The sequence below is a fragment of the Bombus huntii genome, chromosome 4 (assembly GCF_024542735.1).
Source record: "Bombus huntii isolate Logan2020A chromosome 4, iyBomHunt1.1, whole genome shotgun sequence".
NCBI classification, from domain to species: domain Eukaryota; kingdom Metazoa; phylum Arthropoda; class Insecta; order Hymenoptera; family Apidae; genus Bombus; species Bombus huntii.
The window spans coordinates 17,117,873-17,189,961 of NC_066241.1; positions in this window are offsets into that span (position 1 = coordinate 17,117,873).

A 72,089-nucleotide genomic window follows, 5' to 3' on the forward strand; every position below is an offset into this window, starting at 1 on the left:
GTATTACGTTATATGGTATTACGTCATAACGTATTACGTTATATGGTATAACGTTATAACGTATTACGTTATATGGTATGTCGTTATAACGTATTACGTTATATGCTATAACGTCATATGGTATAACGTTATAACGTATTACGTTATATGGTATTACGTTATAACGTATTACGTTATATGGTATAACGTTATAACGTATTACGTTATATGGTATAACGTTATAACGTATTACGTTATATGGTATAACGTTATAACGTATTACGTTATATGGTATAACGTTATAACGTATTACGTTATATGGTATAACGTTCTAACGTATTACGTTATATGGTATAACGTTCTAACGTATTACGTTATATGGTATAACGTTATAACGAATTACGCTATATGGTATAACGTTATAACGTATTACGTTATATGGTATAATGTTATAACGTATTACGCTATATGGCATAACATTATAACGTATTATGTTATATGCTGTAACGTGAAATGGTATAACGTTATAACGTATTACGTTATATGGTATTACGTCACAACGTATTACGTTATACGGTATTACGTTATAACGTGTTACGTTATATGGTATAACGTTATAACGTATTACGTTATATGCTATAACGTCAAATGGTATAACGTTATAACGTATTACGTTACATGGTATAACGTTATAACGTATTACGTTATATGGTATTACGTTATAACGTGTAACGTTATATGGTATAACGTTATAACGTATTACGTTATATGGTATTATGTCATAACGTAGTACGTCGTATGGAATAACGTTATAACGTATTACGTTATATGGTATAACGTTATAACGTATTACGTTATATGGTATTACGTAATAACGTATTACGTTATATGGTATCACGTTATAACGTATTAGGTTATATGGTATCACGTTATAACGTATTACGTTATATGGTATTACGTCATAACGTATTACGTTATATGGTATTACGTTATAGCGTGTTACGTTATATGGTATTACGTTATAACGTATTACGTTATATGGTATCAGGTTATAACGTATTACGTTATATGGTATAACGTTATAACGTATTACGTTATATGGTATTATGTCATAACGTAGTACGTCGTATGGAATAACGTTATAACGTATTACGTTATATGGTATTACGTTATAACGTGTTACGTTATATGGTATAACGTTATAACGTATTACGTTATATGGTATTACGTTATAACGTATTACGTTATACGGTATAACGTTATAACGTATTACGTTATATGGTATCACGTTATAACGTATTACGTTATATGGTATAACGTTCTAACGTATTACGTTATATGGTATAACGTTCTAACGTATTACGTTATATGGTATAACGTTCTAACGTATTACGTTATATGGTATAACGTTCTAACGTATTACGTTATATGGTATAACGTTATAACGAATTACGCTATATGGTATAACGTTATAACGTATTACGTTATATGGTATAATGTTATAACGTATTACGCTATATGGCATAACATTATAACGTATTATGTTATATGCTGTAACGTGAAATTGTATAACGTTATAACGTATTACGTTATATGGTATTACGTCACAACGTATTACGTTATATGGTATTACGTTATAACGTGTTACGTTATATGGTATTACGTTATAACGTGTTACGTTATATGGTATTACATTACAACGTGTTACGTTATATGGTATAACGTTTTAACGTATTACGTTATATGCTATAACGTCATATGATATAACGTAATAACGTATTACGTTATATGGAATAACGTTATAACGTATTACGTTATACGGTATTACGTTATAACGTGTTACGTTATATGGTATAACGTTATAACGTATTATGTTATATGCTATAACGTCAAATGGTATAACGTGAGAACGTATTACTTACATGGTATAACGTTATAACGTATTACGTTATATGGTATTACGTTATAACGTGTAACGTTATATGGTATAACGTTATAACGTATTACGTTATATGGTATTATGTCATAACGTAGTACGTCGTAGGGAACAACGTTATAACGTATTACGTTATATGGTATAACGTTATAACGTATTACGTTATATGGTATTACGTAATAACGTATTACGTTATATGGTATCACGTTATAACGTATTACGTTATATGGTATAACGTTATAACGTATTACGTTATATGGTATAACGTTATAACGTATTACGTTATATGGTATAACGTTATTACGTATTACGTTACATGGTATAACGTTATAACGTATTACGTTATATGGTATAACGTTATTACGTATTACGTTACATGGTATAACTTTATAACGTATTAAGTTATATGGTATAACGTTATAACGTACTACGTTATATGCTGTAACGTGATATGGTATAACGTTATAACGTATTACGTTATATGGTATAACCTCATATGGTATAACGTTATAACGTATTACGTTATATGGTATTACGTCATAACGTATTACGTTATATGGTATGTCATTATAACGTATTACGTTATATGCTATAACGTCATATGGTATAACGTTATAACGTATTAAGTTATATGGTATTACGTTATAACGTATTACGTTATATGGTGAAACGTCATAACGTATTACGTTATATGGTATAACGTTATAACGTATTACGTTATATGGTATAACGTTATACCATATAACGTAATACGTTATATGCTATAACGTCATATGGTATAACGTTATAACGTATTACGTTATATGGTATAACGTCATATGGTATGACGTTATAACGTATTACGTTATATGGTATTACGTCATAACGTAGTACGTTATATGGAATAACGCTATAACGTATTACGTTATATGGTATTACGTTATAACGTATTACGTTATATGGTATAACGTTATAACGTATTACGTTATATGGTATAATGTTATAACGTATTACGCTATATGGTATAACGTTATAACGTATTACGTTATATGCTGTAACGTGATATGGTATAACGTTATAAGGTATTATGTTATATGGTATTACGTCATAACGTATTACGTTATATGGTATATCGATATAACGTATTACGTTATATGCTATAACGTCATATGGTATAACGTTATAACGTATTACGTTATATGGTATTACGTAATAACGTATTACGTTATGATGTATCACGTTATAACGTATTACGTTATATGGTATAAGGTCATAACGTATTACGTTATATGGTATAACGTTATAACGTATTACGTTATATGGTATAACGTTATAACGTATTACGTTATATGGTATAACGTTATTACGTATTACGTTACATGGTATAACGTTATAACGTATTACGTTATATGGTATAACGTTATTACGTATTACGTTACATGGTATAACTTTATAACGTATTAAGTTATATGGTATAACGTTATAACGTACTACGTTATATGCTGTAACGTGATATGGTATAACGTTATAACGTATTACGTTATATGGTATAACGTCATATGGTATAACGTTATAACGTATTACGTTATATGGTATTACGTCATAACGTATTACGTTATATGGTATGTCGTTATAACGTATTACGTTATATGCTATAACGTCATATGGTATAACGTTATAACGTATTAAGTTATATGGTATTACGTTATAACGTATTACGTTATATGGTGAAACGTCATAACGTATTACGTTATATGGTATAACGTTATAACGTATTACGTTATATGGTATAACGTTATACCATATAACGTAATACGTTATATGCTATAACGTCATATGGTATAACGTTATAACGTATTACGTTATATGGTATAACGTCATATGGTATGACGTTATAACGTATTACGTTATATGGTATTACGTCATAACGTAGTACGTTATATGGAATAACGCTATAACGTATTACGTTATATGGTATTACGTTATAACGTATTACGTTATATGGTATAACGTTATAACGTATTACGTTATATGGTATAATGTTATAACGTATTACGCTATATGGTATAACGTTATAACGTATTACGTTATATGCTGTAACGTGATATGGTATAACGTTATAACGCATTACCTTATATGGTATAACGTCATATGGTAAAACGTTATAACGTATTAGGTTATATGGTATCACGTTATAACGTATTACGTTATATTTTATTACGTCATAACTTATTACGTTATATGGTATTACGTTATAGCGTGTTACGTTATATGGTATTACGTTATAACGTATTACGTTATATGGTATAACGTTATAACGTATTACGTTATATGGTATAACGTCATATGGTATGACGTTATAACGTATTACGTTATATGGTATTACGTCATAACTTATTACGTTATATGGTATTACGTTATAGCGTGTTACGTTATATGGTATAATGTTATAACGTATTACGCTATATGGTATCACGTTATAACGTATTACGTTATATTTTATTACGTCATAACTTATTACGTTATATGGTATTACGTTATAGCGTGTTACGTTATATGGTATCACGTTATAACGTATTACGTTATATTTTATTACGTCATAACTTATTACGTTATATGGTAAAACGTTATAACGTATTAGGTTATATGGTATCACGTTATAACGTATTACGTTATATTTTATTACGTCATGACGTATTACGTTATATGGTATAACGTTATAACGTATTACGTTATATGGTATAATGTTATAACGTATTACGCTATATGGTATAACGTTATAACGTATTACGTTATATGCTGTAACGTGATATGGTATAACGTTATAACGCATTACCTTGTCGGAGATGAAAGAACACTGGAGCCTTTGGAATTTTGGATAACCCCGCAACATTGTAACCTAGAGTCTACTATAGCTGTAATTGAACAATTGTAGTTATTCAACCCGATTGTAATTATTCGAGAATTGTGATAATGAGCTTGGGCTCGAGGCGACAGTCAGTCGCCGAACGTAGCCGCGGTCACGGGATGAACGCTTTGCCTGACAGAGGTATGAAGTAATTCTATAGCTCTCCTTAAAAGAAATATTTGTGGCGACACGTGACAGTAGGCATTCCAACGGTTCCTGTCCCGTGGCTCGCCACGTGCAGACTCTATTCTTCGAGTAAGATGATTGCCAGATGTCGATGCGTCTCCGCAGCACATGTTCGGCTAGCCCGAGGGCCCGTCATAAATCTTAAGGTTTTGTTAACTAAAGTCCTTCGAACAGACAAACAGTCTTTGTCCCAACTACGGGAAGATAGGGGAGACATATTTTTTCAACGAGCGGCGTCTCCCACTAGCAGCTTTCCCTCGAGGGCGGCTGGCATCCTTTCCTGGCCACCGATATGGAGATTGACCAATTAGCAGCAACACTTTCTGAGCGGGGGCTTTTCTCGACGAATCCGATGATCTCGTGTCCTTGGACACACCCCGTTATGGTTTTCCTGTGTGGCATCATCGGGACGGAAAAGGCATTCTCGCTCGCGATCTCATCGATCGAAGAGTAACGCCTTCGCGATCAGTGATCATTCTCAGACTTAGACTTTGTGGCTACGTCCTGTTGTCATCCCGTTGACCGCGGATTCGTTATTGAGCCCGAGAGCATCGTCACTAGTGTCGCGAGTGCCGAACCGCCGTGATCAATTGTTAAGACTGTAATAATTCTATCACTGTAATAAACTACGCCTGTGCGTACCGTATCAATGGCTAATCCTCGAGAAGATTCATTTGACGCCCACAACCCCATTCCCAGTGTCAACCCGACATCAGAAGTGGGATCAGAACCGTTTAAAGTGCTACAAGAGCAAATGGTCCTTATGCGCGAGTTAATTCAGACGCTAGCGCACAAACCGGAGGTGCAAAGACCGAGTACGGAATCTAAGGATGTAACGTTACCTCGTTTTGACCCCGAAGGTGCGGGCGCCGATCCATCCGCGTGGTGCTCTCATGCTGATTTGATTTTGAAAGACCACCCGATGCAAGATAGTGCGTTACTTTCCGCTCTAAATCGCGCCCTAAGGGGTCCTGCTGCGCATTGGCCTTCACAAATGGTGCGCGGTGGAAAGCTTACCTGGCCAACGTTTAAGGAACAATTTCTTTCGCGTTTTGGTGGCAGAGAGACAGCCGCTTCGGCGTTAATAAGGATATCCAGAGAACGACCGTCGGGGACTGAATCCCCGGGAGCGCACGGTAGTCGCCTCCGCTCCATGCTGCAGATGAAGTTGCAAGATCTAACGATGCCCGAAGTGATCAATGCCTTCGCCCTTTATATGCTGAGTTCACAAGATCGACGCTTTCGGCGACTAACGCTCGCGAATAATATCAGGACGGAGGACCAATTTCATGATGAAATGAGGATTCTCCCTTACAACGATCAGCCGACATTTTCGCCAAGAAATTCACTAACGGAACCTGAAGCTAAACGAAGCAGGCTATCAGTTCCTCGGACTAAGTGCTACCGCTGTGGTGCTCTCGGACATAAGAGAACGGAGTGTCGCCTGCAAATACAAACGGGGAAGGAGCAGGATATACGAAACCCGAAGGAAAAACGACCAGCCGCATCGTCGAAGGTGACCTGCTTCAAATGCCACGAGGAGGGACATATCGCGCCTAAATGCCCATCATCGCGGAAAAGAAACTACGATTCCATTGACGAACGCCGGATCGACTCCTGTGTAGTGGAAGCTCCGGCTGGTAGATTAAGCCATCTGGGTGAGTCGTATCCATTTTACTTTGATTCTGGGGCCGAGTGTTCGTTAATCAAAGAGTCCCTAGCCTCGAAATTTTCGGGTAAGAGAATAACCGATGTGGTAGTGATGCGGGGGATCGGGAATACTTGTATTAAGAGTACACTTCAGATTTTGTCCACTGTTTGTATTAACGGTCTTACATTGGAGATAGTTTTTCATGTCCTTGCCGACGATTACCTAAAATACGACATCATGATTGGTCGCGAGATTTTGAGCCAGGGATTCGACGTAAATATCACGCAAAATAGCCTCGTTATTTGTAAAACAAAGGTCGTTAACGCTTGTGGTAAAGTCGCGGAAGATGCGGTCAACATTAACGAGGTTGACACTGATGTGATCGGTAACGACAAAGATCGATTAATCTCTGTTCTCGAAAAATTTAAAGAATCATTCATTACGGGTTTCCCGCGTACTCGCGTCAGTACGGGTCAGTTGGAAATACGGCTAATTGATCCCAACGTCACCGTGCAGAGAAGCCCTTACAGGCTTAGCGAGGAAGAGCGAAGAATAGTACGCGAGAGAATAGACGAATTAATGAAAGCGCAAATCGTAAAACCTAGTAATTCGCCGTTCGCGAGCCCTATGATACTCGTGAAGAAGAAGGACGGCTCAGACAGATTGTGTGTAGACTTTCGAGCGCTGAATAAAAATACGGTCGCGGATCGGTATCCCTTACCCCTTATTGCTGACCAAATCGCGAGATTGCAGAGTGCGAGATACTTCATTAGCCTGGACATGGCTAGCGGGTTTCATCAGATTCCCATTCATCCTAACTCGATGGAATATACTGCGTTCGTTACCCCCGACGGTCAATACGAATACGTGACGATGCCGTTTGGGTTGAAAAATGCACCAGCCGTTTTCCAGAGAGCCATTTTCAAGGCCTTAGGCGACCTCGCTTATTCGTATGTCGTTGTTTATTTGGACGACGTTCTAATAATCGCCGACTCAATAGATCAAGCTCTAGAAAGGTTGCACACTGTACTAAACACTCTCGTAAACGCCGGATTTTCTTTCAATTTCGCTAAATGTTCTTTTCTGAAAACGTCGGTACCTTATTTGGGATATGTAATTCGTAACGGAGAAGTTCGTCCAAACCCGGGAAAAATACAAGCTTTGAATTCTTTACCTGCACCGTCGACCGTCACACAGCTTAGGCAGTTTATAGGTTTGGCCTCTTACTTCCGAAAATTTATCCCTAAATTTTCACAAGTGATGAAACCCTTGTACGCACTCACTTCTAGTAATAAGCACGTAACTTGGACGGACAGGCACGAAAAAATAAGACAACAGATAATTTCCGTTCTGACCGACGCACCGGTGTTAATGATATTTGATCCCAATCGTCCCATAGAGCTACATACCGACGCTAGTTCGGAGGGGTATGGAGCTATTTTAATGCACAAAGTCGAAAAGGAAAACAGAGTCATCGAATATTATAGTAAAAGGACCAGTCCCGCAGAATCTAGGTATCATTCGTACGAACTGGAGACACTAGCAGTAGTAAGCGCCGTCAAGCATTTCCGACACTACCTACATGGACGGAAATTCTTAGTAGTTACCGACTGTAATTCTTTGAAAGCCTCCAGCAACAAAGTAAACTTAAACGACCGGGTTTATAGGTGGTGGGCTTATTTGCAAACATTCGATTTTGACATCATGTATCGAGAGGGTAAACGAATGGCCCACGTAGATTTCTTTTCGCGAAACCCCGTAGACTTGAATCGCCGTATGATAAACAAGGTCGCAGAGAAAGAGATTAATCTGGCCGAGATCTCCGAGGATTGGCTATTAGCGGAACAACGTCGCGATCCGCAAATCTCCGAAATCGTTAATAAGTTGCAGAACGAAGAGCTCGCGGAAGACGTCGCGAATACGTATGAGTTACGGTCCGGCACCCTTCATCGTAAAATACAGAGAAAAGGTAGAACTCTCTGCCTGCCCATCGTTCCGAGAGGATTTAGGTGGTCTGTTATTAACCATGTGCACCAGTCCATTATGCACTTAGGTTGGGATAAAACGCTTGAGAAACTGTACGAGTATTACTGGTTCGAAGGAATGGCGAAGTATGTTCGCAAATTCGTAGAGAACTGTCATGCTTGTCGAGTTTCAAAGGCAAGTTCGGGTAGAGTACAAGCCGAACTACACCCCATACCTAAGACCAGTATACCTTGGCATACGGTGCATATGGACATAACGGGCAAACTAAGCGGTAAAAACGATTCGAAGGAATACGTCATTGTGTTGGTCGACGCCTTCACCAAGTTCGTATACTTGCACCATACCCGTAAGTTAGACTCCATTAACACCATTAAAGCGCTTAAGTCCGCTATATTTTTGTTCGGCAGTCCCTGCCGGATAATAGCGGATCAGGGAAGATGTTTTACGGGCAAAGAATTTCGAGACTTTTGTCAAGATAAACACATTAAACTCCATTTAATTGCGACCGGAGCTAGTAGGGCCAACGGGCAGGTAGAGCGTATTATGAGTACGCTAAAAAACATGTTCACAACAATAGAAACCACCGGGCGGTCCTGGCAGGACGCAATCGGGGAAATACAACTGGCCTTAAATTGTACCACCAACCGCGTGACTAAGTCAAGCCCGTTGGAACTACTAATCGGTAAAACAGCGAGACCCTACGGCTTATCCCTACCCGACAATATCGAAGAAAGAGAAGTAAATATCTCCCATATAAGACAGCAGGCGATAAAGAATATAGAAGCAAGCGCCAAATACGATAAGGATAGGTTCGACAAAAACAAAGCTAAAATAGTTAGGTTCAACCTTGGCGATTTCGTGTTACGTAAAAACGAGGAAAGAAACCAGACGAAGTTAGATCCGAAATTCAGGGGTCCATTCGTAGTAGCCGAGATTTTGGAAGGAGATAGATATACCCTAAAAACCTTAGACGGCAAACGATCATATAAGGACAGACACGACAGACTGAGAAAAATGCCAGAAGGTTGCGTCCCTGCTGAGTTAGACGTCTGCGGTGATGACAACGGCGGTGATAATAACGATGCAAGTACACTGACCTCAGAGGATCATTAACACTGCGTTGTGGTCATAGTAGGACACCGAGTGGTTTTATGTGCTTTTGTTGTAACCCGTTGAGAGGGTTGATGCGCTTTTGTTGTAACCCGTTGAGAGGGTTGATGCGCTTTTGTTGTAACCCGTTGAGAGGGTTGATGCGCTTTTGTTGTAACCCGTTGAGAGGGTTGATGTGTTTTTGTTGTAACCCGTTGAGAGGGTTGATGTGTTTTTGTTGTAACCCGTTGAGTGGGTTGATGTGTTTTTGTTGTAACCCGTTGAGTGGGGTTACGTGCTTTTGTTGTAACCCGTTGAGTGGGCTTACGTGCTTTCTGGGTGTAATGCACCCAACGTGGCAATATGATCCAACAAACTGAGGTTCACCGGTGTACGAAATCGAAAATGATCTGTTGTGTCATTACGGTCTGACTGGCGACTCACAGAACGCACCTAACACTTTGAATACAAATTATAACATTACAAATTCCTATTCTCCTTTATTTTTCCGTTGTCAAACCTCCGAACGAAACTTTGTTATTGCACTGGACCCTTGACTTACTTGGACATTTAGCTAAATCGCAAATAATGTCAGTTGTATCGAATCTAATGTAAGAAATACGATATTTTAGTTACACACGAGGACGTGTGATAGTCAGGATGGCCGTGTCGGAGATGAAAGAACACTGGAGCCTTTGGAATTTTGGATAACCCCGCAACATTGTAACCTAGAGTCTACTATAGCTGTAATTGAACAATTGTAGTTATTCAACCCGATTGTAATTATTCGAGAATTGTGATAATGAGCTTGGGCTCGAGGCGACAGTCAGTCGCCGAACGTAGCCGCGGTCACGGGATGAACGCTTTGCCTGACAGAGGTATGAAGTAATTCTATAGCTCTCCTTAAAAGAAATATTTGTGGCGACACGTGACAGTAGGCATTCCAACGGTTCCTGTCCCGTGGCTCGCCACGTGCAGACTCTATTCTTCGAGTAAGATGATTGCCAGATGTCGATGCGTCTCCGCAGCACATGTTCGGCTAGCCCGAGGGCCCGTCATAAATCTTAAGGTTTTGTTAACTAAAGTCCTTCGAACAGACAAACAGTCTTTGTCCCAACTACGGGAAGATAGGGGAGACATATTTTTTCAACGAGCGGCGTCTCCCACTAGCAGCTTTCCCTCGAGGGCGGCTGGCATCCTTTCCTGGCCACCGATATGGAGATTGACCAATTAGCAGCAACACTTTCTGAGCGGGGGCTTTTCTCGACGAATCCGATGATCTCGTGTCCTTGGACACACCCCGTTATGGTTTTCCTGTGTGGCATCATCGGGACGGAAAAGGCATTCTCGCTCGCGATCTCATCGATCGAAGAGTAACGCCTTCGCGATCAGTGATCATTCTCAGACTTAGACTTTGTGGCTACGTCCTGTTGTCATCCCGTTGACCGCGGATTCGTTATTGAGCCCGAGAGCATCGTCACTAGTGTCGCGAGTGCCGAACCGCCGTGATCAATTGTTAAGACTGTAATAATTCTATCACTGTAATAAACTACGCCTGTGCGTACCGTATCAATGGCTAATCCTCGAGAAGATTCATTTGACGCCCACAACCCCATTCCCAGTGTCAACCCGACAACCTTATATGGTATAACGTCATATGGTAAAACGTTATAACGTATTAGGTTATATGGTATCACGTTATAACGTATTACGTTATATTTTATTACGTCATAACGTATTAGGTTATATGGTATCACGTTATAACGTGTAACGTTATATGGTATAACGTTATAACGTATTACGTTATATGGTATTATATCATAACGTAGTACGTCGTATGGAATAACGTTATAACGTATTACGTTATATGGTATAACGTTATAACGTATTACGTTATATGGTATTACGTAATAACGTATTACGCTATATGGTATCACGTTATAACGTATTACGTTATATGGTATTACGTAATAACGTATTACGTTATATGGTATCACGTTATAACGTATTACGTTATATGGAATAACGTTATAAGGTATTACGTTATATGGTATTACGTCATAACGTATTACGTTATATGGTATATCGATATAACGTATTACGTTATATGCTATAACGTCATACGGTATAACGTTATAACGTATTACGTTATATGGTATTACGTAATAACGTATTACGTTATGATGTATCACGTTATAACGTATTACGTTATATGGTATTACGTCATAACGTATTACGTTATATGGTATAACGTTATAACGTATTACGTTATATGGTATAACGTTATAACGTATTACGTTATATGGTATAACGTTATTACGTATTACGTTACATGGTATAACGTTATAACGTATTACGTTATATGGTATAACGTTATAACGTATTACGTCATATGCGATAACGTCATATGGTATAACGTTATAACGTATTACGTTATATGGTATTACGTAATAACGTATTACGTTATATGGTATATCGTTATAACGAATTACGTTATATGCTATAACGTCATATGGTATAACGTTATAACGAATTACGTTATATGCTATAACGTCATATGGTATAACGTTATAACGTATTACGTTGTATGCTATAACGTCATATTGTTATAACGTTATAACGTATTACGTTATATGGTATTACGTAATAACGTATTACGTTATATGGTACCACGTTATAACGTATTACGTTATATGGTATTATGTCATAACGTAGTACGTCGTATGGAATAACGTTATAACGTATTACGTTATATGGTATAACGTTATAACGTATTACGTTATATGGTATTACGTAATAACGTATTACGTAATATGGTATAACGTTATAACGTATTACGTTATATGGTATTACGTAATAACGTATTACGTTATATGGTATATCGTTATAACGAATTACGTTATATGCTATAACGTCATATGGTATAACGTTATAACGAATTACGTTATATGCTATAACGTCATATGGTATAACGTTATAACGTATTACGTTGTATGCTATAACGTCATATTGTTATAACGTTATAACGTATTACGTTATATGGTATTACGTAATAACGTATTACGTTATATGGTACCACGTTATAACGTATTACGTTATATGGTATTACGTAATAACGTACTACGTTATGATGTATCACGTTATAACGTATTACGTTATATGGTATTACGTCATAACGTATTACGTTATATGGTATAACGCTATAACGTATTACGTTATATGGTATAACGTTATAACGTATTACCTTATATGGTATAACGTCATGTGGTATAACGTTATAACGTATTACGTTATATGGTATCACGATATGACGTATTACGATATATGGTATTACGTCATAACCTATTACGTTATATGGTATAACGTTATAACGTATTATGTTATATGCTGTAACGTGATATGGTATAACGTTATAACGTATTACGTTATATGGTATTACGTCATAACGTATTACGTTATATGGTATATCGTTATAACGTATTACGTTATATGGTATTACGTCATAACGTATTACGTTATATGGTATGACGTTATAACGTATTACGTTATATGCTATAACGTCATATGGTATAACGTCATAACGTATTACGTTATATGGTATAACGTTATAACGTATTACGTTATATGGTATAACGTCATAACGTATTACGTTATATGGTATAACGTTATAACGTATTACGTTATATGGTATAACGTTATAACGTATTACGTTATATGGTATTATGTCATAACGTAGTACGTCGTATGGAATAACGTTATAACGTATTACGTTATACGGTATTACGTTATAACGTGTTACGTTATATGGTATCAGGTTATAACGTATTACGTTATATGGTATAACGTTATAACGTATTACGTTATATGGTATTACGTTATAACGTGTTACGTTATATGGTATTACGTCATAACGTATTACGTTATATGGTATTACGTTATAGCGTGTTACGTGATATGGTATTACGTTATAACGTATTACGTTATATGGTATCTGGTTATAACGTATTACGTTATATGGTATTACGTCATAACGTATTACGTTATATGGTATTACGTTATAGCGTGTTACGTTATATGGTATTACGTTATAACGTATTACGTTATATGGTATCAGGTTATAACGTATTACGTTATATGGTATAACGTTATAACGTATTACGTTATATGGTATTACGTTATAACGTGTTACGTTATATGGTATAACGCTATAACGTATTACGTTATATGGTATTATGTCATAACGTAGTACGTGGTATGGAATAACGATATAACGTATTACGTTATATGGTATAACGTTATAACGTATTACGTTATATGGTATTACGTAATAACGTAATACGTTATATGGTATCACGTTATAACGTATTACGTTATATGGTATAACGTTATAACGTATTACGTTATATGGTATAACGTTATAACGTATTACGTTATATGGTATTACGTAATAACGTATTACGTTATATGGTACCACGTTATAACGTATTACGTTATATGGTATTATGTCATAACGTAGTACGTCGTATGGAATAACGTTATAACGTATTACGTTATATGGTATAACGTTATAACGTATTACGTTATATGGTATTACGTAATAACGTATTACGTAATATGGTATAACGTTATAACGTATTACGTTATATGGTATTACGTAATAACGTATTACGTTATATGGTATATCGTTATAACGAATTACGTTATATGCTATAACGTCATATGGTATAACGTTATAACGAATTACGTTATATGCTATAACGTCATATGGTATAACGTTATAACGTATTACGTTGTATGCTATAACGTCATATTGTTATAACGTTATAACGTATTACGTTATATGGTATTACGTAATAACGTATTACGTTATATGGTACCACGTTATAACGTATTACGTTATATGGTATTACGTAATAACGTACTACGTTATGATGTATCACGTTATAACGTATTACGTTATATGGTATTACGTCATAACGTATTACGTTATATGGTATAACGCTATAACGTATTACGTTATATGGTATAACGTTATAACGTATTACCTTATATGGTATAACGTCATGTGGTATAACGTTATAACGTATTACGTTATATGGTATCACGATATGACGTATTACGATATATGGTATTACGTCATAACCTATTACGTTATATGGTATAACGTTATAACGTATTATGTTATATGCTGTAACGTGATATGGTATAACGTTATAACGTATTACGTTATATGGTATTACGTCATAACGTATTACGTTATATGGTATATCGTTATAACGTATTACGTTATATGGTATTACGTCATAACGTATTACGTTATATGGTATGACGTTATAACGTATTACGTTATATGCTATAACGTCATATGGTATAACGTCATAACGTATTACGTTATATGGTATAACGTTATAACGTATTACGTTATATGGTATAACGTCATAACGTATTACGTTATATGGTATAACGTTATAACGTATTACGTTATATGGTATAACGTTATAACGTATTACGTTATATGGTATTATGTCATAACGTAGTACGTCGTATGGAATAACGTTATAACGTATTACGTTATACGGTATTACGTTATAACGTGTTACGTTATATGGTATCAGGTTATAACGTATTACGTTATATGGTATAACGTTATAACGTATTACGTTATATGGTATTACGTTATAACGTGTTACGTTATATGGTATTACGTCATAACGTATTACGTTATATGGTATTACGTTATAGCGTGTTACGTGATATGGTATTACGTTATAACGTATTACGTTATATGGTATCTGGTTATAACGTATTACGTTATATGGTATTACGTCATAACGTATTACGTTATATGGTATTACGTTATAGCGTGTTACGTTATATGGTATTACGTTATAACGTATTACGTTATATGGTATCAGGTTATAACGTATTACGTTATATGGTATAACGTTATAACGTATTACGTTATATGGTATTACGTTATAACGTGTTACGTTATATGGTATAACGCTATAACGTATTACGTTATATGGTATTATGTCATAACGTAGTACGTGGTATGGAATAACGATATAACGTATTACGTTATATGGTATAACGTTATAACGTATTACGTTATATGGTATTACGTAATAACGTAATACGTTATATGGTATCACGTTATAACGTATTACGTTATATGGTATAACGTTATAACGTATTACGTTATATGGTATAACGTTATAACGTATTACGTTATATGGTATAACGTTCTAACGTATTACGTTATATGGTATAACGTTCTAACGTATTACGTTATATGGTATAACGTTATAACGAATTACGCTATATGGTATAACGTTATAACGTATTACGTTATATGGTATAATGTTATAACGTATTACGCTATATGGCATAACATTATAACGTATTATGTTATATGCTGTAACGTGAAATGGTATAACGTTATAACGTATTACGTTATATGGTATTACGTCACAACGTATTACGTTATACGGTATTACGTTATAACGTGTTACGTTATATGGTATAACGTTATAACGTATTACGTTATATGCTATAACGTCAAATGGTATAACGTTATAACGTATTACGTTACATGGTATAACGTTATAACGTATTACGTTATATGGTATTACGTTATAACGTGTAACGTTATATGGTATAACGTTATAACGTATTACGTTATATGGTATTATGTCATAACGTAGTACGTCGTATGGAATAACGTTATAACGTATTACGTTATATGGTATAACGTTATAACGTATTACGTTATATGGTATTACGTAATAACGTATTACGTTATATGGTATCACGTTATAACGTATTAGGTTATATGGTATCACGTTATAACGTATTACGTTATATGGTATTACGTCATAACGTATTACGTTATATGGTATTACGTTATAGCGTGTTACGTTATATGGTATTACGTTATAACGTATTACGTTATATGGTATCAGGTTATAACGTATTACGTTATATGGTATAACGATATAACGTATTACGTTATATGGTATTATGTCATAACGTAGTACGTCGTATGGAATAACGTTATAACGTATTACGTTATATGGTATTACGTTATAACGTGTTACGTTATATGGTATAACGTTATAACGTATTACGTTATATGGTATTACGTTATAACGTGTTACGTTATATGGTATAACGTTATAACGTATTACGTTATATGGTATTATGTCATAACGTAGTACGTCGTATGGAATGATGTTATAACGTATTACGCTATATGGTATAACGCTATAACGTATTACGTTATATGCTGTAACGTGATATGGTATAACGTTATAACGTATTACGTTATATGGTATTACGTCAACACGTATTACGTTATATGGTATATCGATATAACGTATTACGTTATATGCTATAACGTCATATGGTATAACGTTATAACGTATTACGTTATATGGTATTACGTAATAACGTATTACGTTGTGATGTATCACGTTATAACGTATTACGTTATATGGTATTACGTCATAACGTATTACGTTATATGGTATAACGTTATAACGTATTACGTTATATGGTATGTCGTTATAACGTATTACGTTATATGCTATAACGTCATATGGTATAACGTTATAACGTATTACGTTATATGGTATTACGTTATAACGTATTACGTTATATGGTATAACGTTATAACGTATTACGTTATATGGTATAACGTTATAACGTATTACGTTATATGGTATAACGTTATAACGTATTACGTTATATGGTATAACGTTATAACGTATTACGTTATATGGTATAACGTTCTAACGTATTACGTTATATGGTATAACGTTCTAACGTATTACGTTATATGGTATAACGTTATAACGAATTACGCTATATGGTATAACGTTATAACGTATTACGTTATATGGTATAATGTTATAACGTATTACGCTATATGGCATAACATTATAACGTATTATGTTATATGCTGTAACGTGAAATGGTATAACGTTATAACGTATTACGTTATATGGTATTACGTCACAACGTATTACGTTATACGGTATTACGTTATAACGTGTTACGTTATATGGTATAACGTTATAACGTATTACGTTATATGCTATAACGTCAAATGGTATAACGTTATAACGTATTACGTTACATGGTATAACGTTATAACGTATTACGTTATATGGTATTACGTTATAACGTGTAACGTTATATGGTATAACGTTATAACGTATTACGTTATATGGTATTATGTCATAACGTAGTACGTCGTATGGAATAACGTTATAACGTATTACGTTATATGGTATAACGTTATAACGTATTACGTTATATGGTATTACGTAATAACGTATTACGTTATATGGTATCACGTTATAACGTATTAGGTTATATGGTATCACGTTATAACGTATTACGTTATATGGTATTACGTCATAACGTATTACGTTATATGGTATTACGTTATAGCGTGTTACGTTATATGGTATTACGTTATAACGTATTACGTTATATGGTATCAGGTTATAACGTATTACGTTATATGGTATAACGTTATAACGTATTACGTTATATGGTATTACGTCACAACGTATTACGTTATACGGTATTACGTTATAACGTGTTACGTTATATGGTATAACGTTATAACGTATTACGTTATATGCTATAACGTCAAATGGTATAACGTTATAACGTATTACGTTACATGGTATAACGTTATAACGTATTACGTTATATGGTATTACGTTATAACGTGTAACGTTATATGGTATAACGTTATAACGTATTACGTTATATGGTACCACGTTATAACGTATTACGTTATATGGTATTATGTCATAACGTAGTACGTCGTATGGAATAACGTTATAACGTATTACGTTATATGGTATAACGTTATAACGTATTACGTTATATGGTATTACGTAATAACGTATTACGTAATATGGTATAACGTTATAACGTATTACGTTATATGGTATTACGTAATAACGTATTACGTTATATGGTATATCGTTATAACGAATTACGTTATATGCTATAACGTCATATGGTATAACGTTATAACGAATTACGTTATATGCTATAACGTCATATGGTATAACGTTATAACGTATTACGTTGTATGCTATAACGTCATATTGTTATAACGTTATAACGTATTACGTTATATGGTATTACGTAATAACGTATTACGTTATATGGTACCACGTTATAACGTATTACGTTATATGGTATTACGTAATAACGTACTACGTTATGATGTATCACGTTATAACGTATTACGTTATATGGTATTACGTCATAACGTATTACGTTATATGGTATAACGCTATAACGTATTACGTTATATGGTATAACGTTATAACGTATTACCTTATATGGTATAACGTCATGTGGTATAACGTTATAACGTATTACGTTATATGGTATCACGATATGACGTATTACGATATATGGTATTACGTCATAACCTATTACGTTATATGGTATAACGTTATAACGTATTATGTTATATGCTGTAACGTGATATGGTATAACGTTATAACGTATTACGTTATATGGTATTACGTCATAACGTATTACGTTATATGGTATATCGTTATAACGTATTACGTTATATGGTATTACGTCATAACGTATTACGTTATATGGTATGACGTTATAACGTATTACGTTATATGCTATAACGTCATATGGTATAACGTCATAACGTATTACGTTATATGGTATAACGTTATAACGTATTACGTTATATGGTATAACGTCATAACGTATTACGTTATATGGTATAACGTTATAACGTATTACGTTATATGGTATAACGTTATAACGTATTACGTTATATGGTATTATGTCATAACGTAGTACGTCGTATGGAATAACGTTATAACGTATTACGTTATACGGTATTACGTTATAACGTGTTACGTTATATGGTATCAGGTTATAACGTATTACGTTATATGGTATAACGTTATAACGTATTACGTTATATGGTATTACGTTATAACGTGTTACGTTATATGGTATTACGTCATAACGTATTACGTTATATGGTATTACGTTATAGCGTGTTACGTGATATGGTATTACGTTATAACGTATTACGTTATATGGTATCTGGTTATAACGTATTACGTTATATGGTATTACGTCATAACGTATTACGTTATATGGTATTACGTTATAGCGTGTTACGTTATATGGTATTACGTTATAACGTATTACGTTATATGGTATCAGGTTATAACGTATTACGTTATATGGTATAACGTTATAACGTATTACGTTATATGGTATTACGTTATAACGTGTTACGTTATATGGTATAACGCTATAACGTATTACGTTATATGGTATTATGTCATAACGTAGTACGTGGTATGGAATAACGATATAACGTATTACGTTATATGGTATAACGTTATAACGTATTACGTTATATGGTATTACGTAATAACGTAATACGTTATATGGTATCACGTTATAACGTATTACGTTATATGGTATAACGTTATAACGTATTACGTTATATGGTATAACGTTATAACGTATTACGTTATATGGTATAACGTTCTAACGTATTACGTTATATGGTATAACGTTCTAACGTATTACGTTATATGGTATAACGTTATAACGAATTACGCTATATGGTATAACGTTATAACGTATTACGTTATATGGTATAATGTTATAACGTATTACGCTATATGGCATAACATTATAACGTATTATGTTATATGCTGTAACGTGAAATGGTATAACGTTATAACGTATTACGTTATATGGTATTACGTCACAACGTATTACGTTATACGGTATTACGTTATAACGTGTTACGTTATATGGTATAACGTTATAACGTATTACGTTATATGCTATAACGTCAAATGGTATAACGTTATAACGTATTACGTTACATGGTATAACGTTATAACGTATTACGTTATATGGTATTACGTTATAACGTGTAACGTTATATGGTATAACGTTATAACGTATTACGTTATATGGTATTATGTCATAACGTAGTACGTCGTATGGAATAACGTTATAACGTATTACGTTATATGGTATAACGTTATAACGTATTACGTTATATGGTATTACGTAATAACGTATTACGTTATATGGTATCACGTTATAACGTATTAGGTTATATGGTATCACGTTATAACGTATTACGTTATATGGTATTACGTCATAACGTATTACGTTATATGGTATTACGTTATAGCGTGTTACGTTATATGGTATTACGTTATAACGTATTACGTTATATGGTATCAGGTTATAACGTATTACGTTATATGGTATAACGATATAACGTATTACGTTATATGGTATTATGTCATAACGTAGTACGTCGTATGGAATAACGTTATAACGTATTACGTTATATGGTATTACGTTATAACGTGTTACGTTATATGGTATAACGTTATAACGTATTACGTTATATGGTATTACGTTATAACGTGTTACGTTATATGGTATAACGTTATAACGTATTACGTTATATGGTATTATGTCATAACGTAGTACGTCGTATGGAATGATGTTATAACGTATTACGCTATATGGTATAACGCTATAACGTATTACGTTATATGCTGTAACGTGATATGGTATAACGTTATAACGTATTACGTTATATGGTATTACGTCAACACGTATTACGTTATATGGTATATCGATATAACGTATTACGTTATATGCTATAACGTCATATGGTATAACGTTATAACGTATTACGTTATATGGTATTACGTAATAACGTATTACGTTGTGATGTATCACGTTATAACGTATTACGTTATATGGTATTACGTCATAACGTATTACGTTATATGGTATAACGTTATAACGTATTACGTTATATGGTATGTCGTTATAACGTATTACGTTATATGCTATAACGTCATATGGTATAACGTTATAACGTATTACGTTATATGGTATTACGTTATAACGTATTACGTTATATGGTATAACGTTATAACGTATTACGTTATATGGTATAACGTTATAACGTATTACGTTATATGGTATAACGTTATAACGTATTACGTTATATGGTATAACGTTATAACGTATTACGTTATATGGTATAACGTTCTAACGTATTACGTTATATGGTATAACGTTCTAACGTATTACGTTATATGGTATAACGTTATAACGAATTACGCTATATGGTATAACGTTATAACGTATTACGTTATATGGTATAATGTTATAACGTATTACGCTATATGGCATAACATTATAACGTATTATGTTATATGCTGTAACGTGAAATGGTATAACGTTATAACGTATTACGTTATATGGTATTACGTCACAACGTATTACGTTATACGGTATTACGTTATAACGTGTTACGTTATATGGTATAACGTTATAACGTATTACGTTATATGCTATAACGTCAAATGGTATAACGTTATAACGTATTACGTTACATGGTATAACGTTATAACGTATTACGTTATATGGTATTACGTTATAACGTGTAACGTTATATGGTATAACGTTATAACGTATTACGTTATATGGTATTATGTCATAACGTAGTACGTCGTATGGAATAACGTTATAACGTATTACGTTATATGGTATAACGTTATAACGTATTACGTTATATGGTATTACGTAATAACGTATTACGTTATATGGTATCACGTTATAACGTATTAGGTTATATGGTATCACGTTATAACGTATTACGTTATATGGTATTACGTCATAACGTATTACGTTATATGGTATTACGTTATAGCGTGTTACGTTATATGGTATTACGTTATAACGTATTACGTTATATGGTATCAGGTTATAACGTATTACGTTATATGGTATAACGTTATAACGTATTACGTTATATGGTATTATGTCATAACGTAGTACGTCGTATGGAATAACGTTATAACGTATTACGTTATATGGTATTACGTTATAACGTGTTACGTTATATGGTATAACGTTATAACGTATTACGTTATATGGTATTACGTTATAACGTGTTACGTTATATGGTATAACGTTATAACGTATTACGTTATATGGTATTATGTCATAACGTAGTACGTCGTATGGAATGATGTTATAACGTATTACGCTATATGGTATAACGCTATAACGTATTACGTTATATGCTGTAACGTGATATGGTATAACGTTATAACGTATTACGTTATATGGTATTACGTTATAACGTATTACGTTATACGGTATAACGTTATAACGTATTACGTTATATGGTATTACGTCATAACGTAATACGTTATATGGTATAACGTTATAACGTATTACGTTATATGGTATTATGTCATAACGTAGTACGTCGTATGGAATGATGTTATAACGTATTACGCTATATGGTATAACGCTATAACGTATTACGTTATATGCTGTAACGTGATATGGTATAACGTTATAACGTATTACGTTATATGGTATTACGTCATAACGTATTACGTTATATGGTATATCGATATAACGTATTACGTTATATGCTATAACGTCATATGGTATAACGTTATAACGTATTACGTTATATGGTATTACGTAATAACGTATTACGTTGTGATGTATCACGTTATAACGTATTACGTTATATGGTATTACGTCATAACGTATTACGTTATATGGTATAACGTTATAACGTATTACGTTATATGGTATGTCGTTATAACGTATTACGTTATATGCTATAACGTCATATGGTATAACGTTATAACGTATTACGTTATATGGTATTACGTTATAACGTATTACGTTATATGGTATAACGTTATAACGTATTACGTTATATGGTATAACGTTATAACGTATTACGTTATATGGTATAACGTTCTAACGTATTACGTTATACGGTATAACGTTCTAACGTATTACGTTATATTGTATAACGTTATAACGAATTACGCTATATGGTATAACGTTATAACGTATTACGTTATATGGTATAATGTTATAACGTATTACGCTATATGGCATAACATTATATCGTATTATGTTATATGCTGTAACGTGAAATGGTATAACGTTATAACGTATTACGTTATATGGTATTACGTCACAACGTATTACGTTATATGGTATTACGTTATAACGTGTTACGTTATATGGTATTACGTTATAACGTGTTACGTTATATGGTATTACATTACAACGTGTTACGTTATATGGTATAACGTTATAACGTATTACGTTATATGCTATAACGTCATATGGTATAACGTAATAACGTATTAACTTATATGGAATAACGTTATAACGTATTACGTTATACGGTATTACGTTATAACGTGTTACGTTATATGGTATAACGTTATAACGTATTACGTTATATGCTATAACGTCAAATGGTATAACGTTATAACGTATTACGTTACATGGTATAACGTTATAACGTATTACGTTATATGGTATTACGTTATAACGTGTAACGTTATATGGTATAACGTTATAACGTATTACGTTATATGGTATTATGTCATAACGTAGTACGTCGTATGGAATAACGTTATAACGTATTACGTTATATCGTATAACGTTATAACGTATTACGTTATATGGTATTACGTAATAACGTATTACGTTATATGGTATCACGTTATAACGTATTACGTTATATGGTATAACGTTATAACGTATTACGTTATATGGTATTATGTCATAACGTAGTACGTCGTATGGAATAATGTTATAACGTATTACGCTATATGGTATAACGCTATAACGTATTACGTTATATGCTGTAACGTGATATGGTATAACGTTATAACGTATTACGTTATATGGTATAACGTTCTAACGTATTACGTTATATGGTATATCGATATAACGTATTACGTTATATGCTATAACGTCATATGGTATAACGTTATAACGTATTACGTTATATGGTATTACGTAATAACGTATTACGTTGTGATGTATCACGTTATAACGTATTACGTTATATGGTATTACGTCATAACGTATTACGTTATATGGTATAACGTTATAACGTATTACGTTATATGGTATAACGTTATAACGTATTACGTTATATGGTATAACGTTATTACGTATTACGTTACATGGTATAACGTTATAACGTATTACGTTATATGGTATAACGTTATAACGTATTACGTTATATGCTATAACGTCATATCGTATAACGTTATAACGTATTACGTTATATGGTATAACGTTATAACGTATTACGTTATATGGTATCACGTTATAACGTATTACGTTATATGGTATCACGTTATAACGTATTACGTTATATGGTATAACGCTATAACGTATTACGTTATATGCTGTAACGTGATATGGTATAACGTTATAACGTATTACGTTTTATGCTGTAACGTGATATGGTATAACGTTATGACGTATTACGTTATATGGTATTACGTCATAACGTATTACGTTATATGGTATATCGTTATAACGTATTACGTTATATGCTATAACGTCATATGGTATAACGTTATAACGTATTACGTTATATGGTATTACGTAATAACGTATTACGTTATATGGTATCACGTTATAAGGTATTACGTTATATGGAATTACGTCATGACGTATTACGTTATATGGTATAACGATATAACGTATTACGTTATATGGTATAACGTTATAACGTATTACGTTATATGGTATAACGTTCTAACGTATTACGTTATATGGTATAACGTTATAACGTATTATGTTATAGGCTGTAACGTGAAATGGTATAACGTTATAACGTATTACGTTATATGGTATAACGTCATATGGAATAACGTTATAACGTATTACGTTATATGGTATAACGTTACAACGTATTACGTTATATGGTATAACGTTCTAACGTATTACGTTATATGGTATAACGTTCTAACGTATTACATTATATGGTATAATGTTATAACGTATTACGCTATATGGTATAACGTTATAACGTATTACGTTATATGCTGTAACGTGATATGGTATAACGTTATAACGTATTACGTTATATGGTATTACGTCATAACGTATTACGTTACATGGTATATCGATATAACGTATTACGTTATATGCAATAACGTCATATGGTATAACGTTATAACGTATTACGTTATATGGTATTACGTAATAACGTATTACGTTATATGGTATAACGCTATAACGTATTACGTTATATGGTATAACGTTATAACGTATTACCTTATATGGTATAACGTCATGTGGTATAACGTTATAACGTATTACGTTATATGGTATCACGATATGACGTATTACGATATATGGTATTACGTCATAACGTATTACGTTATATGGTATAACGTTCTAACGTATTACGTTATATGGTATAACGTTATAACGTATTATGTTATAGGCTGTAACGTGAAATGGTATAACGTTATAACGTATTACGTTATATGGTATAACGTCATATGGAATAACGTTATAACGTATTACGTTATATGGTATAACGTTACAACGTATTACGTTATATGGTATAACGTTCTAACGTATTACGTTATATGGTATAACGTTCTAACGTATTACATTATATGGTATAATGTTATAACGTATTACGCTATATGGTATAACGTTATAACGTATTACGTTATATGCTGTAACGTGATATGGTATAACGTTATAACGTATTACGTTATATGGTATTACGTCATAACGTATTACGTTACATGGTATATCGATATAACGTATTACGTTATATGCAATAACGTCATATGGTATAACGTTATAACGTATTACGTTATATGGTATTACGTAATAACGTATTACGTTATATGGTATAACGCTATAACGTATTACGTTATATGGTATAACGTTATAACGTATTACCTTATATGGTATAACGTCATGTGGTATAACGTTATAACGTATTACGTTATATGGTATCACGATATGACGTATTACGATATATGGTATTACGTCATAACGTATTACGTTATATGGTATAACGTTATAACGTATTATGTTATATGCTGTAACGTGATATGGTATAACGTTATAACGTATTACGTTATATGGTATTACGTCATAACGTATTACGTTATATGGTATATCGTTATAACGTATTACGTTATATGGTATTACGTCATAACGTATTACGTTATATGGTATGACGTTATAACGTATTACGTTATATGCTATAACGTCATATGGTATAACGTCATAACGTATTACGTTATATGGTATAACGTTATAACGTATTACGTTATATGGTATAACGTCATAACGTATTACGTTATATGGTATAACGTTATAACGTATTACGTTATATGGTATAACGTTATAACGTATTACGTTATATGGTATTACGTTATAACGTATTACGTTATATGGTGAAACGTCATATGGTATAACGCTATAACGTTTTACGTTACATGGTATTACGTTATGACGTATTACGATATATGGTATTACGTCATAACGTATTACGTTATATGGTATAGCGTTATAACGTATTATGTTATATGGTGTAACGCGATATGGTATAACGTTATAACGTATTACGTTATATGGTATTACGTCATAACGTATTACGTTATATGGTATATCGATGTAACGTATTACGTTATATGGTATAACGTTATAACGTATTACGTTATATGGTATAACATCATATGGTATGACGTTATAACGTATTACGTTATATGGTATTACGTCATAACGTATTAGGTTATATGGTATCACGTTATAACGTATTACGTTATATGGTATTACGTCATAACGTATTACGTTATATGGTATTACGTTATAGCGTGTTACATTATATGGTATTACGTTATAACGTATTACGTTATATGGTATCAGGTTATAACGTATTACGTTATATGGTATAACGTTATAACGTATTACGTTATATGGTATTATGTCATAACGTAGTACGTCGTATGGAATAACGTTATAACGTATTACGTTATACGGTATTACGTTATAACGTGTTACGTTATATGGTATCAGGTTATAACGTATTACGTTATATGGTATAACGTTATAACGTATTACGTTATATGGTATTACGTTATAACGTGTTACGTTATATGGTATTACGTCATAACGTATTACGTTATATGGTATTACGTTATAGCGTGTTACGTGATATGGTATTACGTTATAACGTATTACGTTATATGGTATCAGGTTATAACGTATTACGTTATATGGTATTACGTCATAACGTATTACGTTATATGGTATTACGTTATAGCGTGTTACGTTATATGGTATTACGTTATAACGTATTACGTTATATGGTATCAGGTTATAACGTATTACGTTATATGGTATAACGTTATAACGTATTACGTTATATGGTATTACGTTATAACGTGTTACGTTATATGGTATAACGCTATAACGTATTACGTTATATGGTATTATGTCATAACGTAGTACGTGGTATGGAATAACGATATAACGTATTACGTTATATGGTATAACGTTATAACGTATTACGTTATATGGTATTACGTCATAACGTATTACGTTATATGGTATATCGTTATAACGTATTACGTTATATGGTATTACGTCATAACGTATTACGTTATATGGTATAATGTTATAACGTATTACGCTATATGGCATAACATTATAACGTATTATGTTATATGCTGTAACGTGAAATGGTATAACGTTATAACGTATTACGTTATATGGTATTACGTCATAACGTATTACGTTATATGGTATATCGTTATAACGTATTACGTTATATGGTATTACGTCATAACGTATTACGTTATATGGTATGACGTTATAACGTATTACGTTATATGCTATAACGTCATATGGTATAACGTCATAACGTATTACGTTATATGGTATAACGTTATAACGTATTACGTTATATGGTATAACGTCATAACGTATTACGTTATATGGTATAACGTTATAACGTATTACGTTATATGGTATAACGTTATAACGTATTACGTTATATGGTATTACGTTATAACGTATTACGTTATATGGTGAAACGTCATATGGTATAACGCTATAACGTTTTACGTTACATGGTATTACGTTATGACGTATTACGATATATGGTATTACGTCATAACGTATTACGTTATATGGTATAACGTTATAACGTATTATGTTATATGGTGTAACGCGATATGGTATAACGTTATAACGTATTACGTTATATGGTATTACGTCATAACGTATTACGTTATATGGTATATCGATGTAACGTATTACGTTATATGGTATAACGTTATAACGTATTACGTTATATGGTATAACATCATATGGTATGACGTTATAACGTATTACGTTATATGGTATTACGTCATAACGTATTAGGTTATATGGTATCACGTTATAACGTATTACGTTATATGGTATTACGTCATAACGTATTACGTTATATGGTATTACGTTATAGCGTGTTACATTATATGGTATTACGTTATAACGTATTACGTTATATGGTATCAGGTTATAACGTATTACGTTATATGGTATAACGTTATAACGTATTACGTTATATGGTATTATGTCATAACGTAGTACGTCGTATGGAATAACGTTATAACGTATTACGTTATACGGTATTACGTTATAACGTGTTACGTTATATGGTATCAGGTTATAACGTATTACGTTATATGGTATAACGTTATAACGTATTACGTTATATGGTATTACGTTATAACGTGTTACGTTATATGGTATTACGTCATAACGTATTACGTTATATGGTATTACGTTATAGCGTGTTACGTGATATGGTATTACGTTATAACGTATTACGTTATATGGTATCAGGTTATAACGTATTACGTTATATGGTATTACGTCATAACGTATTACGTTATATGGTATTACGTTATAGCGTGTTACGTTATATGGTATTACGTTATAACGTATTACGTTATATGGTATCAGGTTATAACGTATTACGTTATATGGTATAACGTTATAACGTATTACGTTATATGGTATTACGTTATAACGTGTTACGTTATATGGTATAACGCTATAACGTATTACGTTATATGGTATTATGTCATAACGTAGTACGTGGTATGGAATAACGATATAACGTATTACGTTATATGGTATAACGTTATAACGCATTACGTTATATGGTATTACGTAATAACGTAATACGTTATATGGTATCACGTTATAACGTATTACGTTATATGGTATAACGTTATAACGTATTACGTTATATGGTATAACGTTATAACGTATTACGTTATATGGTATAACGTTCTAACGTATTACGTTATATGGTATAACGTTCTAACGTATTACGTTATATGGTATAACGTTATAACGAATTACGCTATATGGTATAACGTTATAACGTATTACGTTATATGGTATAATGTTATAACGTATTACGCTATATGGCATATCATTATAACGTATTATGTTATATGCTGTAACGTGAAATGGTATAACGTTATAACGTATTACGTTATATGGTATTACGTCACAACGTATTACGTTATACGGTATTACGTTATAACGTGTTACGTTATATGGTATAACGTTATAACGTATTACGTTATATGCTATAACGTCAAATGGTATAACGTTATAACGTATTACGTTACATGGTATAACGTTATAACGTATTACGTTATATGGTATTACGTTATAACGTGTAACGTTATATGGTATAACGTTATAACGTATTACGTTATATGGTATTATGTCATAACGTAGTACGTCGTATGGAATAACGTTATAACGTATTACGTTATATGGTATAACGTTATAACGTATTACGTTATATGGTATTACGTAATAACGTATTACGTTATATGGTATCACGTTATAACGTATTAGGTTATATGGTATCACGTTATAACGTATTACGTTATATGGTATTATGTCATAACGTAGTACGTCGTATGGAATAACGTTATAACGTATTACGTTATATGGTATTACGTTATAACGTGTTACGTTATATGGTATAACGTTATAACGTATTACGTTATATGGTATTACGTTATAACGTGTTACGTTATATGGTATAACGTTATAACGTATTACGTTATATGGTATTATGTCATAACGTAGTACGTCGTATGGAATGATGTTATAACGTATTACGCTATATGGTATAACGCTATAACGTATTACGTTATATGCTGTAACGTGATATGGTATAACGTTATAACGTATTACGTTATATGGTATTACGTCATAACGTATTACGTTATATGGTATATCGATATAACGTATTACGTTATATGCTATAACGTCATATGGTATAACGTTATAACGTATTACGTTATATGGTATTACGTAATAACGTATTACGTTGTGATGTATCACGTTATAACGTATTACGTTATATGGTATTACGTCATAACGTATTACGTTATATGGTATAACGTTATAACGTATTACGTTATATGGTATGTCGTTATAACGTATTACGTTATATGCTATAACGTCATATGGTATAACGTTATAACGTATTACGTTATATGGTATTACGTTATAACGTATTACGTTATATGGTATAACGTTATAACGTATTACGTTATATGGTATAACGTTATAACGTATTACGTTATATGGTATAACGTTCTAACGTATTACGTTATACGGTATAACGTTCTAACGTATTACGTTATATTGTATAACGTTATAACGAATTACGCTATATGGTATAACGTTATAACGTATTACGTTATATGGTATAATGTTATAACGTATTACGCTATATGGCATAACATTATATCGTATTATGTTATATGCTGTAACGTGAAATGGTATAACGTTATAACGTATTACGTTATATGGTATTACGTCACAACGTATTACGTTATATGGTATTACGTTATAACGTGTTACGTTATATGGTATTACGTTATAACGTGTTACGTTATATGGTATTACATTACAACGTGTTACGTTATATGGTATAACGTTATAACGTATTACGTTATATGCTATAACGTCATATGGTATAACGTAATAACGTATTACGTTATATGGAATAACGTTATAACGTATTACGTTATACGGTATTACGTTATAACGTGTTACGTTATATGGTATAACGTTATAACGTATTACGTTATATGCTATAACGTCAAATGGTATAACGTTATAACGTATTACGTTACATGGTATAACGTTATAACGTATTACGTTATATGGTATTACGTTATAACGTGTAACGTTATATGGTATAACGTTATAACGTATTACGTTATATGGTATTATGTCATAACGTAGTACGTCGTATGGAATAACGTTATAACGTATTACGTTATATCGTATAACGTTATAACGTATTACGTTATATGGTATTACGTAATAACGTATTACGTTATATGGTATCACGTTATAACGTATTACGTTATATGGTATAACGTTATAACGTATTACGTTATATGGTATTATGTCATAACGTAGTACGTCGTATGGAATAATGTTATAACGTATTACGCTATATGGTATAACGCTATAACGTATTACGTTATATGCTGTAACGTGATATGGTATAACGTTATAACGTATTACGTTATATGGTATAACGTTCTAACGTATTACGTTATATGGTATATCGATATAACGTATTACGTTATATGCTATAACGTCATATGGTATAACGTTATAACGTATTACGTTATATGGTATTACGTAATAACGTATTACGTTGTGATGTATCACGTTATAACGTATTAAGTTATATGGTATTACGTAATAACGTATTACGTTGTGATGTATCACGTTATAACGTATTACGTTATATGGTATTACGTCATAACGTATTACGTTATATGGTATAACGTTATAACGTATTACGTTATATGGTATAACGTTATAACGTATTACGTTATATGGTATCACGTTATAACGTATTACGTTATATGGTATAACGCTATAACGTATTACGTTATATGCTGTAACGTGATATGGTATAACGTTATAACGTATTACGTTATATGCTGTAACGTGATATGGTATAACGTTATGACGTATTACGTTATATGGTATTACGTCATAACGTATTACGTTATATGGTATATCGTTATAACGTATTACGTTATATGCTATAACGTCATATGGTATAACGTTATAACGTATTACGTTATATGGTATTACGTAATAACGTATTACGTTATATGGTATCACGTTATAAGGTATTACGTTATATGGAATTACGTCATGACGTATTACGTTATATGGTATAACGATATAACGTATTACGTTATATGGTATAACGTTATAACGTATTACGTTATATGCTATAACGTCATATGGTATAACGTTATAACGTATTACGTTATATGCTATAACGTCATATGGTATAACGTTATAACGTATTACGTTATATGGTATAACGTTATAACGTATTACGTTATATGGTATAACGTTATTACGTATTACGTTACATGGTATAACTTTATAACATATTACGTTATATGGTATAACGTTATAACGTATTACGTTATATGGTATAACGTTCCAACGTATTACGTTATATGGTATAACGTTCTAACGTATTACGTTATATGGTATAACGTTATAACGTATTATGTTATATGCTGTAACGTGAAATGGTATAACGTTATAACGTATTACGTTATATGGTATAACGTTATAACGTATTACGTTATATGCTATAACGTCATATGGAATAACGTTATAACGTATTACGTTATATGGTATAACGTTACAACGTATTACGTTATATGGTATAACGTTCTAACGTATTACGTTATATGGTATAACGTTCTAACGTATTACATTATATGGTATAATGTTATAACGTATTACGCTATATGGTATAACGTTATAACGTATTACGTTATATGCTGTAACGTGATATGGTATAACGTTATAACGTATTACGTTATATGGTATTACGTCATAACGTATTACGTTACATGGTATATCGATATAACGTATTACGTTATATGCAATAACGTCATATGGTATAACGTTATAACGTATTACGTTATATGGTATTACGTAATAACGTATTACGTTATATGGTATGTCGTTATAACGTATTACGTTATATGCTATAACGTCATATGGTATAACGTTATAACGTATTACGTTATATGCTATAACGTCATATGGTATAACGTTATAACGTATTACGTTATATGGTATTACGTTATAACGTATTACGTTATATGGTGAAACGTCATATGGTATAACGCTATAACGTTTTACGTTACATGGTATTACGTTATGACGTATTACGATATATGGTATTACGTCATAACGTATTACGTTATATGGTATAACGTTATAACGTATTATGTTATATGGTGTAACGCGATATGGTATACCGTTATAACGTATTACGTTATATGGTATTACGTCATAACGTATTACGTTATATGGTATATCGATGTAACGTATTACGTTATATGGTATAACGTTATAACGTATTACGTTATATGGTATAACGTCATATGGTATAACGTTATAACGTATTACGTTATATGGTATTACGTAATAACGTATTACGTTATGATGTATCACGTTATAACGTATTACGTTATATGGTATAACGTCATATGGTATGACGTTATAACGTATTACGTTATATGGTATTACGTCATAACGTAGTACGTTATATGGAATAACGTTATAACGTATTACGTTATATGGTATAACGTTATAACGTATTACGTTATATGGTATAACGTTCTAACGTATTACGTTATATGGTATAACGTTCTAACGTATTACGTTATATGGTATAACGTTATAACGTATTACGCTATATGGTATAACGTTATAACGTATTACGTTATATGGTATTACGTCATAACGTATTACGTTATATGGTATATCGTTATAACGTATTATGTTATATGCTATAACGTCAAATGGTATAACGTTATAACGTATAACGTTATATGGTATAACGTCATATGGTATGACGTTATAACGTATTACGTTATATGGTATTACGTCATAACGTAGTACGTTATATTGAATAACGCTATAACGTATTACGTTATATGGTATAACGTTATAACGTATTACGTTATATGGTATAACGTTCTAACGTATTACGTTATATGGTATAACGTTCTAACGTATTACATTATATGGTATAACGTTATAACGTATTACGCTATATGGTATAACGTTATAACGTATTACGTTATATGCTGTAACGTGATATGGTATAACGTTATAACGTATTACGTTATATGCTGTAACGTGATATGGTATAACGTTATGACGTATTACGTTATATGGTATTACGTCATAACGTATTACGTTATATGGTATATCGTTATAACGTATTACGTTATATGCTATAACGTCATATGGTATAACGTTATAACGTATTACGTTATATGGTATTACGTAATAACGTATTACGTTATATGGTATCACGTTATAAGGTATTACGTTATATGGAATTACGTCATGACGTATTACGTTATATGGTATAACGATATAACGTATTACGTTATATGGTATAACGTTATAACGTATTACGTTATATGCTATAACGTCATATGGTATAACGTTATAACGTATTACGTTATATGCTATAACGTCATATGGTATAACGTTATAACGTATTACGTTATATGGTATAACGTTATAACGTATTACGTTATATGGTATAACGTTATTACGTATTACGTTACATGGTATAACTTTATAACATATTACGTTATATGGTATAACGTTATAACGTATTACGTTATATGGTATAACGTTCCAACGTATTACGTTATATGGTATAACGTTCTAACGTATTACGTTATATGGTATAACGTTATAACGTATTATGTTATATGCTGTAACGTGAAATGGTATAACGTTATAACGTATTACGTTATATGGTATAACGTTATAACGTATTACGTTATATGCTATAACGTCATATGGAATAACGTTATAACGTATTACGTTATATGGTATAACGTTACAACGTATTACGTTATATGGTATAACGTTCTAACGTATTACGTTATATGGTATAACGTTCTAACGTATTACATTATATGGTATAATGTTATAACGTATTACGCTATATGGTATAACGTTATAACGTATTACGTTATATGCTGTAACGTGATATGGTATAACGTTATAACGTATTACGTTATATGGTATTACGTCATAACGTATTACGTTACATGGTATATCGATATAACGTATTACGTTATATGCAATAACGTCATATGGTATAACGTTATAACGTATTACGTTATATGGTATTACGTAATAACGTATTACGTTATATGGTATGTCGTTATAACGTATTACGTTATATGCTATAACGTCATATGGTATAACGTTATAACGTATTACGTTATATGGTATTACGTTATAACGTATTACGTTATATGGTGAAACGTCATATGGTATAACGCTATAACGTTTTACGTTACATGGTATTACGTTATGACGTATTACGATATATGGTATTACGTCATAACGTATTACGTTATATGGTATAACGTTATAACGTATTATGTTATATGGTGTAACGCGATATGGTATACCGTTATAACGTATTACGTTATATGGTATTACGTCATAACGTATTACGTTATATGGTATATCGATGTAACGTATTACGTTATATGGTATAACGTTATAACGTATTACGTTATATGGTATAACGTCATATGGTATAACGTTATAACGTATTACGTTATATGGTATTACGTAATAACGTATTACGTTATGATGTATCACGTTATAACGTATTACGTTATATGGTATTACGTCATAACGTATTACGTTATATGATATAACGTTATAACGTATTACGTTATATGGTATAACGTTATAACGTATTACGTTATATGCTATAACGTCATATGGTATAACGTTATAACGTATTACGTTATATGGTATAACGTCATATGGTATGACGTTATAACGTATTACGTTATATGGTATTACGTCATAACGTAGTACGTTATATGGAATAACGTTATAACGTATTACGTTATATGGTATAACGTTATAACGTATTACGTTATATGGTATAACGTTCTAACGTATTACGTTATATGGTATAACGTTCTAACGTATTACATTATATGGTATAACGTCATAACGTATTACGTTATATGGTATATCGTTATAACGTATTATGTTATATGCTATAACGTCAAATGGTATAACGTTATAACGTATAACGTTATATGGTATAACGTCATATGGTATGACGTTATAACGTATTACGTTATATGGTATTACGTCATAACGTAGTACGTTATATTGAATAACGCTATAACGTATTACGTTATATGGTATAACGTTATAACGTATTACGTTATATGGTATAACGTTCTAACGTATTATGTTATATGGTATAACGTTCTAACGTATTACATTATATGGTATAACGTTATAACGTATTACGCTATATGGTATAACGTTATAACGTATTACGCTATATGGTATAACGTTATAACGTATTACGCTATATGGTATAACGTTATAACGTATTACGTTATATGCTGTAACGTGATATGGTATAACGTCATAACGCATTACCTTATATGGTATAACGTCATATGGTAAAACGTTATAACGTATTAGGTTATATGGTATCACGTTATAACGTATTACGTTATATGGTATTACGTCATAACGTATTACGTTATATGGTATTACGTTATAGCGTGTTACGTTATATGGTATTATGTCATAACGTAGTACGTCGTATGGAATAACGTTATAACGTATTACGTTATACGGTATTACGTTATAACGTGTTACGTTATATGGTATCAGGTTATAACGTATTACGTTATATGGTATTACGTCATAACGTATTACGTTATATGGTATTACGTTATAGCGTGTTACGTTATATGGTATTACGTTATAACGTATTACTTTATATGGTATCAGGTTATAACGTATTACGTTATATGGTATAACGTTATAACGTATTACGTTATATGGTATTACGTTATAACGTGTTACGTTATATGGTATAACGCGATAACGTATTACGTTACATGGTATAACGTTATAACGTATTACGTTATATGGTATTACGTTATAACGTGTAACGTTATATGGTATAACGTTATAACGTATTACGTTATATGGTATTATGTCATAACGTAGTACGTCGTATGGAATAACGTTATAACGTATTACGTTATATGGTATAACGTTATAACGTATTACGTTATATGGTATTACGTAATAACGTATTACGTTATATGGTATCACGTTATAACGTATTAGGTTATATGGTATCACGTTATAACGTATTACGTTATATGGTATTACGTCATAACGTATTACGTTATATGGTATTACGTTATAGCGTGTTACGATATATGGTATTACGTTATAACGTATTACGTTATATGGTATCAGGTTATAACGTTATAACGTATTACGTTATATGGTATTATGTCATAACGTAGTACGTCGTATGGAATAACGTTTTAACGTATTACGTTATATGGTATTACGTTATAACGTGTTACGTTATATGGTATAACGTTATAACGTATTACGTTATATGGTATTACGTTATAACGTGTTACGTTATATGGTATAACGCTATAACGTATTACGTTATATGGTATTATGTCATAACGTAGTACGTGGTATGGAATAACGATATAACGTATTACGTTATATGGTATAACGTTATAACGTATTACGTTATATGGTATTACGTAATAACGTATTACGTTATACGGTATCACGTTATAACGTATTACGTTATATGGTATAACGTTATAACGTATTACGTTATATGGTATAACGTTATAACGTATTACGTTATATGGTATAACGTTCTAACGTATTACGTTATATGGTATAACGTTCTAACGTATTGCGTTATATGGTATAACGTTATAACGAATTACGCTATATGGTATAACGTTATAACGTATTACGTTATATGGTATAATGTTATAACGTATTACGCTATATGGCATAACATTATAACGTATTATGTTATATGCTGTAACGTGAAATGGTATAACGTTATAACGTATTACGTTATATGGTATTACGTCACAACGTATTACGTTATATGGTATTACGTTATAACGTGTTACGTTATATGGTATTACGTTATAACGTGTTACGTTATATGGTATTATATTACAACGTGTTACGTTATATGGTATAACGTTATAACGTATTACGTTATATGCTATAACGTCATATGGTATAACGTAATAACGTATTACGTTATATGGAATAACGTTATAACGTATTACGTTATACGGTATTACGTTATAACGTGTTACGTTATATGGTATAACGTTATAACGTATTACGTTATATGCTATAACGTCAAATGGTATAACGTTATAACGTATTACGTTACATGGTATAACGTTATAACGTATTACGTTATATGGTATTACGTTATAACGTGTAACGTTATATGGTATAACGTTATAACGTATTACGTTATATGGTATTATGTCATAACGTAGTACGTCGTATGGAATAACGTTATAACGTATTACGTTATATCGTATAACGTTATAACGTATTACGTTATATGGTATTACGTAATAACGTATTACGTTATATGGTATCACGTTATAACGTATTACGTTATATGGTATAACGTTATAACGTATTACGTTATATGGTATTATGTCATAACGTAGTACGTCGTATGGAATAATGTTATAACGTATTACGCTATATGGTATAACGTTATAACGTATTACGTTATATGCTGTAACGTGATATGGTATAACGTTATAACGTATTACGTTATATGCTGTAACGTGATATGGTATAACGTTATAACGTATTACGTTATATGGTATTACGTCATAACGTATTACGTTATATGGTATATCGATATAACGTATTACGTTATATGCTATAACGTCATATGGTATAACGTTATAACGTATTACGTTATATGGTATTACGTAATAACGTATTACGTTGTGATGTATCACGTTATAACGTATTACGTTATATGGTATTATGTCATAACGTAGTACGTCGTATGGAATAACGTTTTAACGTATTACGTTATATGGTATTACGTTATAACGTGTTACGTTATATGGTATAACGTTATAACGTATTACGTTATATGGTATTACGTTATAACGTGTTACGTTATATGGTATAACGCTATAACGTATTACGTTATATGGTATTATGTCATAACGTAGTACGTGGTATGGAATAACGATATAACGTATTACGTTATATGGTATAACGTTATAACGTATTACGTTATATGGTATCACGTAATAACGTATTACGTTATATGGTATCACGTTATAACGTATTACGTTATATGGTATAACGTTATAACGTATTACGTTATATGGTATAACGTTATAACGTATTACGTTATATGGTATAACGTTCTAACGTATTACGTTATATGGTATAACGTTCTAACGTATTACGTTATATGGTATAACGTTATAACGAATTACGCTATATGGTATAACGTTATAACGTATTACGTTATATGGTATAATGTTATAACGTATTACGCTATATGGCATAACATTATAACGTATTATGTTATATGCTGTAACATGAAATGGTATAACGTTATAACGTATTACGTTATATGGTATTACGTCACAACGTATTACGTTATATGGTATTACGTTATAACGTGTTACGTTATATGGTATTACGTTATAACGTGTTACGTTATATGGTATTATATTACAACGTGTTACGTTATATGGTATAACGTTATAACGTATTACGTTATATGCTATAACGTCATATGGTATAACGTAATAACGTATTACGTTATATGGAATAACGTTATAACGTATTACGTTATACGGTATTACGTTATAACGTGTTACGTTATATGGTATAACGTTATAATGTATTACGTTATATGCTATAACGTCAAATGGTATAACGTTATAACGTATTACGTTATATGGTATTATGTCATAACGTAGTACGTCGTATGGAATAACGTTATAACGTATTACGTTATATCGTATAACGTTATAACGTATTACGTTATATGGTATTACGTAATAACGTATTACGTTATATGGTATCACGTTATAACGTATTACGTTATATGGTATAACGTTATAACGTATTACGTTATATGGTATTATGTCATAACGTAGTACGTCGTATGGAATAATGTTATAACGTATTACGCTATATGGTATAACGTTATAACGTATTACGTTATATGCTGTAACGTGATATGGTATAACGTTATAACGTATTACGTTATATGCTGTAACGTGATATGGTATAACGTTATAACGTATTACGTTATATGGTATTACGTCATAACGTATTACGTTATATGGTATATCGATATAACGTATTACGTTATATGCTATAACGTCATATGGTATAACGTTATAACGTATTACGTTATATGGTATTACGTAATAACGTATTACGTTGTGATGTATCACGTTATAACGTATTACGTTATATGGTATTATGTCATAACGTAGTACGTCGTATGGAATAACGTTTTAACGTATTACGTTATATGGTATTACGTTATAACGTGTTACGTTATATGGTATAACGTTATAACGTATTACGTTATATGGTATTACGTTATAACGTGTTACGTTATATGGTATAACGCTATAACGTATTACGTTATATGGTATTATGTCATAACGTAGTACGTGGTATGGAATAACGATATAACGTATTACGTTATATGGTATAACGTTATAACGTATTACGTTATATGGTATCACGTAATAACGTATTACGTTATATGGTATCACGTTATAACGTATTACGTTATATGGTATAACGTTATAACGTATTACGTTATATGGTATAACGTTATAACGTATTACGTTATATGGTATAACGTTCTAACGTATTACGTTATATGGTATAACGTTCTAACGTATTACGTTATATGGTATAACGTTATAACGAATTACGCTATATGGTATAACGTTATAACGTATTACGTTATATGGTATAATGTTATAACGTATTACGCTATATGGCATAACATTATAACGTATTATGTTATATGCTGTAACATGAAATGGTATAACGTTATAACGTATTACGTTATATGGTATTACGTCACAACGTATTACGTTATATGGTATTACGTTATAACGTGTTACGTTATATGGTATTACGTTATAACGTGTTACGTTATATGGTATTATATTACAACGTGTTACGTTATATGGTATAACGTTATAACGTATTACGTTATATGCTATAACGTCATATGGTATAACGTAATAACGTATTACGTTATATGGAATAACGTTATAACGTATTACGTTATACGGTATTACGTTATAACGTGTTACGTTATATGGTATAACGTTATAATGTATTACGTTATATGCTATAACGTCAAATGGTATAACGTTATAACGTATTACGTTACATGGTATAACGTTATAACGTATTACGTTATATGGTATTACGTTATAACGTGTAACGTTATATGGTATAACGTTATAACGTATTACGTTATATGGTATTATGTCATAACGTAGTACGTCGTATGGAATAACGTTATAACGTATTACGTTATATCGTATAACGTTATAACGTATTACGTTATATGGTATTACGTAATAACGTATTACGTTATATGGTATCACGTTATAACGTATTACGTTATATGGTATAACGTTATAACGTATTACGTTATATGGTATTATGTCATAACGTAGTACGTCGTATGGAATAATGTTATAACGTATTACGCTATATGGTATAACGTTATAACGTATTACGTTATATGCTGTAACGTGATATGGTATAACGTTATAACGTATTACGTTATATGGTATTACGTCATAACGTATTACGTTATATGGTATATCGATATAACGTATTACGTTATATGCTATAACGTCATATGGTATAACGTTATAACGTATTACGTTATATGGTATTACGTAATAACGTATTACGTTGTGATGTATCACGTTATAACGTATTACGTTATATGGTATTACGTCATAACGTATTACGTTATATGGTATAACGTTATAACGTATTACGTTATATGGTATAACGTTATAACGTATTACGTTATATGGTATAACGTTATTACGTATTACGTTACATGGTATAACGTTATAACGTATTACGTTATATGGTATAACGTTATAACGTATTACGTTATATGCTATAACGTCATATGGTATAACGTTATAACGTATTACGTTATATGGTATAACGTTATAACGTATTACGTTATATGGTATCACGTTATAACGTATTACGTTATATGGTATCACGTTATAACGTATTACGTTATATGGTATAACGTTATAACGTATTACGTTATATGCTGTAACGTGATATGGTATAACGTTATAACGTATTACGTTATATGCTGTAACGTGATATGGTATAACGTTATGACGTATTACGTTATATGGTATTACGTCATAACGTATTACGTTATATGGTATATCGTTATAACGTATTACGTTATATGGTATAACGTTATAACGTATTACGTTATATGCTATAACGTCATATGGTATAACGTTATAACGTATTACGTTATATGGTATAACGTTATAACGTATAACGTCATATGGTATAACGTTATAACGTATTACGTTATATGGTATTACGTAATAACGTATTACGTTTTATGGTATCACGTTATAACGTATTACGTTATATGGAATTACGTCATGACGTATTACGTTATATGGTATAACGATATAACGTATTACGTTATATGGTATAACGTTCCAACGTATTACGTTATATGGTATAACGTTCTAACGTATTACGTTATATGCTGTAACGTGATATGGTAATACGTTATAACGTATTACGTTATATGGTATTACGTCATAACGTATTACGTTACATGGTATATCGATATAACGTATTACGTTATATGCAATAACGTCATATGGTATAACGTTATAACGTATTACGTTATATGGTATTACGTAATAACGTATTACGTTATGATGTATCACGTTATAACGTATTACGCTATATGGTATTACGTCATAACGTATTACGTTATATGGTATAACGATATAACGTATTACGTTATATGGTATAACGTTATAACGTATTACGTTATATGGTATAACGTTATAACGTATTACGTTATATGCTATAACTTGATATGGTATAACGTTATAACGTATTACGTTATATGATATTACGTCATAACGTATTACGTTATATGGTATATCGATATAACGTATTACGTTATATGCTATAACGTCATATGGTATAACGTTATAACGTATTACGTTATATGGTATAACGTTATAACATATTACGTTATATGGTATCACGTTATAACGTATTACGTTATATGGTATAACGTTATAACGTATTACGTTATATGGTATTATGTCATAACGTAGTACGTCGTATGGAATAACGTTATAACGTATTACGTTATATGGTATTACGTTATAACGTGTTACGTTATATGGTATAACGTTATAACGTATTACGTTATATGGTATTACGTTATAACGTGTTACGTTATATGGTATAACGCTATAACGTATTACGTTACATGGTATTATGTCATAACGTAGTACGTGGTATGGAATAACGATATAACGTATTACGTTATATGGTATAACGTTATAACGTATTACGTTATATGGTATTACGTAATAACGTATTACGTTATATGGTATCACGTTATAACGTATTACGTTATATGGTATAACGTTATAACGTATTACGTTATATGGTATAACGTTATAACGTATTACGTTATATGGTATAACGTTCTAACGTATTACGTTATATGGTATAACGTTCTAACGTATTACGTTATATGGTATAACGTTATAACGAATTACGCTATATGGTATAACGTTATAACGTATTACGTTATATGGTATAATGTTATAACGTATTACGCTATATGGCATAACATTATAACGTATTATGTTATATGCTGTAACGTGAAATGGTATAACGTTATAACGTATTACGTTATATGGTATTACGTCACAACGTATTACGTTATATGGTATTACGTTATAACGTGTTACGTTATATGGTATTACGTTATAACGTGTTACGTTATATGGTATTACATTACAACGTGTTACGTTATATGGTGTAACGTTATAACGTATTACGTTATATGCTATAACGTCATATGGTATAACGTTCTAACGTATTACATTATATGGTATAATGTTTTAACGTATTACGCTATATGGTATAACGTTATAACGTATTACGTTATATGCTGTAACGTGATATGGTATAACGTTATAACGTATTACGTTATATGGTATTACGTCATAACGTATTACGTTACATGGTATATCGATATAACGTATTACGTTATATGCAATAACGTCATATGGTATAACGTTATAACGTATTACGTTATATGGTATTACGTAATAACGTATTACGTTATGATGTATCACGTTATAACGTATTACGCTATATGGTATTACGTCATAACGTATTACGTTATATGGTATAACGTTATAACGTATTACGTTATATGGTATAACGTTATAACGTATTACGTTATATGGTATAACGTTATATGGTATAACGTCATATGGTATGACGTTATATGGTATAACGTCATATGGTATGACGTTATAACGTATTACGTTATATGGTATTACGTCATAACGTAGTACGTTATATGGAATAACGTTATAACGTATTACGTTATATGGTATAACGTTATAACGTATTACGTTATATGGTATAACGTTCTAACGTATTACGTTATATGGTATAACGTTCTAACGTATTACATTATATGGTATAACGTTATAACGTATTACGCTATATGGTATAACGTTATAACGTATTACGTTATATGGTATAATGTTATAACGTATTACGCTATATGGTATAACGTTATAACGTCTTACGTTATATGCTGTAACGTGATATGGTATAACGTTATAACGTATTACGTTATATGATATTACGTCATAACGTATTACGTTATATGGTATATCGATATAACGTATTACGTTATATGCTATAACGTCATATGGTATAACGTTATAACGTATTACGTTATATGGTATAACGTTATAACATATTACGTTATATGGTATCACGTTTTAACGTATTACGTTATATGGTATTACGTCATAACGTATTACGTTCTATGGTATATCGATGTAACGTATTACGTTATATGGTATAACGTTATAACGTATTACGTTATATGCTATAACGTCATATGGTATAACGTTATAACGTATTACGTTATATGGTATTACGTAATAACGTATTACGTTATGATGTATCACGTTATAACGTATTACGTTATATGGTATTACGTCATAACGTATTACGTTATATGGTATAACGTTATAACGTATTACGTTATATGGTATAACGTTATAACGTATTACGTTATATGCTATAACGTCATATGGTATAACGTTATAACGTATTACGTTATATGGTATAACGTCATATGGTATGACGTTATAACGTATTACGTTATATGGTATTACGTCATAACGTAGTACGTTATATGGAATAACGTTATAACGTATTACGTTATATGGTATAACGTTATAACGTATTACGTTATATGGTATAACGTTCTAACGTATTACGTTATATGGTATAACGTTCTAACGTATTACATTATATGGTATAACGTTATAACGTATTACGCTATATGGTATAACGTTATAACGTATTACGTTATATGGTATAATGTTATAACGTATTACGCTATATGGTATAACGTTATAACGTATTACGTTATATGCTGTAACGTGATATGGTATAACGTTATAACGTATTACGTTATATGGTATTACGTCATAACGTATTACATTATATGGTATATCGATATAACGTATTACGTTATATGCTATAACGTCATATGGTATAACGTTATAACGTATTACGTTATATGGTATAAGGTTATAACGTATTACGTTATATGGTATCACGTTATAACGTATTACGTTATATGGTATTACGTCATAACGTATTACGTTATATGGTGAAACGTCATATGGTATAACGCTATAACGTTTTACGATACATGGTATTACGTTATGACGTATTACGATATATGGTATTACGTCATAACGTATTACGTTATATGGTATATCGTTATAACGTATTACGTTATATGCTATAACGTCATATGGTATAACGTTATAACGTATTACGTTATATGGTATTACGTAATAACGTATTACGTTATATGGTATCACGTTATAACGTATTACGTTATATGGAATTACGTCATGACGTATTACGTTATATGGTATAACGATATAACGTATTACGTTGTATGGTATAACGTTATAACGTATTACGTTATATGCTATAACGTCATATGGTATAACGTTATAACGTATTACGTTATATGGTATAACGTTATAACGTATTACGTTATATGCTATAACGTCATATGGTATAACGTTATAACGTATTACGTTATATGGTATAACGTTATAACATATTACGTTATATGGTATCACGTTATAACGTATTACGTTATATGGTATCACGTTATAACGTATTACGTTATATGGTATAACGTTATAACGTATTACGTTATATGCTGTAACGTGATATGGTATAACGTTATAACGTATTACGTTATATGCTGTAACGTGATATGGTATAACGTTATAACGTATTACGTTATATGGTATTACGTCATAACGTATTACGTTATATGGTATATCGTTATAACGTATTACGTTATATGCTATAACGACATATGGTATAACGTTATAACGTATTACGTTATATGGTATTACGTAATAACGTATTACGTTATATGGTATCACGTTATAACGTATTACGTTATATGGAATTACGTCATGACGTATTACGTTATATGGTATAACGATATAACGTATTACGTTATATGGTATAACGTTATAACGTATTACGTTATATGCTATAACGTCATATGGTATAACGTTATAACGTATTACGTTATATGGTATAACGTTATAACGTATTACGTTATATGGTATAACGTTCCAACGTATTACGTTATATGGTATAACGTTCTAACGTTTTACGTTATATGGTATAACGTTATAACGTATTATGTTATATGCTGTAACGTGAAATGGTATAACGTTATAACGTATTACGTTATATGGTATAACGTCATATGGTATGACGTTATAACGTATTACGATATATGGTATTACGTCATAACGTAGTACGTTATATGGAATAACGTTATAACGTATTACGTTATATGGTATAACGTTATAACGTATTACGTTATATGGTATAACGTTCTAACGTATTACGTTATATGGTATAACGTTCTAACGTATTACATTATATGGTATAATGTTATAACGTATTACGCTATATGGTATAACGTTATAACGTATTACGTTATATGCTGTAACGTGATATGGTATAACGTTATAACGTATTACGTTATATGGTATTACGTCATAACGTATTACGTTATATGGTATATCGATATAACTTATTACGTTATATGCAATAACGTCATATGGTATAACGTTATAACGTATTACGTTATATGGTATTACGTAATAACGTATTACGTTATGATGTATCACGTTATAACGTATTACGTTATATGGTATTACGTCATAACGTATTACGTTATATGGTATAACGTTATAACGTATTACGTTATATGGTATAAAGTTATAACGTATTACGTTATATGCTATAACGTCATATGGTATAACGTTATAACGTATTACGTTATATGGTATAACGTTATAACATATTACGTTATATGGTATCACGTTATAACGTATTATGTTATATGGTATTACGTTATAACGTATTACGTTATATGGTGAAACGTCATATGGTATAACGCTATAACGTTTTACGTTACATGGTATTACGTTATGACGTATTACGATATATGGTATTACGTTATAACGTGTTACGTTATATGGTATTACATTACAACGTGTTACGTTATATGGTGTAACGTTATAACGTATTACGTTATATGCTATAACGTCATATGGTATAACGTAATAACGTATTACGTTATATGGAATAACGTTATAACGTATTACGTTATACGGTATTACGTAATAACGTATTACGTTATATGGTATCACGTTATAACGTATTACGTTATATGCTATAACGTTATAACGTATTACGTTATATGGTATTATGTCATAACGTAGTACGTCGTATGGAATAATGTTATAACGTATGACGCTATATGGTATAACGTTATAACGTATTACGTTATATGCTGTAACGTGATATGGTATAACGTTATAACGTATTACGTTATATGGTATTACGTCATAACGTATTACGTTATATGGTATATCGATATAACGTATTACGTTATATGCTATAACGTCATATGGTATAACGTTATAACGTATTACGTTATATGGTAATACGTAATAACGTATTACGTTATGATGTATCACGTTATAACGTATTACGTTATATGGTATTACGTCATAACGTATTACGTTATATGGTATAACGTTATAACGTATTACGTTATATGGTATAACGTTATAACGTATTACGTTATATGGTATAACGTTATTACGTATTACGTTACATGGTATAACGTTATAACGTATTACGTTATATGGTATAACGTTATAACGTATTACGTTATATGCTATAACGTCATATGGTATAACGTTATAACGTATTACGTTATATGGTATAACGTTATAACGTATTACGTTATATGGTATCACTCTATAACGTATTACGTTATATGGTATCACGTTATAACGTATTACGTTATATGGTATAACGTTATAACGTATTACGTTATATGCTGTAACGTGATATGGTATAACGTTATAACGTATTACGTTATATGCTGTAACGTGATATGGTGTAACGTTATGACGTATTACGTTATATGGTATTACGTCTTAACGTATTACGTTATATGGTATATCGTTATAACGTATTACGTTATATGCTATAACGTCATATGGTATAACGTTATAACGTATTACGTTATATGGTATTACGTAATAACGTATTACGTTATATGGTATCACGTTATAACGTATTACGTTATATGGAATTACGTCATGACGTATTACGTTATATGGTATAACGATATAACGTATTACGTTATATGGTATAACGTTATAACGTATTACGTTATATGCTATAACGTCATATGGTATAACGTTATAACGTATTACGTTATATGGTATAACGTTATAACGTATTACGTCATATGGTATGACGTTATAACGTATTACGATATATGGTATTACGTCATAACGTAGTACGTTATATGGAATAACGTTATAACGTATTACGTTATATGGTATAACGTTATAACGTATTACGTTATATGGTATAACGTTCTAACGTATTACGTTATATGGTATAACGTTCTAACGTATTACATTATATGGTATAATGTTATAACGTATTACGCTATATGGTATAACGTTATAACGTATTACGTTATATGCTGTAACGTGATATGGTATAACGTTATAACGTATTACGTTATATGGTATTACGTCATAACGTATTACGTTACATGGTATATCGATATAACGTATTACGTTATATGCAATAACGTCATATGGTATAACGTTATAACGTATTACGTTATATGGTATTACGTAATAACGTATTACGTTATATGGTATTACGTCATAACGTAGTACGTTATATGGAATAACGTTATAACGTATTACGTTATATGGTATAACGTTATAACGTATTACGTTCTATGCTATAACGTCAAATGGTATAACGTTATAACGTATTACGTTATACGGTATAACGTCATATGGTATGACGTTATATTGTATAACGTCACATGGTATGACGTTATAACGTATTACGTTATATGGTATTACGTCATAACGTAGTACGTTATATGGAATAACGTTATAACGTATTACGTTATATGGTATAACGTTATAACGTATTACGTTGTATGGTATAACGTTCTAACGTATTACGTTATATGGTATAACGTTCTAACGTATTACGCTATATGGTATAACGTTATAACGTATTACGTTATATGGTATAATGTTATAACGTATTACGCTATATGGTATAACGTTATAACGTATTACGTTATATGCTGTAACGTGATATGGTATAACGTTATAACGTATTACGTTATATGATATTACGTCATAACGTATTACGTTATATGGTATATCGATATAACGTATTACCTTATATGCTATAACGTCATATGGTATAACGTTATAACGTATTACGTTATATGGTATAACGTTATAACATATTACGTTATATGGTATCACGTTATAACGTATTACGTTATATGGTATTACGTCATAACGCATTACGTTATATGGTATATCGATGTAACGTATAACGTTATATGGTATAACGTTATAACGTATTACGTTATATGCTATAACGTCATATGGTATAACGTTATAACGTATTACGTTATATGGTATAACGTTATAACGTATTACGTTATATGCTATAACGTCATATGGTATAACGTTATAACGTATTACGTTATATGGTATAACGTTATAACATATTACGTTATATGGTATCACGTTATAACGTATTACGTTATATGGTATCACGTTATAACGTATTACGTTATATGGTATAACGTTATAACGTATTACGTTATATGCTGTAACGTGATATGGTATAACGTTATAACGTATTACGTTATATGCTGTAACGTGATATGGTATAACGTTATAACGTATTACGTTATATGGTATTACGTCATAACGTATTACGTTATATGGTATATCGTTATAACGTATTACGTTATATGCTATAACGACATATGGTATAACGTTATAACGTATTACGTTATATGGTATTACGTAATAACGTATTACGTTATATGGTATCACGTTATAACGTATTACGTTATATGGAATTACGTCATGACGTATTACGTTATATGGTATAACGATATAACGTATTACGTTATATGGTATAACGTTATAACGTATTACGTTATATGCTATAACGTCATATGGTATAACGTTATAACGTATTACGTTATATGGTATAACGTTATAACGTATTACGTTATATGGTATAACGTTCCAACGTATTACGTTATATGGTATAACGTTCTAACGTATTACGTTATATGGTATAACGTTATAACGTATTATGTTATATGCTGTAACGTGAAATGGTATAACGTTATAACGTATTACGTTATATGGTATAACGTCATATGGTATGACGTTATAACGTATTACGATATATGGTATTACGTCATAACGTAGTACGTTATATGGAATAACGTTATAACGTATTACGTTATATGGTATAACGTTATAACGTATTACGTTATATGGTATAACGTTCTAACGTATTACGTTATATGGTATAACGTTCTAACGTATTACATTATATGGTATAATGTTATAACGTATTACGCTATATGGTATAACGTTATAACGTATTACGTTATATGCTGTAACGTGATATGGTATAACGTTATAACGTATTACGTTATATGGTATTACGTCATAACGTATTACGTTATATGGTATAACGTTATAACGTATTACGTTATATGGTATAACGTTATAACGTATTACGTTATATGCTATAACGTCATATGGTATAACGTTATAACGTATTACGTTATATGGTATAACGTTATAACATATTACGTTATATGGTATCACGTTATGACGTATTATGTTATATGGTATTACGTTATAACGTATTACGTTATATGGTGAAACGTCATATGGTATAACGCTATAACGTTTTACGTTACATGGTATTACGTTATGACGTATTACGATATATGGTATTACGTTATAACGTGTTACGTTATATGGTATTACATTACAACGTGTTACGTTATATGGTATAACGTTATAACGTATTACGTTATATGCTATAACGTCATATGGTATAACGTAATAACGTATTACGTTATATGGAATAACGTTATAACGTATTACGTTATACGGTATTACGTTATAACGTGTTACGTTATATGGTATAACGTTATAACGTATTACGTTATATGCTATAACGTCAAATGGTATAACGTTATAACGTATTACGTTACATGGTATAACGTTATAACGTATTACGTTATATGGTATTACGTTATAACGTGTAACGTTATATGGTATAACGTTATAACGTATTACGTTATATGGTATTATGTCATAACGTAGTACGTCGTATGGAATAACGTTATAACGTATTGCGTTATATCGTATAACGTTATAACGTATTACGTTATATGGTATTACGTAATAACGTATTACGTTATATGGTATCACGTTATAACGTATTACGTTATATGGTATAACGTTATAACGTATTACGTTATATGGTATTATGTCATAACGTAGTACGTCGTATGGAATAATGTTATAACGTATAACGCTATATGGTATAACGTTCTAACGTATTACGTTATATGGTATAACGTTATTACGTATTACGTTACATGGTATAATGTTATAACGTATTACGCTATATGGTATAACGTTATAACGTATTACGTTATATGCTGTAACGTGATATGGTATAACGTTATAACGTATTACGTTATATGGTATTACGTCATAACGTATTACGTTATATGGTATATCGATATAACGTATTACGTTATATGCAATAACGTCATATGGTATAACGTTATAACGTATTACGTTATATGGTATTACGTAATAACGTATTACGTTATGATGTATCACGTTATAACGTATTACGTTATATGGTATTACGTCATAACGTATTACGTTATATGGTATAACGTTATAACGTATTACGTTATATGGTATAACGTTATAACCTATTACGTTATATGCTATAACGTCATATGGTATAACGTTATAACGTATTACGTTATATGGTATAACGTTATAACATATTACGTTATATGGTATCACGTTATAACGTATTATGTTATATGGTATTACGTTATAACGTATTACGTTATATGGTGAAACGTCATATGGTATAACTCTATAACGTTTTACGTTACATGGTATTACGTTATGACGTATTACGATATATGGTATTACGTTATAACGTGTTACGTTATATGGTATTACATTACAACGTGTTACGTTATATGGTATAACGTTATAACGTATTACGTTATATGCTATAACGTCATATGGTATAACGTAATAACGTATTACGTTATATGGAATAACGTTATAACGTATTACGTTATACGGTATTACGTTATAACGTGTTACGTTATATGGTATAACGTTATAACGTATTACGTTATATGGTAAAACGTTATAACATATTACGTTATATGGTATCACGTTATAACGTATTACGTTATATGGTATCACGTTATAACGTATTACGTTATATGGTATAACGTTATAACGTATTACGTTATATGCTGTAACGTGATATGGTATAACGTTATAACGTATTACGTTATATGCTGTAACGTGATATGGTATAACGTTATAACGTATTACGTTATATGGTATTACGTCATAACGTATTACGTTATATGGTATATCGTTATAACGTATTACGTTATATGCTATAACGACATATGGTATAACGTTATAACGTATTACGTTATATGGTATTACGTAATAACGTATTACGTTTTATGGTATCACGTTATAACGTATTACGTTATATGGAATTACGTCATGACGTATTACGTTATATGGTATAACGATATAACGTATTACGTTATATGGTATAACGTTATAACGTATTACGTTATATGCTATAACGTCATATGGTATAACGTTATAACGTATTACGTTATATGGTATAACGTTATTACGTATTACGTTATATGGTATAACGTTCCAACGTATTACGTTATATGGTATAACGTTCTAACGTATTACGTTATATGGTATAACGTTATAACGTATTATGTTATATGCTGTAACGTGAAATGGTGTAACGTTATAACGTATTACGTTATATGGTATAACGTCATATGGTATGACGTTATAACGTATTACGATATATGGTATTACGTCATAACGTAGTACGTTATATGGAATAACGTTATAACGTATTACGTTATATGGTATAACGTTATAACGTATTACGTTATATGGTATAACGTTCTAACGTATTACGTTATATGGTATAACGTTCTAACGTATTACATTATATGGTATAATGTTATAACGTATTACGCTATATGGTATAACGTCATAACGTATTACGTCATATGCTGTAACGTGATATGGTATAACGTTATAACGTATTACGTTATATGGTATTACGTCATAACGTATTACGTTATATGGTATATCGATATAACGTATTACGTTATATGCAATAACGTCATATGGTATAACGTTATAACGTATTACGTTATATGGTATTACGTAATAACGTATTACGTTATGATGTATCACGTTATAACGTATTACGTTATATGGTATTACGTCATAACGTATTACGTTATATGGTATAACGTTATAACGTATTACGTTATATGGTATAACGTTATAACGTATTACGTTATATGCTATAACGTCATATGGTATAACGTTATAACGTATTACGTTATATGGTATAACGTTTTTAACATATTACGTTATATGGTATCACGTTATAACGTATTATGTTAAATGGTATTACGTTATAACGTATTACGTTATATGGTGAAACGTCATATGGTATAACGCTATAACGTTTTACGTTACATGGTATTACGTTATGACGTATTACGATATATGGTATTACGTTATAACGTGTTACGTTATATGGTATTACATTACAACGTGTTACGTTATATGGTATAACGTTATAACGTATTACGTTATATGCTATAACGTCAAATGGTATAACGTTATAACGTAGTACGTCGTATGGAATAACGTTATAACGTATTACGTTATATCGTATAACGTTATAACGTATTACGTTATATGGTATTACGTAATAACGTATTACGTTATATGGTATCACGTTATAACGTATTACGTTATATGGTATAACGTTATAACGTATTACGTTATATGGTATTATGTCATATCGTAGTACGTCGTATGGAATAATGTTATAACGTATTACGCTATATGGTATAACGTTATAACGTATTACGTTATATGCTGTAACGTGATATGGTATAACGTTATAACGTATTACGTTATATGCTGTAACGTGATATGGTATAACGTTATAACGTATTACGTTATATGGTATAACGTTCTAACGTATTACGTTATATGGTATAACGTTATAACGTATTATGTTATATGCTGTAACGTGAAATGGTATAACGTTATAACGTATTACGTTATATGGTATAACGTCATATGGTATGACGTTATAACGTATTACGATATATGGTATTACGTCATAACGTAGTACGTTATATGGAATAACGTTATAACGTATTACGTTATATGGTATAACGTTATAACGTATTACGTTATATGGTATAACGTTCTAACGTATTACGTTATATGGTATAACGTTCTAACGTATTACATTATATGGTATAATGTTATAACGTATTACGCTATATGGTATAACGTTATAACGTATTACGTTATATGCTGTAACGTGATATGGTATAACGTTATAACGTATTACGTTATATGGTATTACGTCATAACGTATTACGTTATATGGTATATCGATATAACGTATTACGTTATATGCAATAACGTCATATGGTATAACGTTATAACGTATTACGTTATATGGTATTACGTAATAACGTATTACGTTATGATGTATCACGTTATAACGTATTACGTTATATGGTATTACGTCATAACGTATTACGTTATATGGTATAACGTTATAACGTATTACGTTATATGGTATAACGTTATAACGTATTACGTTATATGCTATAACGTCATATGGTATAACGTTATAACGTATTACGTTATATGGTATAACGTTATAACATATTACGTTATATGGTATCACGTTATGACGTATTATGTTATATGGTATTACGTTATAACGTATTACGTTATATGGTGAAACGTCATATGGTATAACGCTATAACGTTTTACGTTACATGGTATTACGTTATGACGTATTACGATATATGGTATTACGTTATAACGTGTTACGTTATATGGTATTATATTACAACGTGTTACGTTATATGGTATAACGTTATAACGTATTACGTTATATGCTATAACGTCATATGGTATAACGTAATAACGTATTACGTTATATGGAATAACGTTATAACGTATTACGTTATACGGTATTACGTTATAACGTGTTACGTTATATGGTATAACGTTATAACGTATTACGTTATATGGTATAACGTTATAACATATTACGTTATATGGTATCACGTTATAACGTATTACGTTATATGGTATCACGTTATAACGTATTACGTTATATGGTATAACGTTATAACGTATTACGTTATATGCTGTAACGTGATATGGTATAACGTTATAACGTATTACGTTATATGCTGTAACGTGATATGGTATAACGTTATAACGTATTACGTTATATGGTATTACGTCATAACGTATTACGTTATATGGTATATCGTTATAACGTATTACGCTATATGCTATAACGACATATGGTATAACGTTATAACGTATTACGTTATATGGTATTACGTAATAACGTATTACGTTATATGGTACCACGTTATAACGTATTACGTTATATGGAATTACGTCATGACGTATTACGTTATATGGTATAACGATATAACGTATTACGTTATATGGTATAACGTTATAACGTATTACGTTATATGCTATAACGTCATATGGTATAACGTTATAACGTATTACGTTATATGGTATAACGTTATAACGTATTACGTTATATGGTATAACGTTCCAACGTATTACGTTATATGGTATAACGTTCTAACGTATTACGTTATATGGTATAACGTTATAACGTATTATGTTATATGCTGTAACGTGAAATGGTATAACGTTATAACGTATTACGTTATATGGTATAACGTCATATGGTATGACGTTATAACGTATTACGATATATGGTATTACGTCATAACGTAGTACGTTATATGGAATAACGTTATAACGTATTACGTTATATGGTATAACGTTATAACGTATTACGTTATATGGTATAACGTTCTAACGTATTACGTTATATGGTATAACGTTCTAACGTATTACATTATATGGTATAATGTTATAACGTATTACGCTATATGGCATAACGTTATAACGTATTACGTTATATGCTGTAACGTGATATGGTATAACGTTATAACGTATTACGTTATATGGTATTACGTCATAACGTATTACGTTATATGGTATATCGATATAACGTATTACGTTATATGCAATAACGTCATATGGTATAACGTTATAACGTATTACGTTATATGGTATTACGTAATAACGTATTACGTTATGATGTATCACGTTATAACGTATTACGTTATATGGTATTACGTCATAACGTATTACGTTATATGGTATAACGTTATAACGTATTACGTTATATGGTATAACGTTATAACGTATTACGTTATATGCTATAACGTCATATGGTATAACGTTATAACGTATTACGTTATATGGTATAACGTTTATAACATATTACGTTATATGGTATCACGTTATAACGTATTATGTTATATGGTATTACGTTATATGGTGAAACGTCATATGGTATAACGCTATAACGTTTTACGTTACATGGTATTACGTTATGACGTATTACGATATATGGTATTACGTTATAACGTGTTACGTTATATGGTATTACATTACAACGTGTTACGTTATATGGTATAACGTTATAACGTATTACGTTATATGCTATAACGTCATATGGTATAACGTAATAACGTATTACGTTATATGGAATAACGTTATAACGTATTACGTTATACGGTATTACGTTATAACGTGTTACGTTATATGGTATAACGTTATAACGTATTACGTTATATGCTATAACGTCAAATGGTATAACGTTATAACGTATTACGTTACATGGTATAACGTTATAACGTATTACGTTATATGGTATTACGTTATAACGTGTAACGTTATATGGTATAACGTTATAACGTATTACGTTATATGGTATTATGTCATAACGTAGTACGTCGTATGGAATAACGTTATAACGTATTACGTTATATCGTGTAACGTTATAACGTATTACGTTATATGGTATTACGTAATAACGTATTACGTTATATGGTATCACGTTATAACGTATTACGTTATATGGTATAACGTTATAACGTATTACGTTATATGGTATTATGTCATAACGTAGTACGTCGTATGGAATAATGTTATAACGTATTACGCTATATGGTATAACGTTATAACGTATTACGTTATATGCTGTAACGTGATATGGTATAACGTTATAACGTATTACGTTATATGGTATTACGTCATAACGTATTACGTTATATGGTATATCGATATAACGTATTACGTTATATGCTATAACGTCATATGGTATAACGTTATAACGTATTACGTTATATGGTATTACGTAATAACGTATTACGTTATGATGTATCACGTTATAACGTATTACGTTATATGGTATTACGTCATAACGTATTACGTTATATGGTATAACGTTATAACGTATTACGTTATATGGTATAACGTTCTAACGTATTACGTTATATGGTATAACGTTATTACGTATTACGTTACATGGTATAATGTTATAACGTATTACGCTATATGGTATAACGTTATAACGTATTACGTTATATGCTGTAACGTGATATGGTATAACGTTATAACGTATTACGTTATATGGTATTACGTCATAACGTATTACGTTATATGGTATATCGATATAACGTATTACGTTATATGCAATAACGTCATATGGTATAACGTTATAACGTATTACGTTATGATGTATCACGTTATAACGTATTACGTTATATGGTATTACGTCATAACGTATTACGTTATATGGTATAACGTTATAACGTATTACGTTATATGGTATAACGTTATAACGTATTACGTTATATGCTATAACGTCATATGGTATAACGTTATAACGTATTACGTTATATGGTATAACGTTATAACATATTACGTTATATGGTATCACGTTATAACGTATTATGTTATATGGTATTACGTTATAACGTATTACGTTATATGGTGAAACGTCATATGGTATAACTCTATAACGTTTTACGTTACATGGTATTACGTTATGACGTATTACGATATATGGTATTACGTTATAACGTGTTACGTTATATGGTATTACATTACAACGTGTTACGTTATATGGTATAACGTTATAACGTATTACGTTATATGCTATAACGTCATATGGTATAACGTAATAACGTATTACGTTATATGGAATAACGTTATAACGTATTACGTTATACGGTATTACGTTATAACGTGTTACGTTATATGGTATAACGTTATAACGTATTACGTTATATGGTATAACGTTATAACATATTACGTTATATGGTATCACGTTATAACGTATTACGTTATATGGTATCACGTTATAACGTATTACGTTATATGGTATAACGTTATAACGTATTACGTTATATGCTGTAACGTGATATGGTATAACGTTATAACGTATTACGTTATATGCTGTAACGTGATATGGTATAACGTTATAACGTATTACGTTATATGGTATAACGTTATTACGTATTACGTTATATGGTATAACGTTCCAACGTATTACGTTATATGGTATAACGTTCTAACGTATTACGTTATATGGTATAACGTTATAACGTATTATGTTATATGCTGTAACGTGAAATGGTATAACGTTATAACGTATTACGTTATATGGTATAACGTCATATGGTATGACGTTATAACGTATTACGATATATGGTATTACGTCATAACGTAGTACGTTATATGGAATAACGTTATAACGTATTACGTTATATGGTATAACGTTATAACGTATTACGTTATATGGTATAACGTTCTAACGTATTACGTTATATGGTATAACGTTCTAACGTATTACATTATATGGTATAATGTTATAACGTATTACGCTATATGGTATAACGTCATAACGTATTACGTCATATGCTGTAACGTGATATGGTATAACGTTATAACGTATTACGTTATATGGTATTACGTCATAACGTATTACGTTATATGGTATATCGATATAACGTATTACGTTATATGCAATAACGTCATATGGTATAACGTTATAACGTATTACGTTATATGGTATTACGTAATAACGTATTACGTTATGATGTATCACGTTATAACGTATTACGTTATATGGTATTACGTCATAACGTATTACGTTATATGGTATAACGTTATAACGTATTACGTTATATGGTATAACGTTATAACGTATTACGTTATATGCTATAACGTCATATGGTATAACGTTATAACGTATTACGTTATATGGTATAACGTTATAACATATTACGTTATATGGTATCACGTTATAACGTATTATGTTATATGGTATTACGTTATAACGTATTACGTTATATGGTGAAACGTCATATGGTATAACTCTATAACGTTTTACGTTACATGGTATTACGTTATGACGTATTACGATATATGGTATTACGTTATAACGTGTTACGTTATATGGTATTACATTACAACGTGTTACGTTATATGGTATAACGTTATAACGTATTACGTTATATGCTATAACGTCATATGGTATAACGTAATAACGTATTACGTTATATGGAATAACGTTATAACGTATTACGTTATACGGTATTACGTTATAACGTGTTACGTTATATGGTATAACGTTATAACGTATTACGTTATATGGTATAACGTTATAACATATTACGTTATATGGTATCACGTTATAACGTATTACGTTATATGGTATCACGTTATAACGTATTACGTTATATGGTATAACGTTATAACGTATTACGTTATATGCTGTAACGTGATATGGTATAACGTTATAACGTATTACGTTATATGCTGTAACGTGATATGGTATAACGTTATAACGTATTACGTTATATGGTATTACGTCATAACGTATTACGTTATATGGTATATCGTTATAACGTATTACGTTATATGCTATAACGACATATGGTATAACGTTATAACGTATTACGTTATATGGTATTACGTAATAACGTATTACGTTTTATGGTATCACGTTATAACGTATTACGTTATATGGAATTACGTCATGACGTATTACGTTATATGGTATAACGATATAACGTATTACGTTATATGGTATAACGTTATAACGTATTACGTTATATGCTATAACGTCATATGGTATAACGTTATAACGTATTACGTTATATGGTATAACGTTATTACGTATTACGTTATATGGTATAACGTTCCAACGTATTACGTTATATGGTATAACGTTCTAACGTATTACGTTATATGGTATAACGTTATAACGTATTATGTTATATGCTGTAACGTGAAATGGTATAACGTTATAACGTATTACGTTATATGGTATAACGTCATATGGTATGACGTTATAACGTATTACGATATATGGTATTACGTCATAACGTAGTACGTTATATGGAATAACGTTATAACGTATTACGTTATATGGTATAACGTTATATCGTATTACGTTATATGGTATAACGTTCTAACGTATTACGTTATATGGTATAACGTTCTAACGTATTACATTATATGGTATAATGTTATAACGTATTACGCTATATGGTATAACGTCATAACGTATTACGTCATATGCTGTAACGTGATATGGTATAACGTTATAACGTATTACGTTATATGGTATTACGTCATAACGTATTACGTTATATGGTATATCGATATAACGTATTACGTTATATGCAATAACGTCATATGGTATAACGTTATAACGTATTACGTTATATGGTATTACGTAATAACGTATTACGTTATGATGTATCACGTTATAACGTATTACGTTATATGGTATTACGTCATAACGTATTACGTTATATGGTATAACGTTATAACGTATTACGTTATATGGTATAACGTTATAACGTATTACGTTATATGCTATAACGTCATATGGTATAACGTTATAACGTATTACGTTATATGGTATAACGTTTTTAACATATTACGTTATATGGTATCACGTTATAACGTATTATGTTAAATGGTATTACGTTATAACGTATTACGTTATATGGTGAAACGTCATATGGTATAACGCTATAACGTTTTACGTTACATGGTATTACGTTATGACGTATTACGATATATGGTATTACGTTATAACGTGTTACGTTATATGGTATTACATTACAACGTGTTACGTTATATGGTATAACGTTATAGCGTATTACGTTATATGCTATAACGTCATATGGTATAACGTAATAACGTATTACGTTATATGGAATAACGTTATAACGTATTACGTTATACGGTATTACGTTATAACGTGTTACGTTATATGGTAAAACGTTATAACGTATTACGTTATATGCTATAACGTCAAATGGTATAACGTTATAACGTAGTACGTCGTATGGAATAACGTTATAACGTATTACGTTATATCGTATAACGTTATAACGTATTACGTTATATGGTATTACGTAATAACGTATTACGTTATATGGTATCACGTTATAACGTATTACGTTATATGGTATAACGTTATAACGTATTACGTTATATGGTATTATGTCATATCGTAGTACGTCGTATGGAATAATGTTATAACGTATTACGCTATATGGTATAACGTTATAACGTATTACGTTATATGCTGTAACGTGATATGGTATAACGTTATAACGTATTACGTTATATGGTATTACGTCATAACGTATTACGTTATATGGTATATCGATATAACGTATTACGTTATATGCTATAACGTCATATGGTATAACGTTATAACGTATTACGTTATATGGTATTACGTAATAACGTATTACGTTATGATGTATCACGTTATAACGTATTACGTTATATGGTATTACGTCATAACGTATTACGTTATATGGTATAACGTTATAACGTATTACGTTATATGGTATAACGTTATAACGTATTACGTTATATGGTATAACGTTATTACGTATTACGTTACATGGTATAACGTTATAACGTATTACGTTATATGGTATAACGTTATAACGTATTACGTTATATGCTATAACGTCATATGGTATAACGTTATAACGTATTACGTTATATGGTATAACGTGATATGGTATAACGTTATGACGTATTACGTTATATGGTATTACGTCTTAACGTATTACGTTATATGGTATATCGTTATAACGTATTACGTTATATGCTATAACGTCATATGGTATAACGTTATAACGTATTACGTTATATGGTATTACGTAATAACGTATTACGTTATATGGTATCACGTTATAACGTACTACGTTATATGGAATTACGTCATGACGTATTACGTTATATGGTATAACGATATAACGTATAACGTTATATGGTATAACGTTATAACGTATTACGTTATATGCTATAACGTCATATGGTATAACGTTATAACGTATTACGTTATATGGTATAACGTTATAACGTATTATGTTATATGCTGTAACGTGAAATGGTATAACGTTATAACGTATTACGTTATATGGTATAACGTCATATGGTATGACGTTATAACGTATTACGATATATGGTATTACGTCATAACGTAGTACGTTATATGGAATAACGTTATAACGTATTACGTTATATGGTATAACGTTATAACGTATTACGTTATATGGTATAACGTTCTAACGTATTACGTTATATGGTATAACGTTCTAACGTATTACATTATATGGTATAATGTTATAACGTATTACGCTATATGGTATAACGTTATAACGTATTACGTTATATGCTGTAACGTGATATGGTATAACGTTATAACGTATTACGTTATATGGTATTACGTCATAACGTATTACGTTACATGGTATATCGATATAACGTATTACGTTATATGCAATAACGTCATATGGTATAACGTTATAACGTATTACGTTATATGCTGTAACGTGATATGGTATAACGTTATAACGTATTACGTTATATGGTATTACGTCATAACGTATTACGTTACATGGTATATCGATATAACGTATTACGTTATATGCAATAACGTCATATGGTATAACGTTATAACGTATTACGTTATATGGTATTACGTAATAACGTATTACGTTATGATGTATCACGTTATAACGTATTACGCTATATGGTATTACGTCATAACGTATTACGTTATATGGTATAACGTTATAACGTATTACGTTATATGGTATAACGTTATAACGTATTACGTTATATGGTATAACGTTATAACGTATTACGTTATATGCTATTACGTCATATGGTATAACGTTATAACGTATTACGTTATATGGTATAACGTCATATGGTATGACGTTATAACGTATTACGTTATATGGTATTACGTCATAACGTAGTACGTTATATGGAATAACGTTATAACGTATTACGTTATATGGTATAACGTTATAACGTATTACGTTATATGGTATAACGTTCTAACGTATTACGTTATATGGTATAACGTTCTAACGTATTACGCTATATGGTATAACGTTATAACGTATTACGTTATATGGTATAATGTTATAACGTATTACGCTATATGGTATAACGTTATAACGTATTACGTTATATGCTGTAACGTGATATGGTATAACGTTATAACGTATTACGTTATATGATATTACGTCATAACGTATTACGTTATATGGTATATCGATATAACGTATTGCGTTATATGCTATAACGTCATATGGTATAACGTTATAACGTATTACGTTATATGGTATAACGTTATAACATATTACGTTATATGGTATCACGTTATAACGTATTACGTTATATGGTATTACGTCTTAACGTATTACGTTATATGGTATATCGATGTAACGTATTACGTTATATGGTATAACGTTATAACGTATTACGTTATATGCTATAACGTCATATGGTATAACGTTATAACGTATTACGTTATATGGTATTACGTAATAACGTATTACGTTATGATGTATCACGTTATAACGTATTACGTTATATGCTATAACGTCATATGGTATAACGTTATAACGTATTACGTTATATGGTATAACGTCATATGGTATGACGTTATAACGTATTACGTTATATGGTATTACGTCATAACGTAGTACGTTATATGGAATAACGTTATAACGTATTACGTTATATGGTATAACGTTATAACGTATTACGTTATATGGTATAACGTTATAACGTATTACGTTATATGGTATAACGTTCTAACGTATTACGTTATATGGTATAACGTTCTAACGTATTACATTATATGGTATAACGTTATAACGTATTACGCTATATGGTATAACGTTATAACGTATTACGTTATATGGTATAATGTTATAACGTATTACGCCATATGGTATAACGTTATAACGTATTACGTTATATGCTGTAACGTGATATGGTATAACGTTATAACGTATTACGTTATATGGTATTACGTCATAACGTATTACGTTATATGGTATATCGATATAACGTATTACGTTATATGCTATAACGTCATACGGTATAACGTTATAACGTATTACGTTATATGGTATAAGGTTATAACGTATTACGTTATATGGTATCACGTTATAACGTATTACGTTATATGGTATTACGTCATAACGTATTACGTTATATGGTGAAACGTCATATGGTATAACGCTATAACGTTTTACGTTACATGGTATTACGTTATGACGTATTACGATATATGGTATTACGTCATAACGTATTACGTTATATGGTATATCGTTATAACGTATTACGTTATATGCTATAACGTCATATGGTATAACGTTATAACGTATTACGTTATATGGTATTACGTAATAACGTATTACGTTATATGGTATCACGTTATAACGTATTACGTTATATGGTATCACGTTATAACGTATTACGTTATATGGTATAACGTTATAACGTATTACGTTATATGCTGTAACGTGATATGGTATAACGTTATAACGTATTACGTTATATGCTGTAACGTGATATGGTATAACGTTATAACGTATTACGTTATATGGTATTACGTCATAACGTATTACGTTATATGGTATATCGTTATCACGTATTACGTTATATGCTATAACGACATATGGTATAACGTTATAACGTATTACGTTATATGGTATTACGTAATAACGTATTACGTTATATGGTATCACGTTATAACGTATTACGTTATATGGAATTACGTCATGACGTATTACGTTATATGGTATAACGATATAACGTATTACGTTATATGGTATAACGTCATATGGTATAACGTTATAACGTATTACGTTATATGGTATAACGTTATAACGTATTACGTTATATGCTATAACGTCATATGGTATAACGTTATAACGTATTACGTTATATGGTATAACGTTATAACATATTACGTTATATGGTATCACGTTATAACGTATTACGTTATATGGTATCACGTTATAACGTATTACGTTATATGGTATAACGTTATAACGTATTACGTTATATGCTGTAACGTGATATGGTATAACGTTATAACGTATTACGTTATATGCTGTAACGTGATATGGTATAACGTTATAACGTATTACGTTATATGGTATTACGTCATAACGTATTACGTTATATGGTATATCGTTATAACGTATTACGTTATATGCTATAACGACATATGGTATAACGTTATAACGTATTACGTTATATGGTATTACGTAATAACGTATTACGTTATATGGTATCACGTTATAACGTATTACGTTATATGGAATTACGTCATGACGTGTTACGTTATATGGTATAACGATATAACGTATTACGTTATATGGTATAACGTTATAACGTATTACGTTATATGGTATAACGTCATATGGTATAACGTTATAACGTATTACGTTATATGGTATAACGTTATAACGTATTACGTTATATGGTATAACGTTCCAACGTATTACGTTATATGGTATAACGTTCTAACGTATTACGTTATATGGTATAACGTTATAACGTATTATGTTATATGCTGTAACGTGAAATGGTATAACGTTATAACGTATTACGTTATATGGTATAACGTCATATGGTATGACGTTATAACGTATTACGATATATGGTATTACGTCATAACGTAGTACGTTATATGGAATAACGTTATAACGTATTACGTTATATGGTATAACGTTATAACGTATTACGTTATATGGTATAACGTTCTAACGTATTACGTTATATGGCATAACGTTCTAACGTATTACATTATATGGTATAATGTTATAACGTATTACGCTATATGGTATAACGTTATAACGTATTACGTTATATGCTGTAACGTGATATGGTATAACGTTATAACGTATTACGTTATATGGTATAACGTTATAACGTATTACGTTATATGGTATAACGTTCTAACGTATTACGTTATATGGCATAACGTTCTAACGTATTACATTATATGGTATAACGTTCCAACGTATTACGTTATATGGTATAACGTTCTAACGTATTACGTTATATGGTATAACGTTATAACGTATTATGTTATATGCTGTAACGTGAAATGGTATAACGTTATAACGTATTACGTTATATGGTATAACGTCATATGGTATGACGTTATAACGTATTACGATATATGGTATCACGTTATAACGTATTACGTTATATGGTATTACGTCATAACGTATTACGTTATATGGTATAACGTTATAACGTATTACGTTATATGGTATAACGTTATAACGTATTACGTTATATGCTATAACGACATATGGTATAACGTTATAACGTATTACGTTATATGGTATAACGTTATAACATATTACGTTATATGGTATCACGTTATAACGTATTATGTTATATGGTATTACGTTATAACGTATTACGTTATATGGTGAAACGTCATATGGTATAACGCTATAACGTTTTACGTTACATGGTATTACGTTATGACGTATTACGATATATGGTATTACGTCATAACGTATTACGTTATATGGTATAACGTTATAACGTATTATGTTATATGCTGTAACGTGATATGGTATAACGTTATTACGTATTACGTTATATGGTATTACGTCATAACGTATTACGATATATGGTATATCGATATAACGTATTACGTTATATGCTATAACGTCATATGGTATAACGTTATAACGTATTACGTTATATGGTATTACGCAATAACGTATTACGTTATGATGTATCACGTTATAACGTATTACGTTATATGGTATTACGTCATAACGTATTACGTTATATGGTATAACGTTAAAACGTATTACGTTATATGGTATAACGTTATAACGTATTACGTTATATGCTATAACGTCATATGGTATAACGTTATAACGTATTACGTTATGTGGTATAACGTTATAACATATTACGTTATATGGTATCACGTTATAACGTATTACGTTATATGGTATTACGTCATAACGTATTACGTTATATGGTATAACGTTATAACGTATTACGTTATATGCTGTAACGTGATATGGTATAACGTTATAACGTATTACGTTATATGCTGTAACGTGATATGGTATAACGTTATAACGTATTACGTTATATGGTATAACGTTATAACGTATTACGTTATATGCTATAACGTCATATGGTATAACGTTATAACGTATTACGTTATATGGTATAACGTTATAACGTATTACGTTATATGGTATAACGTTATTACGTTTTTCGTTACATGGTATTACGTTATGACGTATTACGATATATGGTATTACGTCATAACGTATTACGTTATATGGTATAACGTTATAACGTATTATGTTATATGCTGTAACGTGATATGGTATAACGTTATAACGTATTACGTTATATGGTATTACGTCATAACGTATTACGTTATATGGTATATCGATGTAACGTATTACGTTATATGCTATAACGTCATATGGTATAACGTTAGAACGTATTACGTTATATGGTATTACGTCATAACGTATTACGTTATATGGTATGTCGCAATAACGTATTACGTTATATGCTATATCGTCATATGGTATAACGTTATAACGTATTATGTTATATGGTATGACGTTATAACGTATTACGTTATATGGTATTACGTCATAACGTAGTACTTTATATGGAATAACGTTATAACGTATTACGTTATATGGTATAACGTTATAACGTATTACGTTATATGGTATAACGTTCTAACGTATTACGTTATATGGTATAACGTTCTAACGTATTACATTATATGGTATAACGTTATAACGTATTACGCTATATGGTATAACGTTATAACGTATTACGTTATATGGTATAATGTTATAACGTATTACGCTATATGGTATAACGTTATAACGTATTACGTTATATGCTGTAACGTGATATGGTATAACGTTATAACGTATTACGTTATAAGGTATTACGTCATAACGTATTACGTTATATGGTATATCGATATAACGTATTACGTTATATGCTATAACGTCATATGGTATAACGTTATAACGTATTACGTTATATGGTATAACGTTATAACGTATTACGTTATATGGTATCACGTTATAACGTATTACGTTATATGGTATTACGTCATAACGTATTACGTTATATGGTGAAACGTCATATGGTATAACGCTATAACGTTTTACGTTACATGGTATTACGTTATGACGTATTACGATATATGGTATTACGTCATAACGTATTACGTTATATGTTATATCGTTATAACGTATTACGTTATATGCTATAACGTCATATGGTATAACGTTATAACGTATTACGTTATATGGTATTACGTAATAACGTATTACGTCATATGGTATCACGTTATAACGTATTACGTTATATGGAATTACGTCATGACGTATTACGTTATATGGTATAACGATATAACGTATTACGTTATATGGTATAACGTTATAACGTATTACGTTATATGCTATAACGTCATATGGTATAACGTTATAACGTATTACGTTATATGGTATAACGTTATAACGTATTACGTTATATGCTATAACGTCATATGGTATAACGTTATAACGTATTACGTTATATGGTATCACGTTATAACGTATTACGTTATATGGTATAACGTTATAACGTATTACGTTATATGCTGTAACGTGATATGGTATAACGTTATAACGTATTACGTTATATGCTGTAACGTGATATGGTATAACGTTATAACGTATTACGTTATATGGTATTACGTCATAACATATTACGTTATATGGTATCACGTTATAACGTATTACGTTATATGGTATAACGTTATAACATATTACGTTATATGGTATCACGTTATAACGTATTACGTTATATGGTATTACGTCATAACGTATTACGTTATATGGTGAAACGTCATATGGTATAACGCTATGACGTTTTACGTTACATGGTATTACGTTATGACGTATTACGATATATGGTATTACGTCATAACGTATTACGTTATATGGTATAACGTTATAACGTATTATGTTATATGCTGTAACGTGATATGGTATAACGTTATAACGTATTACGTTATATGGTATTACGTCATAACGTATTACGTTATATGGTATATCGATATAACGTATTACGTTATATGCTATAAAGTCATATGGTATAACGTTATAACGTATTACGTTATATGGTATTACGTAATAACGTATTACGTTATGATGTATCACGTTATAACGTATTACGTTATATGGTATAACGTTATAACGTATTACGTTATATGGTATAACGTTATTACGTTTTACGTTATATGGTATAACGTTATAACGTATTACGTTATATGCTATAACGTTATAACGTATTACGTTATATGGTATAACGTTATTACGTTTTACGTTACATGGTATTACGTTATGACGTATTACGATATATGGTATTACGTCATAACGTATTACGTTATATGGTATAACGTTATAACGTATTATGTTATATGCTGTAACGTGATATGGTATAACGTTATAACGTATTACGTTATATGCTATAACGTCATATGGTATAACGTTATAACGTATTACGTTATATGGTATAACGTTATAACATATTACGTTATATGGTATCACGTTATAACGTATTACGTTATATGGTATTACGTCATAACGTATTACGTTATATGGTATAACGTTATAACGTATTACGTTATATGCTGTAACGTGATATGGTATAACGTTATAACGTATTACGTTATATGCTGTAACGTGATATGGTATAACGTTATAACGTATTACGTTATATGGTATTACGTCATAACGTATTACGTTATATGGTATATCGTTATAACGTATTACGTTATATGCTATAACGTCATATGGTATAACGTTATAACGTATTACGTTATATGGTATTACGTAATAACGTATTACGTTATATGGTATCACGTTATAACCTATTACGTTATATGGAACTACGTCATGACGTATTACGTTATATGGTATAACGATATAACGTATTACGTTATATGGTATAACGTT